Source organism: Ptychodera flava, chromosome 4 (assembly GCF_041260155.1).
Source record: "Ptychodera flava strain L36383 chromosome 4, AS_Pfla_20210202, whole genome shotgun sequence".
NCBI lineage: Eukaryota > Metazoa > Hemichordata > Enteropneusta > Ptychoderidae > Ptychodera > Ptychodera flava.
In genome coordinates, this window is record NC_091931.1 from 12063656 (window position 1) to 12135744 (window position 72089).

The window sequence follows — 72089 nt, forward strand, 5'->3', positions numbered from 1 at the left end:
TAGAGGAAATGATGTTTCATATTGATCTTTCCCCCTTGTACAAAGATACATATATCTAAACACCAGTACACACAATAGTTTTCACTCTTCCTTGCTTAAAATAAATCTCTGTATTTGACGGGTTACTTCTCCATATAAAAACGATTTCATTTGATCACAATTAGTACAGTGATATACGAGGGAGCTACATCACGATGCTACCAGCTAAGCTTACACTGAAGTGCACACATTGATGCGAGTCATCAATGTTCATGCATTGAAAGTAAGTTTCAAAATAAACATATCTGTCAATACTTGTTGTTAAAACAACTCATAGTAATCAACTTTTTATGGTCTGTCCTGGCAGTTTATGGGGTCAATGGTAAACCCGAAGAAGTGCATATCTCCCAAGGCATTGAGGCTACTACCCGTGGTGACTCTGGAAATTCTCGATCAGAACGGCAATTCGGCTAAGACTAGCGATACTTACATCGTGAATGTCACCAATATGAATCAGGATTATAATAACTCCATACTTCTACATGCAGCTATCGGGGACAGAGTCGAGTTTTCTGTCAATCAAACCATTCCCGCTCAAGAACTTAAGATTCATTTAGATTCCCGCGACAGTAATCTGTGGTACGAAGTCTACCAACGATCATCCTCGAAACCGAGCAGAACTACGTACGACAGCTTTTGGAATATTCCTACTGGTTCTGCGAAGACCATGAAATTAAACACAATATCTCACGTAGAATCTAACAATTTTATGATCGACATTGGTAATTTCTCTTTTTAGCATCGTTAATATCTTATGTTCAAGTTTAACTTCTTAAAGGTTGACTGGCATTATGCGCAAATTTTCGACATTGCTCAAATTTTTGCAGTACTTTTTGGGTTTGGAACTTTCAGATTCGCGGGAGAGGCGAACAGCCTTGATATGTGATCCATGTATTAAACCAACACTTTTTATTCTTAAAAAAACAGATCGGCTTTTTGTGTCTGCTATCGGGTCCACGATATTGTCATGATGGGACATCATTTGTACGGTGACATATTTTCAGAGGATCGTTCACTTCAGTTGTGTCTGCAACGACCAGTACATGTTAAAATATGATACCTTAGAGGTTAAAAATACTGTTATGACAAAATACGTTCTAAACCTAATGACGACAACCTTGATACGGATGATGTTCAAACATCAATGATTACACGTGTAATTCTTCTGTTGTTTATTGGATATTTTAAAGCTGGCAATGTCGACCACGGTACTTCCCACAACATAATGCTATCCATGTCGTATTTATCCTGCCTGTACTGGGACGAACACAACCAGAGATGGCGAACTGATGGATGCTGGGTAAGAATACGATACCGTCCTACAAATGAATGTTTTCTTTTTTTCCAATGACTATAAAAAATGCATACGTGTAGTCTTTGCTCTATTTTACCGTTATATGTAAATAATAACCTAAAATTAAATGTTGAGATATGTGTTCTATGAACAAAACAAATGTACTAATCGATGGATTCGCTTCTTTGCAAATATTTCGACCGAAAATTCAAAAACTATTCAATACAGCTACATGCTGGATAACTGACGGAGTGTATTACTTTGCAAAGTGATGTTATTGATAATGCTTCAATAATAATTCAATAATAATAATAATAATTAATATAAGTATTATATAGAAATAATAATGCGAATAATAATAGGTTCAATTTCCGTGAAAATTTCACCATAAGGGTATTTTGGGTCGAAAAGACCAAATATGATATCAATTTCACTGCCCCATGTTTCCATGGTAACCATTTTAGGGGTTGAAAATTTCAGTTTTGCTAATATCCCATGAAAAGTTACTTTGATTGATATGAAAATTACCTAGTGGGGGAGTTCGGGTCAGAGAACACAAAAACCAGACTTATCTTAATGTTTCGAGTTGCCATGGTAACTATTCTGGGATTGAAAATGTTACTCTTTCACTAATTCCTATTAAAGAACTATTGATTGATGTAAAAAAAATCATAATAAGGGTTTTTCTTGTTAGCACACCAAAACAATCACACTCATTTTAATGTGAGATGTTTCCATGGTAACCATTCAGGAATAAAAATTACCAGTTTTTCAAAGATTCCACCTAAAATCCAGTAACCGACAGAATATGTTATAGCAAAGGGATATTTTGGGTTAGAAAGACCAAATATCCAGTGTAAAAATCCAGTAATCAACAGAAATATTACATCAAAGGGTTATTTTGGGTTAGAAAGACAAAACATGGTATCAATTTTTACTGCCCTGTTTCCATAGTAACATATTTGCGTTTTAATATTTCAAAGTTTTCCAAATTCCATTAAAAGTAATCCCAGTTACTATGCAAATGCTCTCCTAAGTGTATTTATCACAGCATGAACTCCATCTTCATTTCTGTTTCATGTTGCCATGGTAACCATTTAGGTAACCACAGGTTTTTTTATTTAAAACCATGCATATTTTAGATCAGGGGTATCTTTTTTCGTTAACCAGACAAGAAAAGGCTATTTTACGAGATTCTGCCCATGAAGTGAATTTTTTAGTCTTTTGATGTGTATACTTGCACACCTTTAATACCCAAGGAAACAGGTATAATGGACGACAGTGGGACTCAAAAGTTTTGTGACCTATTAACAACCCGTTTCACTCTCAGAGTTGTATGCAAATTTTAAAAGTCGCCATGACAACCTGGCAACAACATGGCCTTTTCAGCACTGAGACATACTGTAGCAGGGCTAAAAATTGGCCACGGCCCTTCTGCCGGAGGAGGCATAATTTCTGTGTCATTGTGATTGATACATTATTATCAAAATGCAACGAGAATGCGTTTTATTGGCCGTCGTCTTCGTAATTTCCAGAACAAAGTCACATTATGTGCCCAGCTGGGTTTGACTGCATTTATCTACCTCGTCCCAAAGTGACGGACGCATCTTTCAACCTTTCAGCTTGGTGAAAAACGCATTTATTGATTCGCCAAAGGCCTGTGGATTCGGTTATTTTTGCACAAGTGCTACATGGACATAGGAAAAAGTTCGACTCACCTAACCCTCTCGATTGTTGAATACAACCACGGTCCATGATGAGAGTTTTCGAATCAAAAACTGTAGCCGTGCTCGAATACAAATGTCTTCTCATTAAATTACGTCATTCTTGATATACAAGAGTTAGCATTCCAAACCTGTCACCTTTTTTTCCCCAAAGTTTTGAGAAGGGCGGTATTTCCATCTGAATGATTGAACGACGTGAAACGCAAAATTCCATCGCATATCCGGCAATATGTGCACTGTACAGTAGAGTGCAGGTACGTATTTTACAGTATAAGCCTATACTCCACAAAATGGCCACAGACGGCGTGAACTTTCTGAAAGGATTTCCTAAACGTCCTCCTTGGTACCTTAGAGACTTACATGTGATGTCCTGGAAAGTATTCTCTGCAGTTATTCCAGTTTCTGTTAACATGCACACATTTTATAGCTCAACGACATGATAGCGCGAGACAGTTCTACGGCACTATACACATTCTCGCGCTCCCAGGCTCAATTGCGCATGCTCATACTTGCAGACAACGTCACCTGTGTTTTGCTTCCGGCGCGGCCGACTTGGCAACTTAGGTTGAGCAAACAAATAACGAACAGCCGAACGCACTCTCAATAATGGCGGCCATCGTATTGTGTGCATACCGAGACGATCGCTCGCCGTGCGCGTGTTGTTCCTCGAATTCTGACCCATAAACATTTAAAAAATGCATTCAAATGTGATAGTGAAAGCTGTTCTCAATTAATAAGGTGGCATACTCAGCATAGCTGGATGTTTATCGCTAGTTTACCTTTGACCTCGCGACATTTGCAGGAGAAGTTTCTTTGCACGGACAACTTGATAACATAAAGCATGGATGTTTTTTACATCCATGCATAAAGCATGGCGGTCTGTAAGTATTTTCATTAATGTGTTGTGTAATTTACGAGGTTCAGATTTTTAAGTAAATCAATTCTAACAAGATTGAAACCGATTTAACCGTGTCCGCAGTGATTTAATCTGTACATTTCATGGCGTGATTTGTCATGGGTTATTTTTTATGCGTGTGGGTTTTTTTATTTCCGTCCATATGTACGTTGCAGTTGAGCCATGGATGTACATCCATGGTTGAGCATAGTTTTTCGGACCATCACGCATGTCTCCCTGGTAACGGGTTTGTTTACACACTGGCATATTTTCTTGCGCCTTTTTCAATCGTCTGTTGGCCTAGACTGTGAAAATGTCATTCGAATTTCATGCTCGTGTGCTAAAAAACCGGTGTCGTATTTGTTCACCGAAAATAAATGGCACAAGTTATCCATGCTCCAATTTTATCGTGGAGTTAAAGAATTGTTTCAGAGTACAGTTTTAGTGAAGACATTCTGATGTTCACCCGTCCAATTTTTGATGTCTCTGTAAGAGAGTCATTGCTTCATGGCAGCAGGCAGAAAGCAATAACAAAACCTATCGGCCAGGGACACACGTAGTTAAATGGTCCAGACACTGTAGAGTACGGAGATGTGCGGTGTGTGATGCATTGTGTAAGGCAGGAAAGAAAAAGAAACAGTAAAAACAGGGGCAGACCAAGTCAATACCAAGGCAGTGACATTTCTGGTATCACTGGCAAGGAGACAGGAAAGACGGAGAAACTACAGAGTGAAACTCATGGCAGTACAAATCTAACAGCAGCTGTAAAACAGAGGGCAGGAAAAAAGATGAGAAGATTCAGTCCCTTGCAGAGACAGAGGTTCAATGATCTCATTGAAGAAATGGAGTGTCCCATTGCAAAGACATAATAGATGGACCAATACAACTTTTGCGTGATGGACCACATGTTTTTTGTGCTGAATGTTTGTGTCAGTATTTGCAAGTTTCTTCATCCTGTCCTATGTGCCGTCTCTCTATTATGTGTGAATCTATTGTAAGTCCCCCCATTGCCTTTGCAAACATGCTATCAAATGCCACAGTCACATGTGATTATGGGAATGTCGGTTGTAAATCAGTTGTGCCACTGCAAGATCTGCAATACAACACGGAACGGTGTGTTTACCAGTCCATTGCTGGAGACCACTGCTTCTCGTCAGTGAGCACATTTCCCTTCAGAAGCCACCCTACTCCAGTCCCCATTCCTGACACAATCAATACCGAGACATCAAATGATGAAACATCAAGGGATAGGCAGAACAATATATGTGCAGTGAAGGCCGCAGAAATTGTATTGCAGAATGTATCAGCGGTGCATATGCTGCTACAGTATGAAGAAATGGAAACAACACTTGTCAAGAAAAAAATAGAAGCAAACAGAAGTGATGATAGTTCGATAAAGGTTAAAACCAAGGGCCAGGTGAGTTTTTTACCAGCATTACTCTTGCTGATCTATACCCACATATCAATATACAGTTAGATTTTGGAGTAAATTCTTCTGATAAAGCTATCATGGAATATGATAATTTGTAAATTTTTTTTGTAATGACATTTATTTGGTTTTGTAGTACATGTGTGACCTGGTAGTGGTTCAACAAATTAATTTCATCAAGTAATGAGCTAGTCCAATTTCATGAATTTATCACCCACATATACTTTTGAAAGATAAATTTGGTTTTTTAATTTTTGGTGTGATTTTTTTCAGCCATTGTGTTTAACATATACACCAAAGCCACGAAAAACAACCTCAGAAGCTAGCACTAGGACAAGACGTCAGAGGGTGTTGCAGTTAAGTCAGAGGAGAGACATTGTCAGTGGTGGTGATGCGATGCTGCAGCTGAGTGAGAGGAGGTGTGACACCAACAAAAGGACAAGAAGGAAAATCCTCCAGATCTTGGGACTCACTCCTGACATACCTCCAGGTGCTGGCCTTCATTTGGAAGTTGCTATGGGAACAACATGGGCTGCCATGAGGAAATTACGGCGTTACTTCAAGGCATGGCATGTGAATATTGGAAGTGAGGTATGTTATGCAGGTCATTTTCCCCCACACTCATCAAGGTCACTGTCCTTCTTGACCTCACAACCATGAATTTAATAAGTTATGTTTGGAATTTTCTGTAAATTTAATTAGTTGTGTAACAGAGAGAATTTTAGAACAGTAATTAGCATGTCAATAAAAGTTCTAGATTATTCTTATATGCTCTTATATGAGCACATGAGTATTAATATTGGGACAGCAGGCTTGCAGTCAGACTTTTGGGATTTTGTGCAAACTCTATTATGATCATGTAGAGAAAGACTGGATAAGTAATCTTGTTATCACATATTACTGAATATATGTGTTACTGTTGTTTTTGCATCTTGTTCATATTTGTCTTCAGGTCTAGCAAACTCACCTGGCATGGTACAATACCTACCAGTGAAATTTGGATAAAGTTAGGTGGGGACAAGGGTCAGGGAACCATGAGAATGGTTTACCAAGTTGCTAACATCAGTAATCCAAATGTAGCAGATAATACAGTGATTTGGAGTACATTTGCAGCACCTGATTCCTATTACAATTTAGAAATAGCTTTAGCTGTTAACAGAGGTCAGGTAGACAAACTGGATGGCACAAAGTGGAAGTAAGTCTAAACATGCATACTGTGTTTTACTAAACAATGAACAGATTGTACCATATATCTATTTTGGTACAATATTTGGAACTTAAGATACATACATATTGGTTATCCAAGTTTAATACATGCATTATACTGCTGATCCAAAAATCTGAAAAACAATGTGCAAATCTGACCAAACTTATGCAGCATAAATATGATACCTGCATTAAATAGTACAAAAGGCAAAGTTGTTTTCTTGCATGTACAAAATGCATTGATGTGTAGAAACATGGGCATTAATTTAGAATGGTGTGGACAATTGTCTTACATTCCACTTTGATTTATTTCAGGACAAGACACTATTAGCACGGATGATGAGAGATTATGAGTATCTGGCCAAGAGTTATGGATTGTCTGGACCAAATGGTATGAAATGTATACTTGCATGCTATGATTTATACATAGAAAAGTTGAGGCACTGACAGGACAGACAGTTTATTGTGTACACTTCAGTTTTACCTATGATTTACATGTGCACGTCCTTGACCTGTCAGTTTGCAATATGTGCGACTGTTAATAATCAGCATGCATTGTGTATGATATGCTGTAGAACACAATTGTGATAATTTGTTGTAGTTTTTCGTTGACTTAAGACATTCACAGCTAACATTGATTAGTCAGATAAATTTAAAGGAAGGGGTACACAGTGGGTCAGATCTTGATAAATATTTGCAAGCTATTGACAAATGATTGTTTTCCTCTGTAGAAATTCTTGTGTTTATTTCTCAATTTAATTCTTACACATTGTATTAATATGCATACTGGCAATGCAAAATGTAGTAACCATGAATTTCTTTGAAATAAATATTTAAATTGATAAGTTTGCATATTACAGGTACATCCTCTCCAAGAGTTCACACATGCACATCAAATTGACTTCATGAACACCAGTCATGTCTATACCTACGAAGGTTTTTAAGTAATTATGTCAGTTTTTGTTCCTTGTCTTCCTCACATTGAAATATTTTAGGGACATATTTTTTGCGTATGCTGTGTGATCAGCAAGGAACAAGCACAGTTGCCGAAGGAGGAACACCCATTGTCATCAATGAAGAAGAGAACCCTTGATGATATCAGAAAGTGTCACAGTGAATTTCTTTCAACTGGTGGAATCCTAAGGCATGCCATGCAGCACTACAATAGTGTCAGAAAGCCACTTTTCAATGTACCACTGCACAGAGTATGTACTAATCAATTCAATCCACTATGTTGTTTGCTTCCATTGACCAACTAAACATATAGCTCTGTTCTGTTTCAATCAGTTCACTTTACCTTTCTCTGAACAGTTCAACAGACCACACTGTGACCTATCTACATGTATGCATGCCACTATGTCCATAACGGTGTGCATAAATATAATTTTATTAGTGAAGCTATATGCGAAAATAAGTTGACAATGAAGGCAGCACATATGTCAGCATTTGTGATCAATCTAGTTGTTGTATATTTGTATGTAGTGTTTTCTTCATAAATAGGTAGGTATGAACGTTACAAGATATTGTCATACATTAAAAGTAAAAGATACATGTGCTAACCCTTATATTTTATCACAGGTTGCAGTCCAGGGTTGCACATCAGTCCTGGCTTGTTTTAAAAGTTTTTCACCCTGATGGAAGCTAGCTGTGCAGTACTGGATATCAAGATCATCACGACTCTGTAGAGAGATGATGACATTGATGAACCCGTGCTGAAGCCTGCTGGATTTGACACATATGTAGCCATGTTGAAACAAGTTGAGACATTACAGTGTGAAGCGAAAGAACTCCAAGAAGAAGCTAAGACCTTGGCTGATAGTGTTGAAAAGGCTCTCCTTGCTGATGATGACTGTGACAATGATGATGATGATGATGATGACAACAGTGAAGATGATGACAGACCGCCACTAATGACCTTGGGCAAAGTTAAAAAAGCCCAGGAGAAAGTGCAGGAACTCAGTGAAGAAGCTGACAGGTTAGTATTTATGAATAGAAGACCATACTACATTAACAAAATAAAAATACATGATTTTGTGATAATTTTGAAATCTTGTGAGACACAATTAATTTCAGTGGCAGTGAGTTGGTAGCCAAGTCAACTTTTTATCAAACTGGAATAGTTGCCATGTTAAATAAACATGTAATGTTTGTTTAGCATGGTGTTAAATTTCCTGTATCATGTGAGAACACCCACAGATAACCTGTCTAGCAACCTGAGATCTCAGAGGGTCTCCTTCATCTTTGAAAATGGCATATTGATACCAGAAGTAAGATCATTTTTGTGATGATAAGCAATAACATTGTCAATCTCAAGTGCACAGTCATGTCTATGCTGCATTTTCAGAATTTTGGCTTGTGCACATTTGTAGTGCAGTCATTTCCAGACAACACAGTGTTTATCTTTGTTTTCTTAGATATCCGAAGCTACAGACGTAAAAGCGAAACTGCCAAAACAATGTGGTTTTGTAGTCTGCGGTATTGACCAAGCTCTGCAGTCATTTGGTGTTGGACGTCATTCTTACCATGGGCAGGCATTCATCGGAAATCATGTGAACGAGTGCTGTAAAGTATGTGTTTTACAACTGTACACTGTTTTGTTGCTAAAGTCATTAAAAGGTTCAGTATTCTGCTTGTCATGATTTTCAAGCTTTCAGTGTCAGATTTATTGTGTGTTATATATATACTACAGAAGATGTATTTCGTCTACATTATTTTGACCTACTTTCAGTGAAACAACTCTGTTTGCTTCTTTGAAAGAAAGTTATCATATCCTTTTTTTATTTTTTGTGTTTCAGGAAGAAACATTCAAACATTGTGCAAGAGCGTCATCAGGACCACAGCAAGAATATGCCCATAGCTGAATGAACAGGCTGCACACATTTGTGGTCTGTATAAGCCAATATTTTCAAAATTTGCAGCCTGCCATAATCTTTAGAGTACAAGCAATAGAATGTCAGATGAATATATTAGCATTCTCAGTTCAAACATATCACATTTAATGGCATATTACAGAGAACACTTTCCTTATGAAAGTGTACCCCCAAATGCATATGTTAGAAGATCATGTCTTCCCTCAGATTGAAAACACAGGGTTTGGCTTTGGTTTCCTCACAGAACGGTGTAGAGAGTATCCATCATGAGATTAGGAAAGGAAACATATCACATTTAATGGCATATTACAGAGAACACTTTCCTAATGAAAGTGTACCCCCCAAAATGCATATGTTAGAAGATCATGTCATCCCTCAGATTGAAAACACAGGGTTTGGCTTTGGTTTCCTCACAGAACGGTGTAGAGAGTATCCATCATGAGATTAGGAAGGGAATGGACCGGTATAGTAAAGTACCTGGCCATAATGGTTTAAAGAAATTAGAACTTATGGTAAAAGAGCATAATGTGATGACCAATCCCAGTCATGTGAAAGTGCCAAAAACACAAAGGGGTTCATACAGAACCAAATAAGCAACGTGAAATAATGATGGCCATAGTGATAAAAGTAAAGATAAATCATGATAAAATAAACATGTAAAGAACAAATTAATTAATTCAATAACAAACCAATATGTAAATAAAAACATTGAAATCTGGTTCTTTCTATGAATCATATTTTTACTAAATTGATGCTTGTATTTTTAGTCCCCAAGATACCGTCCGGGGGGACTTATAGGTTTGGTCATGTCCGAGCGTGTGTCAGTGTGTGCGTTTGTCTGTCCATGCATCAGACATATCTCAACCGATTTTATTCAAAGTTGGTACAAGGACATTGACCTATGTCATACATATGCATGTCAATTTGTTTCATGATATGATCCAATATGGCCGCATGGCAGCCATTTTGTTACAATTTTTTCATGTCCTTAGCCATAACTCAGGCCCGTCTAAATGGATTTTATTCAAACTTTGTACAAGGACTTGACCTATGTCATACATATGAACACGATATGGCTACCATGCCACCATTTTGTTACAATTTTTTCATGTACGGAGCAATTACTCAATCATATCTCACCGATTTTATTCAAAGTTGTTACAAGGACATTGACTCGTGTTATACATATGTATGTCGATTTGTTTCACGATATGATCCAATATGACCACATGGCGGCCATTTTGTTATGTTTTTTTTTCATGTCGAAAGCCATAACTCTGGCAAGTCTCAACCGATTTTATTCAAAGTTGGTACATGGACATTGACTTATGTCATACATATGCATATAGATTTTTTAGACAGTAAGATTAAATATGGCTGCATGGCGGCCATTTTGTTACGATCTTTTCATGTACAGAGCCATAACTCAGACATCTTTCCACAAGTATCATTCAAAGTTGGTATAAGGACATTGACCTATGTCATACATATGCACATCGATTTGTTGAACGGCATGTAGCAGTATCATGTCAATTACCTAAGTTTCATAATTATACTGATATGTCAAGAAATACTGCATCAGATTTCATGAAACTTGGTACAGATGTTAAGCTTACATTGCTTTAACAATGAAAAAGGCATTTATCAGTGTCATTTTAATTAATTTGTAATTGCTTATTTAATGAACTTTCCTAATTAGAGTTATATATCCACAAATACTGCGTCAAAATTTGATGAAACTTGGTACAGATGTTGATCTCATAGTTAGTAAATACTGCATCAAACTTTATGAAATATGGTACCGGTGATAATCTATTAGTGTTAGGATAGTATGCAAAAATGTTCGGCAACATCCTGTTGATTCATTACTAATTGACTCATTTAATGACCTTTTGTAATTAGGATGGCGGCCTACATTGGTTTTATGTTTTCACCACCGTGGAACTCATTCTTGGCCATTTAGCGCCATCTGTATCACAGTATTTTTATCATAGACCTTATTAATGAAGAGGACTCTATCCTCTCTGAGGACTTGTAATTAAAGTACCAATGAACAAGTGGGGACTGTGCCATCAACGACTTGTTCAATTTAAAATTGATGCTTGAAAAGTAATCTTTATGGTGAGTCCAGTATATGTAATGATGAATTAAATGTAAACTTACCATTTAGGATGTTTTCACATGTTCAAATGAAACTTCCTTCAGTTTTATCTTACATGAAATATCATTGGAAAAGTTAAATTTTTAGCATGAAAATAAGAATGAAATACTTCTAAATGCTTTCATTATGATTTAGTATATATACTAACAAGTACAGATGTAAATAACCTTGTTTTGCTTATCTATTTACAGAATACAACGACCCTGGAAGTTGCAAGGTGTCCATTTGATTTCAAGTATTTCTCATTTTTTAATTTTGTTTGTATTTTTCAGATTGTATTTAAAATAAAGGTATTTGATCATTTCAATTTGTAGTTTTTTTTTGCTTCTGTGTACCTTTCCTTTTCGTTTCCTATATTTTTTGTTTAGCTCTTTATTTGTAAATTTTTTAAAATGCAACTTTGTGGGATAAGTTACTTTTGATATTCAGAGAGTTTGTAAAAGATGTTTGCCCGAAACTTTGTTACCGGTACATGTAATTTATTTGAGTCTTGTCACTTCAAGAAATAAAAAAAAATGTTTTATTCTATATGCACGTGCCTGTTTTGATCATTTATGTTATGGTTTGAAGTAATTTTTAATAACATTACAGTTAATTTGCCATTGTGCTGTTAAAACAATCACCGTACAATACAAATAAGGCAATAATACATTGATTTCTGCCTATATGATGAAAAAGGTGCCTCTCTAATTTTTGCCGTTTGTGGCGCTGTTCTGTGGCTTCTGATTGAATGTGTATCCATAAAGTTCGCACACAAGTTAAAAGTCTGGGCCTGCTGGGTATCGCTTTAAACTGCTTAGTGTCACTTTTCCGACTAGCATTTAATTACTCCTTGGCCTGATGATGTCCCTCTCTCCGTACAGTATTATGTATAATTCTGCGCTGCACGTACAACAATTAGAAGTCACCCCTTTTGACAAAATTAAAATAAACAACACCTCTTTTTCAGAATTCCCAGAGCTTCAATGAACTAGTGTTATTACATTTCTATATAATACTTATAGCCCCTAAACTTGTAATAATAATAATAATAATAATAATAATAATAATAATAATAATAATAACAATAATAATAATAATAATATAGTATGCTTGTGAAGTGCATCATAAATAGAAATGGCGACCTGAAGCTTGAATTGTCTATACACATCAAGAATTTTAAGTTTCTTTAACAAATGTACTATATGCTATAATACGAATGATTCTTTTTGAATAACAAAATGCACAACGAAACGGTTTCGGAACCATAAATCTCAATTTATAAAATATACCAGTTAATCTACTCATCTTTTTCATATCAAAGACGTGTTTCCCATGCAATAGGTTGTCCATTGTGAATTAAACAAAAGAAGTACAGCCGACTGCATTTAAGGCAATATCCTGTAAATAAAGCGAACCTTCGATTTTTCTCAGAACTTTCTTGCCTACAATGACCATATAAACTGTCCTATCAGCATTTACAGTTAATTTGTTACAGTCCCACTAATTTATATACTACGAAATTTAAAGTAGAAAGAGGAAGTTGTGGAATTGTTGTGGATAGAAGGAACAGCTTAGAATCGTCGACATAAAGCCTTAAATTTTAAAAGGCAGGAGATTTTGGTATGTCAGGGATAAAAATAAAAAAATTTAGGGCCAAGTATTGAGGCTTTATTTGATTTCTCGAAATAGAGATTTGAATGACCCGCTAACGCAAATTATATTTCTGCTTTAGCCCGATACGAATGCATCAAACGACGACTTCACCATTTGTGTCTGCAATCACCTTACATCATTCACCGCGGCTCACTTTGTAGTTCCAGTCAATGACATCAATTTTGGTAGCGTCTTTAGGAAGGACATCACTCACAGCCCAGTGGTTCTTGCAACAGTGATAACTTGTTTTGTTCTATACATCGGGCTGGCAATCATCATGAGAAGGAAGGACAAAGAAGATTTACGGAACGTAAGTGTTGTGTGGTACAGGTACTGTCAGAAGAAATACAAACCTTACCAACAGGTACTGTTTGTTCAGTGTCATGATATTTACCCTGTTGGCGTCTAACATAAACCGCTTGGGATGGTGTTTATATAGTTTTTCGATGAGCAAATGCATCTGGTAAAATGTCCCCTAACAGTTGGTTCGACTACTGCAAAGATTTTTCTCGTCATTGGAATATTTGTATGAATAGTAGTTTTTAGACGAATTTGTACTTTTAATTTACATTCACAGCATGACTGAGGTAAGGGACGCTAGTATCGGGATCGATTTAGTGCTAGTGTGCGGTCGAAGTACATTATCGTCGGGCAAAATACTACTATTATTCACCACATGTTTTGCTGGTCGACAAATGAGAGATCGTATAAACCACGACAAACATTAAAGTAAGGGCTGTACAGAACGGCACTGAAACTTTAGCGGCTTACGCGGATTAATCACTGATAGTAGTCGATGATTAAAACGTGTTGTTATTTTCAATCGTCGATGTTAATTCGGGTCATGATAATTGTAACTTTGCGAAATGTCAGAAAAGGGCAGTACAATATCTCAGCATAAATATTTCCACACTTTTCAAAGCGCGAGTAAAACTAAAGGTTAATTTTGATAAAATACGATTAATACATTTTCTAATTCGTTTTAAAGGGCCCGGTGGGGTATGAAAAGGGTCAACATTGCAGCGACGTTCTGTCATGTATGCAAAATGCCTTCGACCAAGTAATAAAGGAAGGAAACTAGAAAATCTAGCTAGTCCATACGATAACCAAACGATGCAGTGTCATAACAATACTTGTATAAAAATAATATTTAGTAGTTATGCTGAGTATAATTGATATGTTCTTTCACGTCGATCCAGTTCCATGATCACTTTCGTGCAAATTAATGGAAATGATAACCTTAGAGTGGAGCAAGTCAAAATTTTAGGACAGTTAGAGTATGACAGATTATCGGAAAGGCACAGTCATTTTGCTTTTTCGTGTTTCGCTACTTTTAGGTAAAGTGATGCAGATTTTCGGTCTGAAGAACTACGTTTAGTGCAACTTCGGTCACATAAAATCCGCTTTCTCGAGATTTCTAGGACGCCGTCGATTCTCGGTAGTCAATACCGAACGTCTGGTATGCAGTATGTGGTTTCTTTCGCGTACACCAAAGGTGCTAAACGGCTGGACTAAATTTGTGTAGGTATAGCGATAAGGCAAATCAACACTAAAACTGACCAGTCTTTGATTAAGTGGAGTAGATACTAATCCGAAAATCTGTGATTCTTGACTACAGGAAAGTAATTCCACTCTCATATGGAACAGGAATGTCTTACATATATTCGAAATTTTATTTGTCATGAGACAGAAATAACCCATACAGTTTTAGTAATTGTATTTCAGCCAAACAGTGTGTTGAATCAAATTAGTCTTGGAAATGCTAACAGCGAGACTAGGTGCTGATTGTGCACATGCAAGGGCTTCTCTGACATAGCTGTATTTCTCACTTCCATTTACTCCACTATCAACACATTAAAAGAGAGAAATTTGTTATGCAACTAAATTTATCATGGTAATGCCAGACTCTTTCTTTCCGCAGTGGCGATCAGCTCCTCAGATTCATAACACATCTGATGAACGGTACTTTTATCGCATAACAGTCTTCACTGGACTTAGACCCGGTTCTGGTACAACGAGCACGGTGGATATTCAACTGTTTAGTGATTCTAGACATAGTAGAATTTTTCATCTCATGGACAAGAAGCACCGTTTAGTAAGTTTGTGAATGGATTCAGTATTCTGACCAATTATCTTCATCAACATCTTCCCCTCGATTATTGATTTTCGAATGTACACTTCAAGGATACGCATACTGTGTAAGTTGTGACGCAGATGTCGCAAAAAGAAATTCATCTTTATCATTTGTGTGCATATACAAAGCTTGCAATTCAAACCAAAGCATTTAAAAAACAATCACACTGTAAAGGTTGGTTAGGCATGTCATAAAATAGGTAAACTGTTGCCTTCCTATGCTCTAGCAAGTTATCGCATGCCTGCGGCAAAATTACTAGATTCTCACCATTTCAAAGAGGCAGAATACGACAAAGATTCCCAGTCAATAGAGGCTTTCACAATACTATATCCTTATCTGCAATATTCACAGCAAATTTAATCAACCTTAGTCAAGTCTATCCAGATACATATCCCTTATTAGGAAAGTTGGTGAAATAGGCAAAATAGTCAAAACCTGATGTAAAAAATTGAAAATGATATCATTATTGCTAAACCAAACTATCTTCAATGTGCGCTGCAATTTTTGTTATCATTGGCCTGTCTATCCAATATATCTAAAATTAGGAACGTTCATTCATGTAAATGAGCTCTGTAATTGCTATTAAACTGCTATCAGATGATTAAATCTGTCTTATGGTTCATTGATTAATATCTGTACGAAGATTCTTTAGATGTGATACTGACATTCTGAAGATATCTGATTTCTGATTAAATATAGTTTTGCAATGTTTTTAACATTTAGCGAAGCCAAATCATCCAAGAACTAATCAAATCATGATATTATTAGACTGTATGTTTGAACATTAGGAAAAGAATAAGGATTTTCTTCGTTTGTTAGTATTATAAAAGAAATAAAGGGCCATATTATAATGTTTATTTTTGGCCTGGGCGACAAGAAAACCATATTAGCGTATCTTGCTAGGCCTTACCCATTAAACGTAAATAAACATAAATAAACATGCGAAAAATAAAATGAGTGTGTGCGTAGTCCAATATTCTATAATATGTAGAGTTACCTGTTGATATACATCACCAAAACCAATGATTGGCTTTTTTATAGTGAAAATTACTTCAATACTTGAGAAGCTTTCTTCAATCATTCATAACCTGTCACGTTATTTATATTTCAGAACTTAAAAACGGGCAGTATTTGTAGCTTCCTAGTGTCAGAAAGATACCATCTAGGACAAATTCGCCACATGGACATAGAGCTCCGATTGTCTAACACCAACATCTATGATAAGTGGTATTTAGAGAGAATAGAGATTGTTGATGTGCAGACAAAGGAAAGGTGAGTCAAACGCATTCCTTGAGGTCAACCAAAAATGTAATTAATATCTGAAGGTTCTACTGCTTCTATTTTCAATAGTTCAGTGTGTGCAGAACTTCATCATTTCAAGTTTTCTGTGAAAAGTACAACAATATATAGTAGCACAGAATATTGATGCTCACACTTGATCTACTTTGATAACGAACTTTTGTATTCACATAAGAAAGTGCAGGAATGTATTAATTTTACAAACACACAGTCACGTGCACATACATTTGCATTTTATATTTCTTTATCAAATTGCATTATTTCTATAGATTCAATTTCGTGTGCTACGACTGGATTGTTCGGGTTGACGATCAAGGACCGGAGAAAGTTAAGCTTATGGTTTCTGAAGAAGGCCAATTCGTGAGATTTGTACATCTCTTGTCGAGTCACATACGCATTCAAGTTTACGATGAGTACATTTGGGGATCGCTCATGACCAGACAAATGCCAAGTAACTTCACCCGAGTTCAACGTCTGTCGTGCTGCGCTGCAATGTTATGTCTCGCTATGATCGTCAACGCGATGTTTTACGAAACAGAAGACAGAGTGCAGTCGACGAAAATATTGAACATTGCATCAGAAAGTTTGTCACTCGGCACAGTCTACATTGCCCTGATCAGCAGTCTAGTAACTCTACCCGTCTCCATCACCATGGTAACGCTTTTCAAGAAATCAAGACGCAGCATTAAAATTATCCCCACAACCATCAATCAATTTAGTGGTCGAGAAATCAAGGACTGTGTCGATGTCCGTCAGAGTGTGACATGTCAATGCTATAGAATTATCGCATGGATTCTGGTGTTCACCTCGTCCTTTGCTTCAACCTTCTTCGTAATTCTGTACAGTCTTGAATGGGGTCCGGAGAAATCCAAGCGGTGGTTGATTGCGGAGTTAACATCGTTGATCTCATCGGCGGCCCTTGTTGAACCACTCAAGGTAAATATTCTATATGCTCTGAAAGTGTGAAAGTGTATCTGTCTGCCTCTCTGTCTGTCTGTCTGTCTGTCTGTCTGTCTGTCTGTCTGTCTGTCTGTCTGTATGTATGTATGTATGTATGTATGTATGTATGTATGTATGTATGTATGTATGTATGTATGTATGTATGTATGTATGTATGTATGTATGTATGTATGTATGTATGTATGTATGTATGTATGTATGTATGTATGTATGCATGCATGCATGCATGCATGCACGCATGCATGTATGGATGGATGGATGGATGGATGGATGGATGAATGGATGGTTGGATGCATGCATGCATGCATGCATGCATATATATTCTTGTGTCTGCGTGTATATGGGTGCGTGCGTGCATGCATGCATGTATGTATGTATGTATGTATGTATGTATGTCTGTCTGTATGTATGTATGTATGTATGTATGTATGTATGTATGTATGTATGTATGTATGTATGTATGCATGCATGCATGCATGCATGCACGCATGCATGTATGGATGGATGGATGGATGGATGGATGGATGGATGGATGGATGAATGGATGGTTGGATGCATGCATGCATGCATGCATGCATATATATTCTTGTGTCTGCGTGTATATGGGTGCGTGCGTGCATGCATGCATGCATGCATGCATGCATGCATGCATGTATGTATGTATGTATGTATGTATGTATGTATGTATGTATGTATGTATGTATGTATGTATGTATGTATGTATATGTGTATGTAAATAATTGTCACCTTAAGCCATCCCCATTTTTTCACCCAGGCGATAACGTTTGCCGTTTTATTTGCTGCACTACTGAAGTTGCGAAAGAAACCCTTTGTGCTTGAAGCAGATGACATGTACAGACATGGGACTGTTACAGTGATGACCAACGGCAGCGAAGACCAAAAATGATATCTAAAGGACGGAATTTGGAATTTACCATACTTAAAGGAACCATCATGGCTAGAAGCTGTCAGGGTCGTTAGGTGTTAAATTGAGTCAGATGTATTATCGCATTTTCTTTCGACAGGTAGACCCACAAAGACGAGCATATGTTTTACTGGGATGTTCAGATACCTTATACAAATTCAAGCAAAACGTATACGCCCGTATTCGATCTTAAATAATTTCTTTTTTTAAACTTGTTCATCGCAATGCACTTGTTTTACTGGAAAGTGATAAAATGATAGGTACCAGGAAGAGACCTGAGATCACTGGAGAACTTATGTGGTAAGCACAATCCCGGGATATTTTCTGTATGAAGAGAATTTTTATTTTATTTCGTCTGGAATCTTGAATGATATCAAGGCTGGTATTAATGCTGCTAAAGCTGTTAACTGTTTCAAATATATATAATCTTGTCTTGTTTGTTCAGTTTTACGGATCAGTATTATAGTCTTTACCTTATCAGCACTGGAGTTATTGGCAGCACGCCCATCACTGATGTTTACCAACCTGCTCCGGCGAGAGGAAAGCAGATGTAACAAGCTAAGCGACGCTCGGCCGCTTTGCTTTCCTTCCTACCATGTGCCCATAGTAAACATAGCAAACATGTACATTCAAATGTACTCTTCTCATATTGATGAATTTCTGGGTGGATTTTGTGAAAACAATGCCATTATCAGTCCCGTTAAAACATATATAAATGATGTGAATAGAAGTGAAAATACAGTATACTCGAAATTCTGTTATCCAATGTTTGATGGAAATGCCAACTATACGCACTACTTTTAAATACAGCCATTCATCTTCATAGCATTCAGGGGTATGCAACTTGTAGCGACAAGTTTTTCAACAGTTTGATAATGTGCATTCTTTTCTTTTTTTACTTATTCGAACATAGTGGCTGATGAATAGTGATGACATTGACCGTCTGTCTTGCAGGTTATGTAGGCCATTAAAGTGGCCGTATTTCATTCATTACACAATCAAGTCCTATACGAACGTTCGAAGGTAGAGTTCAGGTCTTTCACTAACATTAGACAGAATGTTCGGTATGTTTTTGATTACATGTTATTGATTTGATTGACGTTTATAGACGCCAAGGAGCTAGTCTAAGATTAAACTGAATTTTGAGTTTATTGCTCAATATTATCTTGTCTGTCAATAATAGGCGGTATAGTATCACATTCAATACATTCAATAGCGTTATATATTTAATAAAAAACTATCAATTTTATCATAATTTCGTTTTCTTTTGTTGCGATATTAATATTTAATCTTGTATAATAAGGTAATTAATGTTGAAATTATAGAGCTGGAAGTAAGGTGTAAACATTTCATTTAATGTATAGAACCTTGTCAATATAATACATATATGACGGCTGTAATATACACAATTATTCAATATCGAAAAAGTAGATTTAGCCTCGTAAAAATATTCCTAATCTTGTAAATTAACTCAAACTGTGACATTCTCAAATTGTTTTCACTTTTGCAGATATCAGCAATTTGTGTTGTATGTGTAGCTAAACGTATACGATATGTCGATAATGTTTTGTCGTCTTTTTTTCGGGGGGGGGGGTCACCGCGCTCGTTACCACGAAAACGGACGTTAAAGTTGCGTCCTTAGAAAGAAATGAAAATGGATAATTCATTTTAACAAAATAAATCAATTATAAAACGCTCAGCAAATTAGATGATTTTAATAAATACCAAGACTTGAGATACATATTAATGGAAAGTATATAATAGTGTTTATGATTTTTACAAGGAAACTATAACATTACTATCGACCATAAAATGACGATAATATAATTTTGACCAAACTTCGCCGATCAAATCTTAACATCATACTGATCAGTTTTCACTACTTATAAGTAGTGTCACCTCACTACTTTTTGAAATATCTCCAGGTGAATATGTTACCTGCGCCATGTGAAAGGAAGAGGAATATTAATTTTTCGCTCATATTTAACAAAAATCAGCTTCCTAGGGGTCAAAATATTACAAGGTTGTAATTCAAATTTATTTCTAAGAGAATAGGTCAAAAAATTTGATAAAAACCCATTACAACAATGACTCTTGATCATGTAAAATATGTGCGCTACAACGTGACCCAATTACTGCAAGCCGGAGTATAAATCTGTGCAGAAACGTGCTAAAACGTGCGCGCGTCCGAATTTGTCGTACCTAACCTTTGTGGATGGCACGACTGTATCATTATGGATGCTTTTTGCTCACAATTCATTTCGTTTTCAAACGATTGGTTTACGCAATATGCAATTATCCAAATTATACAAAGCTTAGTATCGTTTCCATCAATGTTTCTGCACGATTTTTATTTACGTAATCGCATGAAAAACTGTTCTTGTTCCCCATCTTTTTAAAGAAGCAGGCGTCATGAAATTAGTTATCTTTCCCGGTTTATCTTTAGTGTCAATGTATAATTTTCTGTCATAATAAATATTTTCATTGCTATTGTGTTTCAAATGTGTCCGTAAAATCTCTGAAGCTAATAGGACAACATTCAATATGATTTCACAAATTATCTCTTTCAGAGAAAAAATACATATGTCCTATGTGTAGTCATTTTCCACAGTTTCTTTCATAGAAAATGGTATAATATTAAGAACTGCAGGCTTACAGTAGTTATGGATAAAGGATGTTCATTATTATCATTAAATGTGATGAAGTTTTCATAAATCACGCTCTTACACACCATACAAATGTTGCATATGGTAAGTCCGAACATTAAGCAATTGCAGGCAGTGCGTTCAAGTGAATGTTACAGATCTAATACTTTTTCATCGAGAGGAAACTATGACATTACCCGGTTAACCACAGTAGCGTCCATTCAGCTTAAAGATAGTTGTAGCGGATTTTGGTTACATCATACATCTCGTAACAAATGTAAAGGTCAACCACTTCCATAAGGTTCATCTTACAACCTGTTGTTGGGTAGACTTTGTGGACAAAATAAACGTAATGTCAAATACAGCAGTGCCATTGTTTAGAAATCGGTGCCTTAAGGTGAAGTGCTTGTCAACCGCCTTTGTCGAGCCCAGTGCATGCGGACGGCACGGAAATACGGACGGACATTGTACGAACATATTTACAGCAGAATCCAAATCAAATTGACAAATACCCGAACTTGCCATATATTACAATGTAGCAAAACTCATATCGAAGTGACGACACTTATGATGTTTTAAAACCGAACTTTGCGATATTTCAATTTCCCAGAAGAAAAAAATAAAATTAAGTCATTGTCGCTGACAAATTTCCAGCGGCTGTGTGACGGCACAATAAAGAAGTTAAGTTGTCCGATTTTAGTGAAGTAACTGCAAAGGAGGCAACGTGCTCTTTTAATAGGCTGGAGATAAAGATACAGAATCCTAGCCCCATTCCAACTTTTAATCAACGTTCTCTCCGATAAAATGTAAATCTTTTACCCTTGTTACTTAGTGAATGTCTAATGAACTAACATTAGCATTTTAGTACAGCAGTTTCCCCCATTATGGAATGTACTCATTGCTTCGATAAAGCTTTGTGTGAGTGTGATAGTGAGTGTACGAGCGTGAGTGCGAACTTTACAATGTGCAGAGAGATAGCAGTTAGAAAATTGTAACAACTTAGATCGGTTATTGAACCACTCTTTTTGAGAGTGGGGATTTGGCCCAGTGGTTCTGTCTGTGGCTTCTCCGTTAGAGGACTGGCTGCCGTATGTTGTGAGTTCAACCCCCCGTTGAAAACTTACCGTTTTTTCAAGACAATTAAAGTGACTTTAGTAGGCCCTATATGGCCGAAGTGAGCTTGATTTTTTATCCCCTTTGAAAGGAAAAACTGGAAAGCTCTTGTTTTGTCGTTTGAACTGCCTTGTACACTACAACGTATGTTAAAAGCAAATAATCCGTGACAAATTACGTCCACTCCTTCTGATGTCGTGATTCTTGATATATCATATTCTAAAACACTTGTTTTGACATTTTCGATTTGAAATTTCGATAATCTAAGTCGTGACAGTGCCCCAGTCCTCAAACGTTCATAGTGGATAAAACAGAAGGCAGATGCACGACATCCTTCTATTTATATATATAAATACAACGGCACCAGACTTTAAATCAAATAAGTCAAAACGTCTTTTTAGCGTGACCAATCACGTCCAGGTGATGTGTCATCTTTCAGCTGTTCTGGGCTATCATCGTGCCAACTATATCATTGGGCACATTGCTTTTATTCCTTCTGGCCTATACAAATTTAATATTCGATAAGGTACACTTCTTGCATGTGAGTTTGACCCAGAGTTTGACCCACAGCGCCCTCTATCGTTAGTTTGATGGAAACGGGGCAGAATATACAGGGCAATCATCATTGCTAAAAAGGTTTTGCTAGAGAGTGAGATTGTTTAATGTTTCTTGTACCGTGGACGAAAACGACAATTCTCCGCGCTGTGTCAATATCTTCGCGCTGTGTAAAAATCTCCGCGCTGTGGGAAATTTATCTCCGTGCTGTGTAATCTCCCCGATGGAGGGAAAACCGATAAAGGGAAACCTAAGTCTAGGGAGTGTCACCATTTATCCCTTCTAAAATCCACCTTGAATAAAATGCAGCTCAAATTTGCCACATGTTTGCATCCGCCAGCGACTGCGGCGCGACGAAGGAGACGTTGAAGTAGACGACATTTCCGAAAATAAACTCGAAATCCCATGGGCGCGAAAGGGCTCATGGGAGGAGCGTGCGTGATGTCATCGGCGATACATGAGCGTGTGTGACAGTAAAAAAACAGAATAAAAACTGCAACAACTTAAAACAAATACAGTAAAATACTGACCGACCAGCGGGAAATAAAACACTTGCAAAGCACAGAGAATAAAAACGCAGACGTTTCGAGTGCGACACTGACCAAGGGTCGCACCCGGAACGTCTGCGTTTTTATTCTCTGTGCTTTGCAAGTGTTTTATTTCCCGCTGGTCGGTCAGTATTTTACTGTATTTGTTTTAACTTGTTGCAGTTTTTATCCTCTGCGTTTTAGCAAGTATTATCTCTCGCTGGTCGACCTAATTTTTTACTGTATTATTTTTCACTTGCTGCAGTTTTAGCCCTCTTTTGAGGTCGTTTGTAATTTTTATCGTGTGTGACAGCTTACCGTAGCATTGGAGTCTATGACTGTCTAGTATAGTTCTGCATGTTACAACTTTTTAATGCTCAGTAGAATGAAGAATGAATTAAGTGCAGTTGGGTGCTAAAACAACTAAAGGAAGAACAAAAACGGTGTTAGTTTTTACCGTTTTCCCACAGAGCAGCTCCTTCGAAGACAGTGGCTAAAGAAAGTCCGGCGAGTCGGAGGTAATAGGGCCTAAAATGTTAAAAACTGTCAAGATACTAAGTTATGTTCTGCACCTTTCAAAGGTCTGCGAAATTTCCGATATAAACCGATAAATATGGGCAATTTCGGGACTACACCTCAGCCTAGAACGACCTCTTGCCTATCGTTTCTTGGCACGCTGAGAAATAGCTGATATTTACCCTATAAATATTGGCAATTCCGAGACTCTAATATCGATACCAAACGATCATACTAGATTTCCTTGCGCTGTGTCTCGACACGCCGAGTCTTCAAAATCATATAGGCGATTTCGGACTTTAACTCTGATACTAGACGATACTTTGTCAAATCATGGGTAAATATCCAATGTATATCGGAGATTTAACCACCTAAGGGAGCATTCGTTTTTACGGGGAGGGGGTCGGTGGAATTTGAGGGACAAATGAAAATTTAAGCTACCCCCCTCCAAATCAAATTTCCAAAATTTAACCCCCCCCCCTAAATTCATCAATTGTAAAATGTGACCCCTCAAAAAATCATCAGATTTGATTCATTACACCCTATGGCCCTGGGCTGAAAAATTAGGCCCTTCAAAAGTGTTTGCAAGAAAAAAAGCTACCCACCCCTTGAATTTTCATGCACAAAAAACAGCGACCATCCACCGGATGTCAAAGTCCGTATCAATAATAACTCAATTGAATTATAATTTCCCATTTGACCTTTGACCTTTCAAAGAATCCTTTTTGAACTTTACAAATAATCACTGGGTTAAATTGTCATATTGGTTTTTCAGATCTGCTCTTTTAAATATAATATTCTTGTCACGTACATTTATATCAATTGTCAAACTTTTTTAAAACACTGATTTTAATAGCTAGTTTTGTATTGTAAAAAATATATTCAAAGTTTCCTCACATACCACAATTTAAAGAGAATCAATATTTTTGGTGACGTTCCAAAATCAAATTTCTTGCACACACATGAACTTGTAATCGCCCTAGTCTAATCAAGAACGTTAATGTCAATAATCAAGAGTCTATAAAAAACACAGATTTAGCTAGTTTTGTATTTAAAGGAAATTATTCATAGCTTCTCATAGACTACTCATAGATTTTGTATGAAGGACCAAGTAACATTTCTGTGAAATTCAAAAGTCAAATTTTTTCCATAACTCCATACAAACCTTTGTAAAATTTGACCCCCTTCCAATCATTGATTGCAAAATTTGACCCCCCCCCTTAAAAACGGTTTCGTAAAAGTCAACCCCCCCGATTTCCACCGACCCCCCCCCTGTAAAAAACGAATGCTCCCTAACAGATCTGACCACCCGACTACCTCTGTCCGACTCTTAGTTCAAAAATAGCATCCATGGCCGGTAGTCAAGAATCCTGCATGTTTTACATTATTAAATTTATTCATGCAAGAAATACATTTTTACATTTAAAGCATTTTTCATTAAATGTCAGCACGAAATAAACTTAATTATCGGGACTTCGTCGAAAGGACCGATCGGATATCATCGGGAGTTTCCGGGAGGGCCTTGCACGAAATACATTCTTTACATGCAGGCTTTAAAAGATTTACTTGACGATCGGGACTTGGACAGAGGACCGATCGGTCATCATCGGGAGTTTTGGCTGGTCTTCCACGAATACATTATTTACAGCGATAGACGATACTCATAACTGGATTGTCCATATCGCGGGTAAATATCCAAAATAAGCTTATATCGAAGATTTCATCACTTTACAGATCTGAGCAAGCACGACTTCCTCAGTTCGACCCAAACTTCGAAAAACGGACGTTACTACAGATTTTTCAAATCGCGGTAAATACTTTCCGATATATATCGGAGATTTCGCAACCTTAAAGATCTGGCCAAGCTCGCGCGAAAACCAGCCTTGCAAACAAATGAACATCGCGATGTAACAGTCTGTAATTAACATTATTTCTAACAACCACTCGGCTATTTACTATCGACGATGAACATTTTCTATCCTGTAAATATTTTTCTTTTTTCTCATCAGATTTGTTACATATTGCATAATTTTCTCTGGTTGCACTCCTCGATGAACGTCTACTTTAGAAGTTCGATATCGCGATGCTCTTTTGTTCATGTTGTTTGCAGGGCTGGTTTTCGCCCGAGTGCTCATGGGTTGAATCAGATTACAACCATTTTCAGTAATAGATATCGAAACCACTGCAGTGAACTGCAATAAAACTGCTCACACTAATTACGAACGCTTCCCCCGCATATAGGCCTAGAGAGAAAATTGGGCTCTGCGTAAATTTACAAGCGCAGCTAAGCACAGTCATCATGTACCTAAGCGAGGTGGGTGTGCTCGGAAAAGTAGATCAATGCAAGTTTTGGATATTAAAATCGGCTGTTTCGGCGGAGAAACTGCGGGCGGTATTTCCGAGGTGCTACCAGCGATTTTGTCTATGGCAGTCAGCCGGGCTGTGGTGGGAGGCCGTATAACTCCGTAACACACAGCCATGCAGAGCTACGTTAAATGCGGCCGTACCCTTCTTTATAGTAGACACCCGTCGTACTGACATTTGTTTAGCAGTGCTGTTTCGTTTATGAGTGTTTTCTTTCGCTGTTTTCGCATTCTGGTAGCTAGCAAGCATATAAAAACTGGAAACTAACACCGACCGCACAACAACTCCGTGGATACGTACAGCTACCCTGTATCCCGCACACGAGTACGCGGGTGCTGCCAATGAAAGCCGGTCAACAGCTGCGACCGGCCGCCCGTGCTGGGTGATCTCATTACCGTGCTCGAGCTTGACTGGTACATTTTATAACTAGCGAAATTTTAGTTTTTCTTAAATCTTGATGGTCGTAATGTGACGTTCATAAAATAATTTATATATGACATCTTTAACAATTTGAAAAAATGAAAGATTAAAGTTGGTGCTGTAGCAAAGCCTTTTTAGCAACATGATTGCCATGTATTCTGCCCCGTTTCCATCAAATTAACGATAGAGGGCGCTTTGGGTCAAACTCTTGGTCAAACCAGGGTCAAACTCACATGCAAGAAGTGTACCTTATCGAATATTAAATTTGTATAGGCCAGAAGGAATAAAAGCAATGTGCCCAATGATATAGTTGGCACGATGATAGCCCAGAACAGCTGAAAGATGACACATCACCTGGACGTGATTGGTCACGCTAAAACGACGTTTTGACTTATTTGATTTAAAGTCTGGTGCCGTTGTATTTATATATATATATATAAAAAGAAGGATGTCTTGCATCTTCCTTCTGTTTTATTCACTGTGAACGTTTGAGGACTGGGGCATTGTCACGACTCAGATCATCAAAATTTCAAATCGAAAATGTCAAAACAAATGTTTTAGAATATGATATATCGAGAATCACGACATCAGAAGGAGTGGACGTAATTTGTCACGGATTCAAATATATGATACAAACGGATGTGCATTTCTATAAATTCGATAATCAAAAATTAATTGTAGTTTATTACACATTTACACTTTTTTTATCGTGATCAACTGCCTAATGAGCCGGAAAACGTGAATTTGCGATCAAAAGAGAGTGTTGTAGAAAGCGAAAATGCCTCAAGAGACAGTTGTTTGCGTTTCCGATATCCAGCAAATTGTCTATACATTATTCATTTGTTAAAGGGTATGCCTATATTGCACTCATTTGTCACTTTTCTTACGCAAGGAAGTATGCACCTCGAAAGTAAAACACTTAAACGTTTGCTCTAACCCTCCTGAATGGAAATTTCAACCATTCTCTCACCAAATCAACAGTAAAATCAGGGGTCACCATGCAAAGTTTGTGACATGCGAACAAAGTTACCCAACATTTTGCTATATTTGAAATTCAAAATGCCCGTCACCCCTTTGCTAACTGTAGGGAGAAAAATGAAATTTTCAATTTTCGAATAACTAAGACGGTGAATTTTTTTTTTCACCGAGAACTTTAGAATGAGCCCCCACAAGTGGTAGAAATTTTTTTTTAAAAATTTGAGAGTTCGAATATCTGTCCCCGAGGCACATTCTACATTCTACAGTCTGTCAGTCTTTTTATTTTAATAGGAGGTGATTATCGCAGTTAATGTCGATGTTATGAAAGATGAATGGAGACAAGCAGTGGACTGAAACACAATAAACAGAAGTTTTATATAATTTTGAGCTTTAATTTATGTGTGCTGTAATTGCAAAACCAAAAGTGCGTACAAAATAAGAAAATGCTCCATACACATATTATCAATTTTGCAAATAGATGAGATAATTTGCCTCATTGCGTTTTATTGTGGTTTTGGTATAAGGCTTAGGTACAACCTACTTTGTGTACCTTTTTGCTGGTATTTGTTATGTCGTTGAATATCCACTGTAATTGGAACTGAAAATAAGTTTTAAGGTAGTATGCACCTCGAAAGTGAAAGACTTAAACTTTTGCTCAAACTTTCCTCAATGAATCTTTCCAAATCAAGACTAAAAATCGGGGGTCACCGTTAAAATTTTGGTACAAGAGAAACAAATGACCCAAGATATACCGATATTTAAAATTCAAAATGGCCGCCATCCCTGTGTTAACTCCATGGAGAAAAATAAAATTTTCGAATTTCGAAAATCTAAGCCGGTGAAAAGTTTTCTTACACCCAGAGCTTTAAAATGAACCGCAATAAGTGGTAGATCAGAAAAGAATTGTAAAAGTTTGAGAGTCCGATTATATATCCCCGAGGTGCGTTGTACCTTAAGTATGACCATAGCAAGTAACTGTAGTTGACATAAAAACATACTACAGTGAAACAATCATCAAAAAGTACATCTGCTTGCCCTTTGATCTGGTATTTTTTCAGGATTGTTATGGATCATATTTACACATGTTTGTAACTGATTTGTTTCTTGACCATTTTTTTTATATTTAGCTTGCAGTTCAATAAGGAATATCGCTCGAAATTTGAAATATGAATGCACTTCTTGAAAAAGAGAACAGATGCGCATAATTTATCAACCAGATACAGCCACAATATTTTCAGATGTTTTAGCATTTTATGCTTAACTTATTTTCAGTTCAAATTAATTATATATCTGTTATTTTAAATACATTTATTAATGCATCTGTGTATATTTTAGCATTGTCGTAAACATGTCCAGACCACTGCTGCTTGAAATAGTATGCCAAAAACTAGGCGAATAAAAATCAACCAGCTTGGTCATACGAGATCTTGACTTTAAATCGACTTCTAGAAGTGACAAGCGGAAGTAAGCAACGGAGGGTAGATATAGATATAGATATTTGTGTTTACAAAACCGATGACAAAATTAAAAACATATATGCACGAATCTATAAAGGTTTGAAAAAAATAGTGCAGTAAAAATAATCATCAAAACTAAGACGGTCACGTGTCACTGTACTATTTTGATTTTTTTCAGTGTTCGACATTTAGTATCTTGAATGTGTTTTTTTGTCGATTGAAAATATCAAATTTGTTATACACTGGTTCAAATTAAATGTAACACATTGCTTTGATCATATGGAAATTTGTCAAAAAAGTTCAATATTTTTGGTATTAACGGTAGCCGTGTTTTAGTTTCAGTATATGTTACGGAATAAATGTCTCCTCTCTATAACAAGTTAATGAGATGTGTAATTGCATTTGTCATGTACAAGATAAAGGTTTGGTACTTGTATTAATGTTTTTATACAAGAAGATAATTATTCACGTATTTATTAAACTTTGGGGCAATGGAGGAAAATGACTCCCGTTGAACATAATTTAATCCCCACCTTGATAGTATATATCATATTACAGCATTTTTTTAAAATTCCATAAATCAGAACTGAGGTGCATATATGTTTCTAACATAATGACTCCCGTTGAACTAATAAAATTTAATCTTCCCCACTTTGTATATCAGACGTCGAATCGGAAGGTGTCCGATGTTTCTATTTAGAATCACTCTTCTTTCTGATCTACTTGGGAAACCTAACATGATTTCCTTGTATGTCCTCATTTTACACTTTGTATCACGTAACGATACAACTAATACGGTATTTGATAAAAAGACATGGCTCTGTATACGTCATTGATTGAAAAGTCCACTACCTCACCTTGCCGAGGGATTTTCAAATAAGAATGATTACATATAACATAATGAGTGTTGTCATAAGTATTGACATTCCTCCTGTCCAAGCTTCTGTTCACTTGACAGTTACTTTTTAAAAGTAAGCCGTGAAATTAAAGAGGCACTCCCACTTGGTAACATTTTTAAAACACATTTTTTTAATGCCAACTGCCGATATTTGCTTCGGCGACAGCGCGCGGATCGCGAGATATCGATAAAAATATGTCATTTTCCGAGCGTATTTTTCACATCCCGAAGTTTTACGATCGTTTCTGATTTTGACCCGAAATCCCCCGAAGGTTTGTTGTTGTGCTGATTGACGGTATTCTAGGGAGTCTACAATAAGTTCGAACGACGCAATTAATTTACTTCCCACTGCAAAGACTTTATATACAGCATTATGCCATTACCTCAGGTAAGTTTTGTAAAACTTCTCCTTAGTTTTTGTCGTTTTCATTATTCTAAATCAGTTGTACTATATTTTTAACCGATACCACATAACCATCAGTTTTTACGTGTCAAATATTAGCCGCCTCCGATGACTACATTTTGTCGTCTGCCACACAGTACGCCGCGCGCGTGGTATGCGTCTATGCATACCACTCGGCGGCGGCTATATATCAACCGCACGTAACTGTGCTAGTCACCTATGCGAATTCTGGTGGAATCAAACTTTGTTTCCGTTTTTTCTCAGAGTCAGTAAGACTAAGCTTTCCCCCAGGGGGCATGACCGATCACCGACGCGAGTGGTACTGTGGCATACAGCAGCGTAAGCGTAGACTCGTACTCCATAGCTTAGTTGACAATGGCCCCAGTGCCGAACGTTCGATGTTCGGAAGCTGAATTTAGGTGGGCCACCGTAATTCAATTTAAACTCTTACTTTTTTGAGGACATGTTTTTATCGATATCTCGTGATCCGCGCGCAGTCGCCACGTCAAATATCGACCGTTGGCATTAAAAAAATGTGCTTTAAAAATGTTACCGAGTGGGAGTGCCACTTTAAGTTATAGCTTTAACATTAAACAGTATTCTCGTTATTGTGCATATGCGTTACACCACCTGCAACGATTCGCGGTTACTCTGCCTACCTTCATATCAAATTCATAATATATCATTCTAGCGATCTAAATACAAAGTGTACAATCACCCCACCACAGAAGAAAGATCAGAGCGTCGCAAGTGTACGTGGATTAAAACATGCGCACGGTAAACGCAGCTATTTGCGTTTTGCCTCGCCCCGCCACTCCCCTTAAACGAAAGTTCGGAAGTGTGAATATCCAACTTAAACAAGAGTCATTATGTATCAACATTAATACAATTGGTAATTAGGTCGCTATGATATTGTAACAGATTGTAATATAATTATGCCGTCACACAACGAATCTTTGCGATCTAACAAATACCAACTAAATCGTATACAAAACCACTAGAATGCTAGTATAGCGCCGGTGCCGCACTGGCCTTTTACATGCCAAACAATATACCGCGATATTTTGTGATACACAAAAATGTGTAGTGAGACGTTGTAATATTAAACATTTGCTGTCACTTTGGCAGACAGTAATCAAAATACAGTCAAACCACCTTCGCCTAAACACATAAAATGTGCTTGCAGTGCGCGTATTTGAATTATCCACGACCCCTTAGGGTTTATTAGTGAAACAGAGCTGACCACGGGCACTCTGTTGTTCGTAAATCATAGCGAAGGTGAGTGTTATAAAGACACAGGTAAACATGGCCAGCGGTGCTTCTCGTGTTTCTTTCGTTTACCCGATATTCGTACATTTGGGTTGCTGCCAATGAACTTATAATTACGATTTCAAAATGATAAATACCTCACCATATAAATAAGATAAATTTAATGTAGCACCGAAGGGACTTAATACTGTTGTTTTAATTGTCAACAATTATTTCCCTAAGACGTACACAACACAATATACTCATGTACGGCGCCGGCGCGGTGCCATGACTTCCACTTGTGACTGTCGCCATGGAGCTATGCTGTCGCGTAGATGAGCGCGCTGCTGATGCACGAGATGAACTTCGCCGTGTCGTCTGCTGTCCCGGCTGGCTTCAGAAACAAAGTACATAGAAGGGTGTGCTCATATGAACTTGGAACCTGACGATGTGCGTTACAAAAAAGGGGGACATAGGTGACAGATACTATTACCCTCTAAAACGTCCGCAAAAGGTAAACTATTTTTTTTTATTTTTGCAAAGTAACTCATTGGCGATAGAACGTAAAATATAGAATGGAAAAAGAGAAAAAATGTGAAAACGTAACCCTTGACCTGCCAGGTTTGTTCACGTTCAGCGCAATCTGTAACGCACATAGTCAGGATTAGCGACAGCTTTTTATCAGTGATATAGCCCGTATCCTGTACATTTCTGTCATTTTCATAACTTGATGTTTGCCACTATGCCGTTTCAAAGTCCATGCGTCGTTTTCGTGACGGAATTCGACTCATATCATCGGCAAATACACATCGTCCAGAAATGATTTGCATATCCTTGTGTGTATATGTCATTACGTGAGACGATCCAGCCCGGGAGACGGCAAAGGTTACGCGAGCGCACGCGCATACGTACGTATGTGTAGGCTTCTCCGCGTTTGTAAAAGAATTCGGCCGATGTAGCCACTGGTGGCGCTCAAGCAACTTATTCAGAATACGTTTTGTAAGAGACGGCAGACACAGCAGAGAGGTTTTGTCGCCATCTCGTTTTGGTATATCAGCCTGTACGGTGTATAGTTATCAGTATTCTTACACAGTTATCTGTCAGCATCATTGAGTGCGAATTATTATATAGTTTAATTTTAAGTTTATGTTAATTTCAATTTATATTCAACTTTACATATAGGCCAATGTATATCATATTTAAATATATATATATTTTCTATACTTTTTTATGGTTTTCTTTTTTTTACGTATTTCTACTTACTCGTAATGTATCTATTTAGTTATATATTTATATATGTAGGTGTTCTTTTATTCACTTAGTTACTTTGTTACTATTGGGTTACTTTGCAGTCCAGCTACTTTCACGTACACTACCCTCGATATACTTCAGTTTTCTTCTTCTTTTTCTTGCTTTAACATCAAATGGCTGTGGGAACGGACTAGACTAGCATTTGCTATTTTCCGTTTCCGTTTACCCTTTATCACAGCACAACTCAGATGTACATTCATTACTGAATTGTAATATTAATATGATTAAGGGTAATAAAGATTATTATTATAACCCCTCTTAGATAGAATCATCAATATATACTCGATACGGACTATCAATTGAGATAAACAGAGTGCCCGTGAGCTGATTTGAAGAGAAGTGATAACCATTAATTTTGTTTTATATGCACTGCACCTCCAAGCGGTATTCAAGACATTAAAGATGTATAGAACTAATGATAACTTTTGCGGTGCGCTTTGACGGTGTTCTACATTGTCTAGCTGATGATACTACTACCCACCATTAACATTACGTTATTGTGAAAATACATACAGGATATATAATAGATCCCCTTCTATATAAAACAAAATGATATTCAACAGTGAAAGTGAACAATGTCGTAGTATCTATTTACACACAGCATTGGCAAAATTAGCTAAATTCATTTTGTTGGTGTCCTGAAGATAGCTGAAATCTCTTAAAGCAAATCAAAAATATCACAATCTCGTTCTGCGCATTTTCTCTAATTTCTTATCAGGTTTCAAATAGGTCCAAAGCAATCGACGACATAGTATCTCTTGCAAGACTTCGGAACCAGCGTCTGTGCTTGGCGCATGAATTCGAAGTGCGCCATGAGCGGTGAAGCTGCTATACACTGAGATTGTGAAGTCTGGCAGAAACCAACATGTCAGAAATACTAAATGCAATGCTTAACTTTACAGCCAGATCAAAAGGGACAGCATTAACTATTCAGGTACATAGGCGGAGCTCGAGTAAAACACTGGATTCCACTGAATGAGTCGCTCAAATAGGAAATGACGAGAAGAAAACAGTCCCATGCATGACATAGCTTTTTTGCTTAAACTTCCCTCCGCATTGATCTTTTTAAGATGAAGATGTCTAACGTGCACAGCAAAGTATCAGTGTTCCAAAGTACACGTATTAACACTGGACACGGTTGCTGCTAATTTGGGAGAATTGGATTTTTGAATCGTTCAAATTTATCAATTTGAAACTTGTGAGGTGTCCTATTGCTGAAAGTTGCAATATTACAAATTATGCATCAAACAAGTGTATTGCAAATAGAACAGCGGATGAGCCTAAATTTCCTGACTAAACAAACGTTACCACTCTTTTCAATTATCCCAAATTAGTTCCAATCGTTTTACAGGAAAGAAAGTCCGCTCTGACGTCATCACATTCCTTAGCCACACCCCGTACATTAATAACCTTTGGTGACTAAACAACCTTTTGTTCCATGGTCGTCTCGGTAGACTATTGGCTTTTCATATTAAAATGAGCTTCAAAGGTGCTAAACATTTTGGAGGCTTTGTTTTTTGTTGATAATTGCACGAGATTATGCGAAAAATACGACGAGATGACATCGTACTGCCAGTCGCGTAGCAACCATAGTTACTTTGTGAACTCTCAGGCCAGAAACACTGCTTCACGCCAATCAAAACATAACACGCCAGCAGTTTCATAAACATGTCCTTCCTTGACGCACGTGTAAAAGACGGTATGACTGATCGTAAACCACTGAGGAAAACCAGACAGTATCGATAAAAGACTTTCAAATTTGGTTCAAACACACTCATTATATATTCATATAAATATGAGAGGAATTTTTAAAACTGTAAAACTCACTTTCCTGAAGCTCAAAACACTGCCGTCTTTGCCAGCACGTCAATTCCGCTCAGCACCACACGACAAGAACAACACAAACTTTGCCGAACATACTTTCGCTTAGCAATTGGCGAAAATCCGAAAATTATCGAAGGATGCATGGTCGGCACTCTTCGGAAAAGAGAGGCGAGAGCAACCTGAGGCGAGGCGAACATGGATGGGTTACGTAACCGCTTCACGCCTTAAAGCCGGAGCCTCCCTTTAAAAGGACGCCAAGGTATGGCGGCGTTCATTGTGTAAGTGGACACCAAACTGGCAACACGCGGGCACACGCTCTAGAAAAAGCCACTTTTTAGTTTTCCCCGGCCGCAAAAACACAGACAGACTGCCAAGCGTTCAGCGTAAAGTTGCTGCCGATCGAACGCTGTGGTTATATTCAAAGTTTAACGCGACTGGAAGGCAATTTTTTAGGGAATTCGAGCGTTTGTTGTGGGGAATCAATGACCGTTGGCGATTTGAACCGACCGTCAATCAAAAGCTTGCATAAAATATGTTTGCAGGATTAGCAAAATGGGACAAAAGGTTGAGATCAGTTTGTGTAATTAATGTTATAGAAATCAAACATCATTCTGGCCATGTGTTTGACTGGGAGGAGAACTCAACTAATGCGAGAACCTGGGATTGAAAAGTGCGGCTTTAAACAATACCCGTTGCGAGTCTGGCTATGTTTGTCTGTGGTGACTAGTAGTGAGACTGTCCTTACCGCTTCGTACGCCACCAATCTTGATCATCCTTCCTTTGTCAAACTTCATTCCGTTTTGGTTATCTTTCTAGGCATGTCCAAGTCTTGTGTGTCGCGTAAATTTTCTAACACACTACATGTAATGAATAGTGCCATATTCTCGTGTGCTTCATTTTACGTCCAAATGAAATGCTACAGAGGTCATAACTTTGACGTCAACTGTATGAACCCAGTAACAGTAATGTAAAAGTACTTGTCAATGCGCCCCTCGCTCCGGTGTATTTTCCGCCTTATGCCCAACTCGGTTGCGCATATTTAGAATAGTAAAGAACGCCATTCATATTTTTGTGTCTTCGTTTAAAAACGTTACTTGGCATTTGTAAGAATAATATCTTAAGCAATTTTTACCAATTTGATTAGTTAGAATGCAGTAAATGTCGGACATGTCTGTTTTTTTTTTTTCGTTCAAAAATCAATTCGCCGCCCGTGCTTGTGGACGCCTTCTTTGACATTTCTGTTGATATCGGTTTTCTATCAAGAGGGCCCTTATTGTATCTTAAAACTGTTTGGCATTGATGCGTTGTGTATTTTTAAGTATGTATGTGCATGTGTAAGTTATTTGCAACTTCCGCAGCCAATGCTTCTTGAAGTCAACATGAAGTTTTAAATAAAAAGGTAAAACAGACCTACATAGAGGCAATATAATGTCAAAGGACAGTTTCTTTATGTTACTTTGTATATCATATTCAGCGCCACGAAGGAATAATAAATGCAAGTATCTGGGGCAATGCTGTAGCCAATCTACTTGATATTGGTTTAAGATGACATCAATCTATCTTGTCCTATCGCTCACTGTTTCACAGCTCAAGGTACAGCACCAGCTTTCACTACAAGGGACGATTGCATTCACTCAGAAGATAAGAAGTAAATCACATAAGGATGAACTTTTGGCGTAAGTCAGCTAAATCGCATGCTTTTACAGTGTTGAACAAAATGACACTATCATGAACACCGAGTGGGTAATATTGTGGTTTTCATTAAAGGCCAGGGACTTGATACCCGGGATCAAGTTAACCCGTTCACCTTCGAAACTCACGAGTCGGATTGAATGTTTATGTCTGTGTAAATTACAGTCACGATTAGTGTGCACAGGAGGTTGTAAAAAGGCCAATGTGTTGACATGCAAACAACAGATTATACGTAACTGAATATAACGGCGACACCAGTACACTAAGAAACATTACGTTTTATGAAGCCTGCGATGCTTGTAGCAATAACACGTGTACTTCAACAGTAATGACAAAGGTACAGTCAATCCACGACGCCCGCTGCAACTGACGTTATTACGTTCTGAATTAGGCTTACACCTCGGGGCCTGAGCGCGGGCTGCAACTGTACAATTATTTCAGCTAAACGATAGCGTAGACGTCGTGCCATTGCCAAGATACCCTGCTATTTTCGATCGTTTCGTCTACAGAACTACTCTCAAAACCTTCTCAATTCGACAAGAAAAAATAATTACGGTTTGAAATCGTTAAATAAATCGGAAATTAACACCCTGGTGCATTAATCTATATTTATAAAAATAATAAAATATGACATCACCGATCATGAGAAATGTGGTGTTGAAGAACATATTTTTTTTGAACAGAACACTACGGCGACCATTTTCTGCAAGTATTATCTAACTTTAGTAAACTTGCGAATCAAACATCTGAAGAGTAACTTGAACACTTTTGTTTTGTTCTACTCTTATTATAAAATAAGTCAGATTTCGGAAAAGTATCCGTACATTTTCGATATCTGTGCAGCGCAAATGTGTAAACCGACACTGCATCCATCCATCCTAAAGACCATGATCAGTTCGCGACTGCATAAACCACCTCAGTCTCTGTCTGTCTGTCTGTCTGTCTATCTGTCTCTCTCTCTCTCTCTCTCTCTCTCTCTCTCTCTCTCTCTCTCTCTCTCTCTCTCTCTCAAGTCTAGCCATTTGATGGTTTATTTTGCCTGCTTTTAATTAACGCTTCACGATCACCGCTCAATGTTGATGTCGATGTCGATTTTCGAAGTTTACCGGGTAAACTTCGTAACTGGAGACATGTCATGGCCTGGAGCTAGTTATCACCGTCGAAAGTCTGTAAACTTTTTCGCTTCCGAATGGACGTATTTAAACGCACAGGTGACTTCATGCGTAAGATATTGAATATCAATATGAATTTCACAGTTAAGAAAGTCTATGACTTTCGAACTAGTCATACAACAACAATGAACATGGCGGAGCAATGATACTGACGCATTTTTTTCCCTGGCGACCGCTGGTGAGAGCGACTCGTAGAAATTTTCCGGCCTGGTAAGTAGTTGGCTTTGCCCCGTGTGCTGGGTTATGTACGTGTAAACTAATAACAAAAGTTTAGTATTCTCTATAAATCGATATAAAGCCTTTCGAACACGAAAGATTCGGATAGCTAAACCTCAAAAGTGGCTACGCAGCTCGAAGGTTATCCTCCGAAACAGGACAGGAACCTTGGCCAAAGCCAGATTTCGCATGGTAGCTATTGAAACACATGGTTCATTCTCAGTACTGCTCAGTGATGTTCCCTTGGTCCTTGGACTGTTGCCATCTGTCTCGTCCCTACATACCGTCACCAATGCCTAACAATCACAGGATTCAGTCACGTGTGTCTTAAAGTGTTGATACATTAATTCTACCAATCATCAACCACGGAGCAAATCAAATAACAATGGTCACAGGACGTTCACAAGGAGAAACCATCATTGTCACAGAATTGTTTTGACTAGTTTTAAAATCAAGGAGAATATGGGAGATCTGCATACGATCGCACATCGAACCGACAAGTGTACGCTTATATAAAAATATAATGTCCGGAAAGTTTTGTTTTATTCAACTAACTGAGTCATCGCCTTTGTTATCGCCGAAACATCCCCGGTTTTTTTTTTTTCGGGGAGACTGCAACAGGGATATCCTCTAATGCATAGAGTACGGCTGTTCATCCAATATATTTATTCACCGTTTCGCAAAACTTCTTTGGCGAACGGGCCAAGTTTTTGTACGCTGGTGAGAAACTAATGACAATGTAGGTAAGAATATTACTTCTGTCAAATTAGGACAGAGTATTGAAGATGAAAATAACAATACTTTTCACGACAACAAGCAACGACAGTTTTGTTGAAGAATCGATTGGAAATAGCGGCGTGTCTTGGTACGACGTCTACGCGAGAACGAACTATGGTTCGAGTGACATACAACCGGCGGCCACAGGCGCTCAAGCTGGGTGGTTTACTAAATAGATCGCTTTTCGGCTCGATCTGTCGATCTCGTTTTCGATATGCCCGCGACTGCAACCTCAATGGGTGTTTAGGTTGCAGTGGCGCGCATATCGAATACGGGATCGATAGAGCGAGCCGAAAATTGATCTATTCAGCCACAGTCCTCTATGGACTGTGATTCAGCATGCTACCCAGCTGAAAAGCGCCTGTTATTGCGAATCTGCCCTTCAAACAGCACTGCGGTCGCCCTATATAATTACAATGCTGTGCCGTATCTAACATGTTGACATCGCAAACATTTACCGATTCACACCCATAGCACGCCCTCTTTTGATTGACAGCTTGCAAACCTTTGTTATGGCCGCTTGCACACTAGTTAAAGATGAGAAATACCTTCATCGATCAAAATCAACTTTATTTATGCTGAAATCATAAAATTTTATCGATACATTCAATCACTAGACAGTCATAGTCAGGTATATGTGCATGGGCGCCTAAGTTTCTTCGCCTGTAACCATTTTGGCATGGTTTTTACGGAGCGATCCAGCTTGACGCTACTCAAGCCACGCTTTGCATGAACTAACGCCAACATATCAGGGGCAGCGAGCTATTTATTTCTCGCCCTGGCTTTTAAGCAGTGTAAAACATACCACACTTCAGTTGTTTTATGCTAATGAACAACTGATATATCGCCGAATTAATGTGTGTATAAAGAGAACACACCACTTATGTGTTGGCGATTGATCGAGCTAGAAGTATCCTTACGATGGGTTGTTCAACAATCATCATGAGAGGCTTTCTGGCAGATATTCTAATTGTAACCTTGTTGATACTAGTTTATCAGACAGAAGGTATGTGGTCTGTTTAAATCAGTTGGCAAAATTTACAAAGACTAGCAACAATAATTACATGTATGGTCATTTTAACGTCTTTAGCCTAAGCGGGTTCGCTTGGCGGAAACAGTATATAACGACCTGAGTTCCCATTTTTACCCTACAGTGTGATTGTAGTATTCGAACAACTCAGATCATAATCTTATGCTGTTCCGAGTGCCCTGGGCATTTTTTGTAATACACAATAAATTAGACCCTATCAAAATTACTCTTTTTCACATTGCTTAAATATCGATATTTTTCTATGCTTTTTGACTTTTGATTTGAAGTCTTTTGATTCTCCATTGGCGGTAGCCCATGTACGGTTACAACCGTCATGTGATGAACGGAATGTGATTGTAAAGTTATCGGGAAGTTGTTCAGAAGAAAAAGCATTTTGTATTTAGAAACTGCAGCTCGGCATTTTCAAGATAAACGACCCATTTCCTACATCTTTGAAACGGGGATTACGGTAATCTTTCCTGTGATGAAAATTTTGTGAAAATCTTTGCAATGTGTTCCCACGATGAGCGTGAACTGATTCTTTGTCAGTAAAAATCGTCAGAAATGGTCCAGTGACCGTGATAAAATAGACACAGATGTAAAATCATTGCGAGGAAGATAGTAAGAAATTCACATTGCGATATTTGCTGTCGTATTTCTAAGCAGGCACAACCCATTTTTACGTGTTGTGTATATAAGAGCAAGGTGTTCAGCTCTTATAATCTCGCAAAATTATTGATATTATGTCTTTGTCACCAGTGTTGAAAATTTTCAATAGAAGGCAGCAGCTCAAATCAACAGCCGTGGTATATTGGGAATCGTGTTTATCACTGGACGCAGAACTACCTTGCTATCAACAAAATTTACGTTATGTACCAATGTACGCCCCTGAAAGTTCTAGAGTCAGCTGTGGCGTCGGCAGTAACAAATTGGTCGTTATCTTTTCTTATTCTGCCCGTCTTTTGAACTGTCTAGAAATTTAAAAGCGAGCAATTTGTACCCTAACATATAATACAGTCACCTTGTACAGTAATGATCATTCCATTGTTTCTGTTGGGGTTTGTCGGTTTTTTTATTTGTCCCGCGGCCCCAGTGAAATCTTTTCCATACGATACACAGTTGAATTTTTTCAAGGTAAATTTAGTATATTCCCAGTTTTGGGAGTAAAGTCGTCTAGAGTGAAAGGTTGAGTTGACGTTGATAGAGTAGATGTCGGGCCCGGCATAGTTGACTGAGATCCGGTCGGTTTGGGGTCGTTTAGTCCAGAAACCTTCAAAGTTAATGTATCATCATCGTTCGGCATTCGGGTGTTTTTACTCAAATATTTTTGGACAAAGTAATTCAGTAATAATATACGTCAGATTCCTTGTGTTGATTTTGTCACCGTCATACGCGTATACGGACGGTTTTAGATTAAAAACGGTAAAAATATTCAGTGCTCGTAAATGAGTGCAATGTTTATTATTGACTGTTTACGCAGTATAGTCATAAATGCGACTAGGATTTTCCACCACGTAACGAATGTGATCTCGCATCAATAATCCATACGAAAATTTTGTGCTGAATCAAAAGAGGTAAAAATTACGGTAGGAAAGGTCGGTCCATTTTCCGTCAAAGTTGTTGATCTGCAAAATCTTCACTGTGCGCAAATTACATTAGGGGCTGTTATGGGTCTACACGTCCCATGTGCTTTCCACCGTTCCTTGTTACGAGCTATGTTCAAAGTGCGGAGTTGCAGACATTGATGAAGTACCGGGTACATTGATTGTGTTCAAAACCACTACCTGTTTGCTCCTCGTATTTTTGTGTCCCAAACGTCGACTGACTCTATGTGCGTACACACATAGCTGTCAGGATTAAGATTTCCTGGATAAATAGATTCACTCATAGTTTATTTCGCCTCTGACGCAAAGATACATACTGTTTTACATGTGCCACTCCTAAGCCCTGGGATTATATTGCCATACCTTTAAGTTTTGGCAAATTTTGCTTCAATTGCTAAAATGAGCTGCCACCTGTAATATACAAGTCATTGTTATGAATTATTTTGCAAAAACATTTTCACCCATGTCAAGTGTTGCCGCCAGAACGCGCCCTTGCGACAATGTCCCCAAAACCGAACCCGTTTTCCCGCACTCTTGCGTACTGCGGGTCACCTCGGGCGCACTCGTGAGTCGACTGTGATGGGTTTAGTATACAATTAATATCTGTTACTGACGATGATCTTTGTTTTGCATAATTATTTTGAGGCTTACACTTAAATACTTTCGGAGCTAGCTATATGATTAAAATTAATTAAAACGCTGCACTTGATATCATAATTTGCTTGACTGTAGTCCGTCTGAGCTCTGATTTGCGACAGATATGGTATACTGCTTCAATTGCCTGAAATTCAAACATAGCGACGCAGTCCCGGTAGCTTGAATTTTGTTCAGTGAAACTAATGTGTTACGAAATACTGCAAAATTCGATTGACTACTCCTTGATGTCCCCAAAATTTACAAAATGTCCCCAAAAATAAATGGTAGTGGGACACAGCTGCAGTGTCCCCTGATCTAAAATTCCTGGCCGCAACACTGCATGTCGCGTATGGTTTTGGCAGCACGGTCGAGTTCGTCATTTTAGCCTATATTTTTAAGTCGATTTAGACTACAAGACAAGCTCGCTGAAAGACGACTGGTAGTCACATCGCCCTATAAGCACAGTGCCACCCAAACTAGTGGTGCTAAGCGTTAATTCACAATTGCAATGTCGTAAATGGATTGTTTTCTGATGTTAGTGATATATTATGTGTATAAAATACAAAATGCAATACATAGCTATACTGGTAATTCATCCTTCCTTATTCTATGAAATATCAAAACAGCAGACGTCAAAACTACACGAAAGTCAGAGAATTCAAAGTACTGGGCAAAGTTAGCTTGGGGAAATGCATAATTTCAACGAAAATATACATTTACTTCATACTCTGTTCACTTTGTTAGTGGATACAAAATGATGACATTTAACGAAACGTAATGACGCACTGGGTAAGGACAGATACAGTGTTACAAAAATGGACATTGGTTTACCAAGATTTCAGAAAGCTTCATTGACTTCAAACGTTACATTAACATCTGAAACGTTTCGACTTTGTACACGAGTAACCCAAAACCGCCGCTTTTTGCACGAGTCACCTGATAGTTGTCCCAAGCTGTGGACGGTTATATCAGAAAACGCCTTTTTGGAATTAGCAATTATCCCCTGTGGTAAAACCTACGCTTACCATATATCTAAGGTTGTGTTTACAATGAATTTAAACTTTACGCCAATCGAATCAAATTAAAGTTACCGCCGTTGATCATAAGATCTACGGAGACAATTTTGAACCCAAAAGTTACTTTGTCTGTACAAATTTACAAATGAAAGAGTAAGCCAGTAGGACCAATCCAAAGCACATAACACCACGCCATTTCCTCGGTTACAAGATTATACGTTTTCATAGCTAGACTGATTAAGTCCTTGCCCACGACGACTAACTCTGCAAATAATCAACATAATTGTGCATTATCCAGTTAGTCAGGTGGCTTAACAAAAATATCGTTACACGGATGACAAAAGTGCCAAATTTGGTACAGAGGTTCGCATATATGCGTAGATCAAAATTAGCTATTGCTCCAAAAATTTGGGCCAGCGGAAAGGCTCGATGACGTCATAAATTCAAAATGGCCGCCCTTTTATTGCTTAAAAATGATAAAATACGGTTAATTCAGGCAGTTTTCAATATTTTTTTGAATTAACTGACAGAAACATCCCAAATTACAAATACAACATAACATTGATGCAAATCAATTATTGTGATGACGTCATAAAGCCAAAATGGCAGACCAAATTCAAAATATCCCCCATAATATCGTGTGATAATGTTCAAATACTCTTAATTAAGTCTGTGTCCAGCATTTTAGTGCCTGAGCTGAAATTAACACCTCAAATTACGGACAACACCTATAATTGATGAAAATTAATTATTGTGATGACGTCATAAAACCAAAATGGCAACTGAAAATTACAAAATGGCCTATTATGACGTTCACTATGCTTAGTACAATGACCCATTTATGTGACAAAATGATAGTTCAAAGGTAATGTACAATTTGTCTTGATGATCCATGAACTCAAAATAAATGATAAACGTAAATACCAAAATTCAGCCAATAACCTCAACACAAGTTACAAAACTGTTATGGAATTATTGATTATTTAACAATGGCCTCTGTCTGAAAAACTGAATCAATGTAAAGGAAATGAGGGCAACTTTACGCATCGGTTCTACCTTTGAAAGTGTTACGATATAGTGAGTAGATCAATTATAGTAGTGTGATTTCATGATAACAAAAAATATGGCGAGAAACCGGTGAATAAATAATGCCTTGACCCTGGTCATTTGACCTTGGTCCCCGAAAAAGTTTTATGTTTGTGATTTGGGTCTTTTCCTTCCTTTGTTTGAGAAGCCTTTTTCCTTTGTTGAATTTTCTGTTATTTATATCTCGATGTGTGGTGACAGATACATAATTTTGTACTACACTATTTCTCTTTTCGAAGGATGTGCTTGCCTAAAAAGACCATTTCGTCAGAGATATATGAACGAAGAGAATACTTTTTTGGCTTTTGAAGGTATCTTACCTTGCTTTTTGTGCAGCTTTCGTGAATTTTATGAAAAGCGTCTTTGCCTCTCGTGTTTGGCATCGTTTTGCTGTTTGGAAACGAAAAACATAAAAAAAAAACGCCAGGAAGCGAATAACATAAACAGAAATTCGAAGATTAAACAAAAACAAGAACTCAGAAAGATTCACAGATTCATCAAAAATCTTGCAAATCAAATTTTACCAAATGTTGTAATCAAAGCATTAAGCAAAGGCTTTACATTTTTTTCCATTCCAAAGTGCCTATACAGAAAAATTGTCCAATCAGATATCAACAAATTTATTCGCATCGTAAGATTGTGCAATATCATGAGAAACAAACGATCAATCAATCAATCAGACATCTGTTCTAAGATAAGTCCAATGTCGACACTTCTAACAGCGGAAAACCCAAAATTGTAAAACCGTCTCGAAGCAACTTAGATCGATAGAGGAAATTCTATTCGCAACCCACATAAGAAAGAATATAACTCTAATAGAAAAAAACTGCTGGACAATCTGACTGAAAACAAACAAATCGCAATAAAAACCTTCAATAAAGGAAGAGGCATATCAATTTTGAATGCGACAAATGACATTAAAGAAAGTTAGGCAACACTTGGCGACATTATACGTTGGATATTGTATATGAAATAATTTATCTGCGACACGAAGATCCTTGACGAGGTGATTTACAGTTTCCTCATTCCCATAAGTAAAATAATTTGTACATCACGATGGTATCTCCTGCCAAACATACACAGAACCCAAGCAGAGAGAACAAGCATCATCCAAAGTCTCAATAGAAATGGCTGCTCGAGCCCAATAAACCAAATCTCGGAATTTCTCGACTTTATCATAAAACCAATCACGCAAAGACGATTTACATATGTCAGGGACACAAAAACTTCATTAACTAGTTAGAATTAATAAAATACAAGCAAACTCTATTCTGGTAACATTAGACGTTGTATGGTAGAAAAACATGCCAAAAATGAAACTATAAAGGCAGCGATCATAGCGTTGGACTCTGAAATAGTACCAGCCAACTGATACGATACAAAAAACAACTCAACGTACATGAAAGGCTTACTGCCGATTATTCTGAAACGCAACATATTTTAATTCAACTGAGAAAATTACAAACATATCTATGGATGCAGCATGGGCTTACCAGAAACAGCTGATATCACATACCATGAAACGGAGAAAGTTATATTTAATCCCAATCCGGTCAAATAATCGTATGGAAACGTTTAACGATTTACTCAGGAACAGAGCATAGACCTATAACATTCAGAACATTTGTCGAGGAATGCAACACCATGTACCCTACGTTCAACTTGGGAAATCATAATTGAACATTCTATCGACATAATCTCATACCCTGACCTTGTGGTCTTCAAATGCCAGAGACGCAATTGAGAGAGATTGCTCGACTGCAAAACCCACACCAAACCATCTGACGATATTATCTGCCACCAATCTTCAAATGATTCATTAAAGAAAGGTGAATTACTCAGATATGTTCGCACATGCAACAACAATATGGACTTCATAAAAAAGGTCAATTTCTCAACGCAAAAACTTCAACAACGAGATTAGAAAAAACAAAACATAGCTTGTATCGAAAAGAAGTTAATGTAACAAAATGCCAGCCATCCTTCATCAACAAAAATAAGAGTAATAAAAAAAAACTTGTCAGCACAACCTCATCAAAACCAGCCTAATCAAACAATGTGATAAGAAACTGGAAAATAATGAAGGGCGATTAAACGCTGGCCATGGTTTTCCAGAAAACCTTTAATAACGTATAAAAGGAAGAAAAACATACATGATATCCTCCTTTAAGCAAAATTCAAACACAAGGAGAGTACAAATGAACGGTCTGAGCAACAATTCACGCAATTCACGCACAATCAGACCACAACATAATGATCTTAGCAACTCTACTTGATGGCTACCATCAAAGTAAGCATGTTGGAATACAAGACCATTCAAGTGACTGAAGAAGGGATCCCTCTTTGTCCCGAAACGCCGCTAGGAGGAATTACCAACATAAAACCTTTTCTCTGGGACTAAGGTCACATTACCAGGTTCAAAGCACTATCGATTCACTGGGTTCTCACCATGTTTCCTTATCACGAAACCACATTGATTTACTCACTATATCGTATCATAAACAAGGTTGAACCAGTGTGTGAAGTTGCCTTCATTTCCTTTTATATCGATTCGATTTTGCAAACACAGATCATTGTTTAATAATAAATAATCTCATAAGAGTTTGTTACATGCGTTGAACTTATCGGCTAAGTTTTAGTACATTTATCTTTTATTTTAAGTTTATAGAATATTAATACAAATTGTTCATTACCTTGACACTATCATTTTGTCACGTACATGGGCTATTGTACCAAGCATAGTTAACTTAATAATCGGCCATTTTAAAACTTTCGATTGCCATTTTGGTTTTATGACGTCATCACAATAATTAATTTGCATAAATTATATGTTTTGTCTGTAATTTTGGGTGTTAATTTCAGTTCAGGCGATAAAATGCTGAAACAGGCTTAATTAACAGTGCTTTAACATTTTAGACAATGTTACGGCGGACATTTTGCATTTGGTCGGCCATTTTGGATTATGACGTCATCATAATAATTGACTTGCGTCAATTTAATGTTTTATAATTTAGAATGTTTGTGCCAGTTTATTCAAAAATATATTGAAAATTGGCCGAATAAACCGTAATTTACCATTTTTAAGCAGTATAATAGCGACCATTTTCAATTTATGACGTCATCAAGCCTTTCCGGTGGCCCGAATTTTCGGAGCAATAGCTGATTTTGATCTACACATATATGGGAACCTCTGTACCAAATTTGGCACTTTTGTTATCCGTGTAACGATCTTGCTGTTTTTTGTTGCTAAGCCACCTGACTAAGTTGTTTTAAACGCGCTAGGGCAGGAGTAGTACTCCTGATGTTTTCATGAATCAAGATTCGTCATAGTGTTCTGGTTTTGAACCAGATACTAGTGCAAATCAAGTATGTGTGTAATGCAACGTTCATATGCCAAATTTACATTTACAGATATTGCTTTGCACTGACCACAAGACGCACTCTGTTAAATTGCAACTTATATATATATTTGCAATAAAACAGAGTCAACTTAATCAATGCTTAGTATGCATGAAATCAAAAGTAAGCGAGAAAGACTCACAAAAGATGTCTGATCGATGTTACATAATTTACAGGTCTGGTTGGAGAGAATCTTACCGGTAAGGTTATAACATTCCCAACGCTCGCTGTCAACTTCGACCTACGTAAAGTTTAATGGTACAGTTCCGAATATGACCGAAATATCGATATGTCTGTGGGTCAGAATACCGGAACCTATAGACGGACACAGCTACACATTTGTGTCATATGCAATCCCTGATGATGACAACGAAATGTATTTCGAGAACGTCTGCAAGACACCCGGGACATTGGGGTGCAGATTACTCGCTACTATAACTAAACGAAAGTTCTGGTTCACAGAAGACCCTGGCTTCAAAGAGTGGACATTTTGGTGTTTTACCTGGAGCATGAATCCAGAGAGTTGGCTGTTGTATCTCGATGGAAGTCAGATTATAAGCGATGAAGAGCATAGCAGCAGCGATCCTTATCCCAAAGTTATTCAAGGAGGTGGTCTGTTAATACTTGGACAAGACCAGGACGAAGTTGGAGGCAGCTTCGAATTGGGCCAGGCCTTTGAAGGAAGTTTAACGGAATTGAATCTATGGAATAGGTTCATTACAGAGCAAGAAATAGGAAAACTGATGCGAAGCACGTGTGCTATGGAATATGAAAATTCGATTATATCCTGGAAATATTCAGCTTTTGAATTGTTTAATGTCACAGAGTCTGACCAAGACACATGGAACATTCAAAGTGAGTATCTGTACTTACTTACATTTGAATAAAATTTTAGCTAGAGTTCGAACAAAACAGAATAATAAGAATAAATAAGATTTTGTACATTATGATTGAAATTATGAAAAACATTCCCTGATGATGTTTACTTAAGCTGTACTTTTTATGATACGTGAGAGTACCTAGTAAATACTTTCAAAACAAAGAATGGAAATCGGGGTAACCGTGCCAATTTTGGTAATAGAGAAACAAATTACCGAAGATTTGCCGATATTTGAAATTCTAAATGGCCGCCATCCCTGTGTTAACTCTATGGAGGAAAATAGAATTTTCATTCTTCGAAAACCTAAGACGGTGAAAGTTTTTCTTTCTACAAGGACTTAAAAAATGAACCCCCCAGAAGTGGTAGACCAGTAAAGAATTGAAAAAGTTTGAGAGTTGAATTAACTATCCCGAGGCGCGTTCTACATTAAATTATGCTTTTACTTAGCCATTAACGTATTTACATACACATACATGTACATATAATAGACAGGGCAAAACAAATTCCATCAGAAAAGTTTAATATGTCTATGCTACAAAATCAAAAAAAGATCAGAGTGTGTTCCGTAAATATCCAAGGAAAGTAAGGTTACGAATATTGCTGTGAAAAATAAAATGTGGGACTGCAATAGTGAACAAGGTTGACGGATAGGTCTGAGGATTCCGTGTTAACACTACCAAATGTTTCAAGGTAACATCCGCTCCCATTCAAAGTACAATCTAAAAGTATCCCCTTACACAAGATATGGTACTAATTACAAGTCACCAACACTCCAATCGACACCAGGTATTATATATATACATTACCACAAGAAAGCTTAAAGTTTAAGCACTTTGATTTACAATTGTTACTCTATTTAGGTCGATGCATCGGCCTGACATCCTCAAATGACTGAAATGACGTCCTCATCAAATACTATACTGCACCATCAATATCTTCACGCAGAGTTCCATCGAACCCGTATTCTTACACTAGTTACATGGTCTTTTATGATATAACAAGTATAGACATAATGATTACAACGCCTCGAAGCAAATTTAATATTTAATATTTGAGTTGGACTTTATTGCGTGACGTGTATATTGCATACGTTCAATCGGACCTTGTACATGATGACCATATCCGTGTAGCTTTCCTTATTGATGTTGAAAAAATGTTGACGTCAGGTAGAAAACGACATTAGAGTATTGTAAACTAATAACTATGGATATTTAGACTAAACTTATTACTAACATGTATATGTTTTTTTAAAGAGATGAATTGTTTTAGCGTATTCACTTTGCCAGTTCTCTTTATCTCCTTGACTACTAATTGTAATTGCCAGACTAATGTTGACACTGTATATAATGTAAATAATACGGAAATATTATCTTTACCCGGTACAAATGTTAAATAATCAATGCGTTTGTATATATTGCTTGCAAAACTAACTTCGTAAAGTCTGCAAAGCTAAATATGAAAGTTAGACGTACGATGGTACGTACGATGGCGTCGCAATTAAAATTTGTAAAAAAAATTGGTAAAGAAGCAAAGCATCTCTGACATTGACGTGCTGTCTGAGATTGCAAAAGGAAGAACATGCATGGGGTGATGGGGAGAATGATTCTGGATGCATCATTGATGAACGATAACAAGGTCACTTTGCTTACATCGTGAGGCAGGTTCATGTTGATACAAAACATGACATTTAACATGATTGTTTTGCATGTTTGGAAATAGCAGACTATTAAGTCTAGTGAACGCCAGGCAGCCTCAACAATAGGCAAATATTTTGAGAGTTAATCATGTTTGGACTGGGATTACAGTGGCAAAAAGGCTATTCAATTTTTAAAGAATAAACCGCGTATTTGACAAACGTTTGTCACATGTAATTAAATTGTTAATATCAATCATCTAAGCTTGCGATTTGAAACAGAAAAAGTATGGTTTCTTTATCAGCCTCGTGTTGTTTTCCGGTTGTCACATGATTATGTTCCTCATAATTCTGGAAGCTAGCATTGTGATGTTGTGGCACGCTTATTGTGTTTTTATTGTTCAAGGCTATTCTGAAGTGTTCTATATAGTTTGAGAATTGGAGACTTTTCTTGCACTTATAAAGGATGGCAAATAATTAATTAACATTGCCACTAACATATACTGAATTATGTATCCTTACCCTTTAAAAGATGCTAAATGTTATAATTAGTCCAACAATAATCATGTTTCTCTATATAAAATCACAGATAAAGCGAATAATAGATTAAAAACGTCTATTGTTAAATGTGTCAAGCGGTTGCGTAATCTCCTCCATGTACTCCTCGCCTAATGTAGCTCTCGACTCTGTTTTCCGAAGAGTGCTGAATATGCACCCTTCGGTTGTTTCCAGATTTTTGCAAATTACTATGTATTAGTATGTTCGGCAAAGTTCGTGTAGTTGTTGTCGTGTAGCGCTGAGCGGAATTGGCGTGCTGGCGAAAACACGAAAAGGTTTGAGCTTCGGGGATATACGTTTTACCGTTTTAATAATTCCTCGCACATTTTTTCTGAATATATTATTGGTGTGTTTGATCCAAATTTGAAAGTCTTTTATAGAAACTGTCAGATTTTACTCAATGGTTAACGATCAGTCATATCGTCTTCTACTAGTTCGTCATGGGAAAAAGTGTTTATGAAATTGCTGGCGTGTTATATTTTGATTGGCGTGAAGCAGTGTTTACGTCTTGAGAGCACACAAATTAAACATGAATGCTACGGGAGAGACAGCACGATGCCATCTCGTCCTACTTTTCGCATAATCTCGTGCAATTATCAACCACGCACGAAGTCTCCCAAAAGCCTAACACCTGTGAAGCTCATTTTAACATGATATGAAAAGGCCATAGTGTATCATGACGACCTTGATATCAAATGGCGTGCCGCGTTTCTAGTCTGTTTTTCCGTTTGTCGGTGATAAAATCTCACTTTTCATCCGCCAACGTTCAACTGAACGTACAGATAACGTTTTCTCGATGAACATGTCGATATTCATGTAGAGTGGTCAATGCGGACATTTCAACCTCTGTTTTATGCAAAGCAGCCGTTCATTTTACTGTAACAAATCACAAGCGTGTAAGTTTCAACAGGAGTCTCACACTTTTTATATTGAATATTCATTTGTCTTAGCTCTTGCCATGTTTGTGTAATCTTGATCGATGAATGTTAAGTGGACCCCCTTCTCAGGAATGTCCTGCCACATGTTAATGAAAAAATGTTCATGACATGTTTCTATATCCGGCATGAGTGTGAATCTTAATCTCTGTTTGACCATGATGCAGAAATTGGGACTCGTGCATACTGAATTAGATCAATTTCGCTAATCTATAAAAATGGTAAAATATAATTTGCTATTGAGAAAATCGAAGGTAAGTTCAAGATCTATTGGATTATATAAAACAACTTAGAATTTAAATTTTGGCAACTGTATATAACCGCTGTCAACCCTCTAAAGTGTTTGTTGTGCTTTACGAAACTATTCTAAACTAAAAGTGTTATGTTAGCTAATCGTTTCCTTATTTTTTAGATTGGCGGAATCAAGCTCCGTACGGTGGTTACTGTCAAGTCAGCGGACAAAGGGAAGGTGAGTAGGAGAGGAATGCTTATATTGAATACGTTTGTTTTACTATGGTAAACTAGTATTTTCTTGCCATTGGCACAGGTACTTAACATTTATTTCAATATATAGAGGGACTGTGGTCTGACCGAAAAATTGAGAACTTCCCTCCATTCGTCTCGGTCGCAAACGACGTCATATTCTGCGTGGTTTAGAATGTGCGCATGCGCTAAGGCGCTTTCAAGCTTAGTAAGTAAACTGTTGCCAGAACTGTTAATCAGGGGCTATTGAGTTTTGGTACCTGTTAACCGGTTACCGACTCTCTGCAATTATCAGTGCTAAATGACGCTTACTACGTTAGAGTAACTGTATATTAACAAATCACGACTTTAGGATAAGGTGTGCTACCTCATAAACTCGTTGGAACAGTGTATCACTCATCAACCTTTATTGTATTTTCCAGGAACAGTCGTTCCTGAATCATTGAGGTAGCACACCTTATCCTAAAGTCGTGATTTGTTAATATACAGTTACTCTAACGTAGTAAGCGTCATTTAGCACTGATAGCAATCATTTGTGCGACACTGCTCATAACTGATTGTAGTAGGCGTTGAATTAAAGCTTTCACCATTAAAATTTACTGTACCATTAAATTGACAATGTTTTGAACATCCTTTAAACGTCTTTTTTACAGTACCAAATATTTATGCTTGACTGTACTTTTTGGCAGATTTCGCAAAATTAATGAAAAAACAATGACGTTTTCAGAGCATTTTCCGTTTCGATGGTTTACAAATTCTAGATTGTACGATATTTGTACTCTTATAAGCTGACCTAAAGAGAACGGACGCTTTTCAAACGAAGAGAACATACGGAGTTGGCACAATGCTTTCATAATGTAGACTCCGTAGACTCAGTGATGAGTAAGAAAATATACCCTTACTTCTCGTCTTCCCGACAAATTGGAAACGGTTCTTAAATGTTCAGTTCTGCAGACCAAGAACTTCAATTTCTTTTCGAAATTTAGCACGATCCGATCATAACTTTAAGGCCAATATTCATGTTTGGCATCAAAACAAACATGTATAAGATTATAATAAGATATAGAAAATAATGTTACAAAAATTCCGCTAAATGATAACGCTTACTTTCCACTCTTTGATGACAACGCACCCAAGATACGAAAATGTATAAGTCAGCATCTTTGTGCCAACACTAATTGACAATTGATTGGACATTGTTTTTCTGTTTGTGTCCACGAAAAATCATATACGCCATCAGTACTATAAACTACTACATTCAAGGCCTGTTGGCTCTACGTCACTTTAAGATTTACGTAGACGTGTATCTACGTCTTGGTACGGTTACAAACTTACAAACAAAGCAGTCCTTACATTCAATGTGATAGGTCTACTAAAATCTTAGAGTGACGTAGAGCCCGCTTTCGTGACCAGAAGAATTAAATTGGAGATTAAAAATGGGATTTAATATATCGTTGTGTGTCTTGAAAATAACTGTTTTGCCACTCATTTGCGTTAGGGTAGATAAAATGAAGCCCAGATTTGATCTGTTACGCTCTTGTTAGGTGCAGTCATGTTATTTCTAAAATCTATCGCTTACAAATGAGTTTTTAAACGCTTTGAAAATTTAATACGCGGGCACTATCGAGAGGATGCCTCATCCCTTGTACGTATGTCGAAAGAATATACACTAGCGCTAGGTGTGTATGAAGGAAAGCATGGACCCCAACACTGTACTGTATTTTCTTTGTACCTCAAAGCCGTGGAAGTTCTATAATTATTATGCATTTATAGATGTTTGATTGTATAAATGGAACAACAAAAAGAAAATACTATATGTTCTTCAACTTTATTACCAAAGAACAGCATAAAAAAGCAATGGCATTAACAACTGTTTTCTTTTTCTCATGGTAAAGTGATAATCTACCACAAATCTCGATATGAAAGAGCTCAAGAGAAATGCTTATGCAAGCTAGGTTTTGCTGATGTGCGTACACAGCAAGTACTTGTAATTATAATTATAAATGTCAATGTATACTCTGTCTTCGAACAAAGATGTTGTGATTTTATCAACATATATGCATACGATGCTAACTCACATGAACATATGTGCAATTAGCATTAAAGGCACATCTTTAAATTAATATTGATTTTGAAGAATGTACATGATAAATAGAAAAATCTTTAGAGCTGCAAAGTGCTGTTTCAATCATTTAGCCGCTCTCATCTCATTGGAAAAAAGTTGATGGGGAAGCAGCAAAACTACTCACGTGTGAAACAATTTGCTGTTAACATGAACGAATGGAGGATGACTTAGTGCATCTTGTGTACTCAGAGTTACGGAAATATTTATTCCGTTGAAATTTCATGATTCTCCAGTACGTTACAAGTTCTATTTACTTATAGGATTAATGTTTCAAGACAAGAAATTGATCTTTTAAAGCTAACAATTCTCAAGTGGTTAATAAACTCAGAACCCCCGTAAATTGTATCATTTCTCAAATCCTAGATATAGGGAAACATTTTTGTAACCACTGTGTCATCATTGTTTACATAATTATCACGTGACAGTTAAGTTGCATAACCCTTCAAAAATATGTTTTCACTATGTTTTGTCTCAATACTTGAAAATATCAGCTGTCACAACACTCTTCCAAAGTGTGTCTCATATTTTTTTCGACCTTTTTTACTTTTTGGGAGCTCAATTTTAAAGAAATGAGCTAGTGTTAAATTCACTGCTCTTGACTTTTCACTGGCATAAAAATTGTTTAAGAAAGTTTAAATAAATTTTGGGGGAAATTTTGAAAGATCATTAGAACAGCTTGCTCTGACACAAATTTCAGCCGTATATCTTAAAGCATTGAGACAAAACATCGGGAAATCCAATTTATGAAAGATTATGCAAATTACCTGTCACGTGATAGTTATGTAAACAATGGTGACACCATGGTAACAAAAATGTTCCCCTACATCTAGGCTTTCCGAAAATATATAATTTCAGGGGATTCTGAGCTTATTAACACTAGAGACTTGTTAGCGTAAAGAAGTCAATTTCTTGTCTTGGAACCTTAAAGAATGATCGTTCAGTAAATCAACTATGTCGATTTTTGTATTTACAGTTTCGAAAACGAGAAAAGGTCTTCTAAATCTTAAATTTATACCTAAATCAAGATGGTGCATAGCACCTTTACAAACATGCTGCATTTCACGACCAAAGGCCATATACACAGATTGTATAAATCAAATCAGATCATTAAAGCCAAAGTCCTGCTGTGGATATTTATTTTCAATTGGTTTTAATCAGTATAGTGATTGAGTGTTAACAGGTGCAATGTAGCTCAATGTTTGATGGAAAATTACATGGAATTAGGAAATTTGTCGCGAAACGTTATCGCCGATTTCAGTCTCAATCAATCGTCGTACTGGGAAGCAGCCATTTTGTTAGTTCACACAGCGCGCGATTTCTGTCACGCCACCTGTTCTGATATTGACCGTGCCGAACGTGATGAATGGTAGAATGTTTGCTAGTGCTTCTTTGAAAATAACAAGAACTTTTAAATGCATAACCACAGGATAGCATTAAAGGATTCAACTTATCATTCTCGTATTTAGCTATCCCAAACATCTTAGTTCCTCAAAGCTCTTCAAATTCTTATATCACCGGAATCGCATCTTGGGCGGAGGCCATTTTCTTTGTTTGCTTTGTTTACGTTTAAGTCGCGCATGTACTTCTGGAACACTCCAAAACTGAAGACGGTTATCTTGCATATGCCATATCTCGACGTTTATCTTAAAATATCAGGGCTGATATTTTATGGTAAATATCACCAGGGTGAAGAGATATAGGCCCGGGTACATAATCAGATAACATGCACCATGGATACGGAGAAAGAGTAGTAAGCCTTTTTTAATTTACAGAGCCTTATTTACGCCTGATCATTTTATAATGCAGAGATAAAGCAGACGACATCTAAGTCATTCTTCACGAAAAAAATGGGCAAAGATATGTATTATGATGGAATCTAATCCTGAATTAAGTGCCGGGGTTTCGTACCAGTGCATGGTGAATGGTTATTTTCAGCTGAAGTTTGCACGTTCTCTTCACAGGCTCAATTTACTCAAGAGAGGTTCACATAGCGTGTTATCATTGGAAAGATGAAGGTAACTTAGAAACGTGTCCAGAAACGAGACAAGACACCAACAACAATACATTTGGACTAACGTATGAGTTCAGGATACGTGACAAGTTATCTCAAGACACCGGGCAGCTTGTTCACAGTGCCTCAAGCTCGTCTTTACCAATTTTGCGACTACCAAGTGGAAGAAGAGAGAGTAATTTCACCTTGGAATTACTTTTTAAAATAATAGACATGTATGGTAAATACGCAGAATACATCACGTCTGTTCAGGTAAGACAGCATTTTGTGCAGTGTTAACTTTCACCTTCATATACTGTAGATATACTATTTAATGTTTGACGCATGTTATTTGAGTCAATATCAAACCCTATTAAAGGTCAAAGCCATCTATTTTATTTCTTGTCATTTACTTTTTATTCAATTTCTTACTCGTATATTTTGTTACCCTGTGTCAATTTGCTTTAAGGATGACAATATTTTGGACGTCACTGTGAGATCACAAATGGCATGTTTTGTCACGGAAGCATTTTCTACATCTGTTGTGTGCTCCGTCCAGCACAATTCCCGCTCAAAAACAATCAGTTTTCAGTGTCAAGTCGTTCAGGTCAATAATTTGGCGCCAGTTATTTGCACAACAGACTTTCCACTTTATCCGGACATTAATTCCTATTCGTTTTGATATTTACATTATCTTCGTCTTCGTCGTTCAAATTTCGTAATCTCATTTACCTCAGAATTTATCCTCCGAAGGGCGCAATCTTTATTTCGAAAACGATGCCGGGAAGAAGAATGATTTCAAAAATTTTTACACTACATGATTTGCCAAATGTATTTTGAACATGAACTATACACCTGCCGGATCATCTTCTCGGACAGTTTACAGATTAAGACTTCAATTTCTCGTACTGTGTGATTGTCCTCGGGCGGAAACGGTAGAAAGTCTGAGTTTTATCCTACGATATGATTGGTTAGAAAGAAATCGCTTTTAATGCTTTCGCTACAATTCTCTATCATTTAGGTTTATAATTTGTCATCATTGAGTGAAGTTGAAGTGAAAGACATTATTCACAATTTAGAAGAAAGGATAATAGCTTTTGAATCTAATAATACTGCTGACGCCGTTGTTGTCCTGAACAAGATTCACAGCGTTGCCGAAATCATCAACGGACTGACACAGGTTAGTTTACATTTGATTGATTGTTGAAGTCTGTTGACTCATCACTGTTGCACCTGGTCATACCATGGTCCAGCACAGATGATAAAGAATACTGCAATTAAACCTAGTTTTGTGTACGAGCCTGATTTCCTTGTTCTCGTCTCTCGCCGCATGTTTCGTCGCTCTGTACATGACGGGTCAGTATTATTGGTGACCATTTGTTGACACGCCACAGTCCCTCCATCCACACGCTATACAATACCCTGTAAGACTAAATCACACCGTCGGTCCCTACGATGTGTACCCTCAGCTTGCCTAGGCACTTAAGACGCATCGTCAATATATATGGGCACATTCTTGCATAAGTAAGCGTCTTTGTCACTAGGGGTAACCATAGTTTCTCTACTGCCTATGGATTAACTAACTGATCGATTGTAATAATGGGCAAGCAGCTCGACTTATCGTTCGTATCTTCGGTGTTTGCGCTTTGTGAATGATAGATAGTAAATGTATGTTATTGTTTGGCTGTTCTATGTAAAGAGTTGATTAGCCACGGCGGATCACATCCGTAATCAATATGTCTTGTACCACGGAGCTCTTTTTTCGCCCGATGCTTGCACAGACTCCACTCCGGACACTGTCATCCCTTGACGCTACCTTTTAAAAACACAGTTTTCTTCACCAGTCGCTTAAATTTATATTAGGTTGATGAATCGTATGGAATCTTCGATTAATTAATTGTATGTGCAAACATGTTGTTCCGCATTTTTTCCCGCAGTGACTGAAGTTTTTTCTTGAAACATTAAGCTAGTTTGTCTACTTTTGGTTTGATCACTGAGGTGTAAAATAAGATTTGTGTTTGTGTATGCTCATGCGATTTGGAGTTTGAGCTATTATTGCATTTGTAAAGTTTGGCATTCATAAATGTGTTGCTTATATTTCTGTGCCTTCTATTGGTTGCATTTGGAAGAGACTTTTATTGTTTCGTCCATTTTCAAGATAATTCCAATCATCTTGTAGTTAGACTCTTAGTTTCGATGTTACTTGGACCGGATGTTATAAAAACTAGAGTATTGTCCATGGTATTGGTTTGTTTATCTTTTTCAAGATGCCTCCCTCTTGTTTATGTGCTGTTTCTCGGATGATGTATTCTATTTTACTCTTTTTGTATCGTAAATTTTTCAAATTTCACTGCATTGTGTGACTTCCTGTGCAAAAGCGGCCTTTTTTAGCTCAATGGTTGTTGTATGTTCTTATGTATCATAATGTTTCGCCTTTAACGACTCGAAGGGCCTTGAATATCGCCGTAGGGTGGCATGAGTTTATGTGTGAGAACTGGAATATGTTGTTTTTTTGTGCATCCCGATGTCTATAATGTTCTCCTTGTATTATCGATGACCTTTATAGATATATATATAAAATTTCTTGAGAAAAGCTTTAAAATGTCATTTTGAAAGTACGTTGCATTTTGTTGATCTTTTATATGAATTAATTGAGCTCATGTTGAGTTTCAATGAAAATCAGAAACACATCATCTCTGAATTTCTGAAAGAACGATATTTTCTTTACCATCGTAGAGAACTCTACAAGATCACACAAAAATACACTATAGACAAGCTGTCACCAATTTCATCCCTAATTCAACACATACGGCATTAAAGTTCTCGCCTTTGACTCAAGTAAAATATATTTGGCGTGTTTTTGACCCAAACTATCATCAATAAATTTAGGATATACTATTTATGAAGATCAAAGAAATGACTATAGACAACATTGTCTCTGCATTGTCTATGCTTATCACAGAACAGGTCACTGGTCGCTCAGTTTACAATTGTACAAAGAAAAAAAATAACCGTGCCGGACACATAGGCCAACTATATCAATCTCACGGACGTCTTTGTACATTCTGATCTCAAATAAAATGAAATTGTTGACACGAAACACTAAACCTGGAATAATTATAAGAAAATTAATCAAAGGGACATGAGTTCGTCCATCTCTTCCTACCTCAATGATTCGTCATAAGACTGATTACCTTGACATTTGTGGGCTTACTTCAGCGTTGTGTTCACATAGGAATGCTTCCTGTTTATTCCTAAGCCTAGGCACACCATTTTGGTCTTCTAATATGTAGTAAGTCATCTGATTAATCTTATGTCAATTGCCAATTATACAGTATGATGAAGGTAAGTGCCTGGGCAGTCTGCGATACACATCGTACGGATGTTACGTTGATGTACGCAATCTTCTTCCAAAAAGTATAATTGATCATCGGTTATCTGAACTGCTGCGGTCACTGCATAGTGATATAAGCCAATGCGAACTACCTCTTGGATGATATCAGGGAATTTATTTTGTGAACAACGATTTCGCTACATCAACTCACGGGACGACTGGTCACACTTGCCTCCCTTGTTTAGTATGGCAACAGTCAGGGTGACGTCAACGCAGAAATCCTGTACGAAAACTTCACCAAGGGAGGACGCAAGATCATGTGACCAGACGAAATTTGAAGGGTCAGGTGCACTAGTACTCATATTACACTAGCCCCGCAAGTTTCTTAAGTGTACGTTGAACAGTTTTGCAGTTCTGGCTCGACTAGAAGGTATGGAAGAAGGAGAAGAAGAAGAAGAAGAAGAAGATTTTGTTGGTGTTTTTTCAAATTGAAGTAATTTGATATGCGTTTCTCTCTACTGGAGTTAGATTTAAAAAAAAATAGCAGAAGAATAAGAAAAATAAGAATACTGAACTCCTTTCGAAATAACAGGGGCCGAAATCAAGAGGGCTTGGGCCCCTGATTAAAATATTTTTGATTTCTTATGAACGGCGCATATGCTTAAAAAAGCTAATATGCAAGTGTGTCAAGTTCACGCGGGTGGAGAGCGTTTTCATTTGCTTCACCGGTGAAGCATGTTCTCTTTAAGCACCGTAAAAATAAATTCTTTGTTTGCCGTCTGCGTGTTGGTAGGAGTTTTAAGCGAAATCTGCAAAACAAACACAAATCGTCTGCTCATAGATAAGACGCATTGTTCCCTTCCTTTGTCCGCAATGACACACTCAGAGTGCCATCACGCAGCAGTTTACTTAAACGTCGCAAAAACGCAGATGTCGTACTATCATTTCAACACAATCAGACTACCTATCGTAAAAGGGTACATCAGCCGCTGTATGTAAAGTGTACATTTGCACCTCCTGTTGCAGCTGACTAATGTACCGTACTATCGATCGAGGGTTTCAAAAGTTGATTTCTCCCTTAAAGTTTCCTTCTCGGCGGAAGGGCGTGAAATTGTTTTGGTCTCCATAAAAGACGGATCGAAAACAATTCTTGACTTTTTGGCTTCAAATAAGGAATGGAACTGAATTTTCATCAGCTTTTCCGCGATCCGCGATTGATCACTTAAAGTCCGGATTGAAATTTAGTTTTTAAAAATAGCAATGTCCGTTCGGCAGTGGCTGTCTTGACAAGCTGAATATTTGACATTTTAGTATGCAATAGCGCTGATCACTGAACGTCATTTTTCTTTTATAAATATTCAAAAATAAATATTTGTCCGCATTTTCCGCGAGAACGATGAAATTAAAACCTACTAATGTTACAATGGCTACTAAAAATCTCACTAATGCATATGAATTTATGGCTCAGATTTCAAGCTGCAACAACAACAGAGCAGGCAACAACAAATTTTGTCCGAATTTCAGGCAGCGGTGTCCGATGTCGCGTGCGTGCAGCTTTAGTTACTAATTTCGTAACAAATCTGGCATCGCGATCAGCGCTATTGGATGTAGGCTAATTCAGAATAAATAGCCAAAATTTACAGCTAATAGAGTATTAAACTCAACAGGAACTGTGCCCGTGATTGGTATTATTGGACACTTGGGATACTTCAAAAGGGGGAATTACACTCAAGACTGTATGATTTGTTCAGCTACCCACTCTTCTATGAAAGTATGAAAGAGATAGTAGTTTGAACTTTTACCAAGATGTTTGGCATTTGTTTTCTGAGTGACAACTACATACTTTGTTATACTCAGTAACTTTTGCAGTTTTAATATTTGAAAATTTTCAGGTTTTGAAAGAACACTTTTTGTTCTACTCCGACTTTTTTTTTGAAATTCATAGTGTACAGGTTGTCAAAACAACCATTACTATTCCTTTTTCCAGAGTTGTTTATGTGGTGATATCGTCTTGGCCTGCTTTTACTCATGGGTTCGTCTTTGCCTTGCTGAGAGGTACCGGGAATCTTCAAATGATTACACCAGATGTTCAGAGTTCGTTGATACTACATACAGTTTATTTCTCGGTAGACAATATTGACAGGTGCCATCGCCAAAGATACGCTTCTCTGTCAAAATGCGTTGGACTTCTCGTTGATCGTTCTGCCTCCTGCCTCGTCTCTTGTATCTCTATCTCTTTTCCTTTTTATTTCCTTTCTCGTAGTATTTTAGGGATGTGGTATTTTAAACGTTTAAGGGATGTGGTATTTTAAACGTTTAAGGCATGGAGTTGATCATACGTAAGATACAAATTTAAGATAGTTATACGTACAATCGTAAATATCAACACAAGTCTTGATCTTAAATTTATATGTCACAATTAAAGGGACATTATTTGTATCTTTTGACCTTATATTGTTGCAAACGAGCAGTTGACAATGTTGCTCGACATATTGAAAGATGTCTAAAGAACGGTCGACCATACCAACGGTCGACAACTTCTATCCCGTTTGCGTACACTGTATAGAAAAACCTCGGGTCATAGGTTAATGGTGGGCTACCGTTGACCTGCGATCAGACCACACTGCTAACTGCTATCTAGGCCGCTGTAAATCCGCGTGTAAAAAAATAAACCATACGAAGTGAAAGTCGAGAGCGCAGTGTAGTAGTTTCTGGATTCCTATTACCGATGCCGTTTGCTCAGTTACATTTTGACGGTCAGTTTTTCATGGAGATCTTGACGGCCTATCATGCTCTTAGATACAACATTCTTTCCTGCTACAGAGCACATTTTTATAATGGGCATTTCAAATGCCTTCAAGCTGCAAGAAGCCGACGACTCGGACAAGGCCTTTAATTGCGGATTTTTTCGTCTCGTTTGTACCTCCATATGTAGACTTGCCCAAAGCCTGGTGCATAGAAATGTCAAAACAGAGTACAATGAAGGGATAAACTTCAGTAGACAGTCACTTATTGTCGAGGTGATTGCGAAATTGAAGCATATACAACAGAGGGGCCTCTACTGTCTATGATTGAAGCTGCTTTGGCGACTGACACGTACATCATGTACATTGTTGGGTGAAAGCTAGCTCTGCGTGGCAGGGTTGTGCCAAATCGCCGGCAGCACCTCGGTTGCGGCGTGCAGTTTCTCCACCAAAACAACCCATTTTTTAATCCCAAACTCGCACTGAGTTTCGTTTTCGAGCACACCCGCCTCGCGTGGATACACGATTAGCCCTGCGTACAGGTCTTTGTGTTCCCGGCGTTATACGCAATCACCTCGACAATAAGTGACTGTCTACTAATGATAGTTATATGTCATATTTAGCGAAAATCAGAAACATTGTTACTGATGTAGAAACTTCTAATGTTGCTATTATTGGTGATTTCAATGCCAATTTGGGTACTTTATTTGGTAATGAGCTTGACATTTTTTGTCGTGAAAACAAATTGCATATATCTGATGTTGAGAAGCTAGATAATTCTGCTGATAATTTCACCTTTATAAGTGAAGCACATGGTACTACGTGTTGGTTAGATCATTTTGTGAGTACTCATGCAGTTCATAACTCTATCACTGATATTCGTATCCTTCATGATTTTGTGTCGTCTGATCATTTTCCTCTCTGTGTAAACATACATACTGGTAGATTAATTCGTTCTGATCCTTGCAAGCATGGTATGCGCAGTTATAATAGCAGTTTTAATTGGAGTAAAGCGACCCCTCAAAATTTATTCATTTATGGAAACGAAACTGGGTTTTTGCTTCGTAATCTTGAAGTGCCAAGTGAAGTTTTTGTGTGCCGTGACCCCAACTGTAAGAATGTTGATCACATACGTGGATTACAGTCATTTTACTCGAATGTTGTTTCATGTTTGAAATTAGCTGCCAATAGTTGTATTCCAACGTCATCATCCGACGAGTCTGGTTTTAATTCTGTCCCTGGATGGAATGAACATGTGCGTAATTTTCACAACTCTGCATGGGATGCGTTCAAAATTTGGGTGGTAAATGGTAAGCCAAAATCAGGCCCACTCTTTCATCTTATGAGTAAAACTCGTGCTAAATTTAAGTCTATCTTGCGATCTTGTAAAAGAAACGAAAACAAAGCTAGGGCGGAGTCCTTGGCCCATAATTTAACACGAGGGGGTACACGCAAGTTTTGGAATTCTGTTCATAATGCAAAGAGTGGCCATGCCGCTATTCCAACCAGTGTGAGCGGTTGTACTGGTCCGAGGACTCATGATAATATTGTTGATATGTGGAAAAAACATTATGAAAGTTTGCTTAATTCTGTCAAAACTATTCGTGATAAATCATCTGTTATGTCTTCGATAGACAGAATAGATTTTCATAATCAAATGGTGGTTACTGTCAGTCAGATTAAAGAATGTATAAACAAACTTGAAAAAGGTAAAGCCTGTGGTAACGATGGTATTGCTGCAGAGCATTTGATCTATGCTGATCAAGTCCTGTGTGTCATTTTGAGCCTTTGTTTTACTGGCTTTTTCGTCCATGGTTATTTACCAGATATGTTTATGCATGCAGTTATTTGTCCAATTGTTAAAGACAAATCTAAGGATCTTACTTCGGTCGATAATTATAGGCCTGTGGCTTTGGTTACAGCGATTTCTAAACTTTTTGAATTGTGTATCTTATCACGAATTGAAACTTTACTTGTTACTAGTGATCTCCAGTTTGGCTTTAAAAGAAGTCATTCCACAGATATGTGCATTTTCACACTTAAAGAAATTGTAGATTTTTATAAGAGACATAATACACCCATATTTCTGTGCTTCATGGATGCTACTAAGGCATTTGACAGGGTAAATCACTGGACTTTGTTTAGAAAATTGACAAATAGGCGTATACCATTGTTTATAGTCCGTATTTTACAGTATCGGTATTCAAATCAGTTATTTTTTGTACGATGGGCGTCTGCTTTGTCAAACGCATTCAGTGTTATTAATGGCGTACGGCAAGGCAGCATTCTCTCACCTATGCTCTTTGCTGTGTATGTAGACGATCTAAGTACAAAGCTACAATCAGCCTGTGTTGGATGCTGTTTGGTAAACACAGTTGTTAATCACCTATTTTATGCAGATGACTTAGTTTTGATTTGCCCCTCGGCAAAAGCATTACAAAAATTAATTTACATATGTGAACACTATGGGGACACTGAGCATGATATTGTTTTTCATCCCACTAAAACAGAATGTATGGCTATATTCCCGAGGTCTTGGAAACCTAACAGAATTCCTATTGTATTTTTATATGGAAAATCTCTTAACTTTGTTAACACTAAAAAATATCTTGGATATATTTTTTCTTCTTCGGGGGAAGACAACGCTGATATGCACAGGCAACTTCGATGTGTTTATGCTAGAGCTAATTGGATTGCGCGCAATTTTAGCTGCTGTTCACAGATTGTGAAATGTACCCTTTTTAAAAGCTTTTTATATAGTATGTATTGTCTTAATGTTTGGTGTAACTACAGTGCTAGACAGATGTCAACTCTAAAAGTGGCTTATAATGCATTGCGAATAATTTTTGATCTTAAACGAGATGCGAGTATCAGTCACAATTTTGTATCAAGAAATATTTTGAATTTTGCTTCATTGCAACGAAAGTTACTATTGAACTTTTGCAAAAGATTAACAGAAAGCAAGAATTCTGTAATATACAGTTGTGTTAATTCTGATTTTTACTTTCATTCAAATTTCTTGCAGCATTGTAGGAATGTATGATTGTATTAGTATTTTCAGTAGTTTTTTTATTCTTTTATAAAATTTATTTCTCGCTGTAATGCCTACATTTTTAATGTTATTCTTGGTATGGGCCGATGGCCTGAAATAAAGGTAATAATAATAATAATAATATAATAATAATAATAATACGGCGAGGAGGCCGTACATTCCGTATGACGCCGGGAACACACAGACCTGTATGCAGGGCTAGGCACACAATGTGCTCAGCTGCGCTTCTAAACTTACGCAAATCCCACTTCTGGGAGTGGGTCGGAGGCACAGAGGCCGTAAGCGACGTATAGGATCTAGGCAACCGTCATTGCGATGTACTCACTTTTGGTTCGAATGCGATGCAACTGATACTTAGAGGTTTAATATTTAAGCAATAATGCACCCCCTCCCGGCTCATAATGGACGAAAGCAAACTTTGCACGACATAATGTACGAGGCGAAGCCGAGTACATTATGGAGTGCAAAGTTTGCTTGAGTCCATTATGGGCCGGGAGGGGGTGCATTATTGCTATTATTTTATAGTTTTGGCAATGCCAGTGAATTTGTAGTTGTAGAAAACGAATAAAAAAGGAAATTTTAACTGAGTTTGAAGCCAGTGAGCGTCGTCCAGCATGATCGGCCCTGACTTTGTACATATACATGCACTCCACACTGCACAGTGCACTGCACTTAACACGCACGTTCAGCACAAAAAATGACCAGCACTTTCACGGTTCATTTCGAATTGAAAAACGATGTATTTTCGAAGGAAATGAAAAGTAACTGCATCCCTACCGTCTATATCAAACTTGAAACATCACCTTTAAATATCATGCCATTCAAAAAATCGACACGGTGAAATGCCAGAGATGAAGAAAACGGAATGTTCATGCATCGACATCAGTATGATCAGCGAGCTGCATGGTATCAGCTGATCAATACGATCATTATTATGTCGCTAGTAGTACAGCATTCATTGCAAACGATATCAACAGAGTTCAACATTGTTATTCAAATGTTTATATTTCAATAATAATTGTGTCTATAAATTTAATTTTCGATGGCTCCTTGAGAAGAGCTATTTTATTTCGGCGAACGACAGAACTTGACGTAAACGGGTGCTTGAAAGGTACAATTGACAAACATACTAGAGGGTTTCGGTACCGTCGCGATATCGAATCACAGACATGGAGAAAAAAAAAACGATGAATGAAAGTTGTCTCCGATTACAGTCAGTGCATCAGAATTAGGTGGCCGAGATGTTAGATCAACGGAGAGTCCACGGTCGTCATGATTGTTGGTAGCAGCTGACCTTGGACCGAGACTTTGAATGGCTCCGTAGTAATTTCCGTAGACACTTCCGGTCAAGGTTGATGACAGCAAGCTGCCGTTGTTGGCCCGTTTACGGCTGGTTCGAGTAGCCTTTCACGCTTGCATCGTTTACATGGCCACTGACATACATAATATGCCATGTGTCAAATCCAGTATCGTCTAGGAGTTTGCAAACGTACTGAGTTCTGTTTCACCTATACGGCAACGAAGCGAACCATGTTGTAAACAAACGTAGTAGTATAACCAGCGTATCGGCCGGGGACTGCATGCTGAGCGCCAGCCAGACAGACGGCAAGTGCGTGCGTGAGGACTCAAAAAGTGTAATAAATCGTACAGTAAGACATTAGGCCCTATTATCAATATTGTGAATAGTACCATTGTCAAGATTTATAGTTTTGTGTATTATATGGTTTATCCGATATTTCCCCTCCTTTTAAATGCGCAGTCCTTTTTTTCGTTTAAAAAAAAAATACTTGCTCGCTGTGGGGGCCGCAATGCTGAATAATGGAATACATTATCAGTAATAATGTATGGATATGACGTCACAAAATTCACTGGTATTGACAAAGCTATAATATAATACCCAGTATTGCCTGTTCCTGTGTCGTATCAGCATGAGTGTCATTTGTGCTGCGTCAGACACTCGACTTCGTCTCGTGTCTGACGCATCACAAATGACACGAATGCTGATACCACACAAGGAACAGGCGATATTTATATATAATCCCCCCGTATTCCGAACGAGTGTGGCTGCGTCGCGGACGAGTGATTCCCCGTGTAGCGGCCGTATCCCTCCGAGCCGTAGGCGAGGGGGGATACGGCCGCTACACGGGGAATCACGAGTCCGCGACGCAGACACACGAGTGAGGAATACGGGGGGATTATATATTTATCACATGCATAGACCCAGTTTTCCGTGAATAAACCTTTCAGGAATGATAATTACTGCGAAATAAGGAGAGGGAGTATTTTACAAGAATTCATACGCTTGTGTTATGCGGTCGTCGCTGGGTCACAGCTGACTTGACTGCGCTCAGCTGTACATGTCGAGGTTAACTTCGAGCACGCCGAAGCTGCTCCTATGGATAATTAGCATCTCTAGTAGGGCTTTTTCTGTGCGAATCAAGCGGAAATAGGAAAGACTATGGATTTTTCATACAAGGTATTTATTTGGTAATTACTATAACGTCAATTTGAATGAAAATTCATTCACCAAATTATTGGACGTGCAAGCGCTAGGTGCGGGACGTCGCGACTCTCAGCCGCGGTATACGGCTACCGGGAACGGGTTATTTTTGTCAATATTCGAACATCAGTCAAAGAATTATACTTTGCAAAGTTTGTATGTAATTTTTAAAATTACCAATTATTATGTGTTACGAAATTATCAATTGTATGTTCAATATTTTACGAATAAAATGAGCTTGTTTAATATAATGAAGAGCAGTGTTCGGCACTGACTCAATCGGTAAGACTACGAGCAACGAGTCTTTCTGAGCTCAGACGCGAGACGACGGAAGTTAAACAACACGGTACAATACAACGGGGTGCACAACATGCATAGACAAAGCAATAGCTTGCACCTTTAAGTGCACTGTTAACCTCGTGAACTCGTCGCTCTTGAAAAGTAAAATAGCGTTTCTTCTGATGAGTCCGGAGTATCGTCATTGCTGTCAGAAATGATGAACGACCTCCGCTTCCTCGGCTCGACCCGGGGGGCTCAATTCGTTGACTACCACGGCAGCATTGATCGTGATGTTGAACTTGAAACCCGTCAATGTTGCTTCAGTAAACATTCTTACTGCTGCAGGGGTGATTGGTACGTGTCTTGGGTTATCGGCTATGCTAATCATGTTGTTTGATGGACATCGACAGGGGCTCTTTTGACGAGGTAGACAACACAAAATGCCCGTAACATAGCGTATTAAATGTCAGTGGTGTAGAAATCAAACGTTTCAATCGCAAATCAACGACGAAGAAACACAAATTCATAAACATTCTAGTATCGACGGTATTTTGTATTCTACACATATATTTTAATACTCTATATTTCCTTGTGCTTCATTACCCTCCCACTTTTGCATTTCAGGAATTTGAAAATAATTTCTGAACAGCTGATTTTTTATTTACGTTTTAAAAGTAGTCCGGGTCCCATATCCACCACATGTGGAATATGGATTCATCGTAGTCATATACCTATAGTGTGACGTCATACTATAGGGATAACTGGGTCTATGTATGTGATAATGGGTAATAACCGATTTATCATATACCCATGCCCATAATTTTAGGGAATTTTTACTAATAGAACGAAAAACCTTAAATTTTGAGGCTTTACTTTATTACGCCTTGCGCATAAATATCAGAATGTTTATGTGAACAGGCTTCATTCATAAAGTATACGACGAAGATGTCAACATCACGCGCGACATCGCTGCAAGTCGTCCATATCTCAATGAAACCAAAGAAGAAAGACACCGGGATACAAAAATCGTCATACAGAAGGAACATTTTAAGGTGCAATGTGCTACTACAACTGTAACCGATCAAAAACTGCTCAGTTTTAAATCTATCCTGATTTCGATCGTTGTACGGCACGGAGCTCGCGCGGAGAGGGGACGCCATTTTGTTAGTTTACCTTTAGAGTTGCCATGCCAACAGTCGTCGCGCGCGCGACAGCGCTGTCACGCCACGCGCTCACTACCTGTTCGGTGTAGACCGTGCACAGTGCCGGCGCCGTGCGAATAGGAAAACATTTCAAGACTCAACGTGATATTTCCGTATTTTGCAACCAGAAATACCCGTGTTCCTCGAAGCCCTTCAAGTTTTTACGTCGGCGACATCGCTTCGATAGGCGGGGAGCGGCAGCCATTTTGTTGTTTACGTTGTTTACCAACAAACTGCTAATATAGTTCGGGAAAAGTCTAAAACTGATGACGTTCATCGTGCATATCTCGACGTTTATCGTGAAATCATGGCTGATATTTTACGTTGAACGTCACTAGGATGTAGCAATATGGGCATGGGTATATGATACAAATAATTACACGATGCATAGAGAATAACAACATTCGAACAGATATTGTGTATCGAGAGGTGACTCCAATCGCGAGCAGTATCAATCGACAGTACAGTACCCGCTTGGCGCGGTGTCACGATGTCACAGATGCTACACCGTGCACAGTTCAGTCCGAGTGCGATGTTTCCAAGTTCAACAAGTGATCATGTCGTGTTTGTAAAAAGAACCAACTTTACGTTATGGCAAGAAAATTCCCTAAAATCTTAAAAGTTGACGAAGATTTGCTAACGATCAAATGCGCAGAAAATGCACTACTCTGTACCTGTTTCACTATCACCGCAGCAATCTGACATCGTTTTAGTTTTACCATTGACCCAATTGCGTTTATGGTTTTATTTGTTTCACAGTCCGTGTTATCGATACTAAAATCAAACTTACAATAAAATGCCCTGTCTATTTCACTATTTGACAGTAGTTTGAGACGTGCATTTGTTTATGCACCGTGAGCTCATCGATATGCATTGTGCTGAAGTTAGTGTGTAGGTGATGGCCGCTCAGCGTTCTAGCTGTACTTTGATAGTTGACGTATGCGTAGTAATATTGGTCATGTGCTGGGGTTCAATCATGGGGGTTGGTTCAAATCGCGTGGACGCCCTTAACAACATTGAACCTTGCCGTAAAGAGCAAGAAGGTACTTTTACATATCCTTGAAGCCGTCCATAGTCACAATTTAGGTATCCTATTGATATTACCGGGGATTTCAGTCATCGAAAAAATGAAAAGATACAAATAATGTCCCTTTGATATTCAAATGTCACTGTGACACATTGAAAACCCATCATGGAAAATTCTCATGTTCCTTTATTAAGTATGGACTACCGTCATCAGTCTAAATATAATTCGAATATATTTAAATATATTCCAAACGTCGTAAACATTCTAATAATCCGTAATTACATCTTTTTTGCTTTAGTCCCCACGGACACCGTCCGGGGGGACTTATAGGTTTGGTCATGTCCGTGCGTGCGTCCGTCCGTGCGTGCGTCCGTCCGTCCGTCCGTTCACGCAGATATCTCAGAGATGCCTGGAGCGATTTCATTCAAACTTGGTACAAGGATTACTTCATATGTCATACAGATGCACGTCGATTTGTTTTGTAATGCGATCCAATATGGCTGCCAGGCGGCCATTTTATTACGATTTTTTCATGTACAGAGCCATAACTCAGGCATGTTTCAACTGATTTTATTCAAAGTTGGTACAAGGACATTGACCAATGTCATAGATATGCACGTCAATTTTTTTGTGATACGATCCAATATGGCCGCCGTGCAGCCATTTTGTTACGATTTTTTATGTACAGAGCCATTACTCAGGCATGTTTCAACAGATTTTATTCAAAGTTGGTACAAGGACATTGACCAATGTCATAGCTATACACATCAATTTGTTTTGTGATACAATCCAATATGGCCGCTCTGCGGCCATTTTGTTACGATTTTTTCATGTACAGAGCCATAACTCAGGCATAACTCAACCGATTTTATTCAAACTTGGTACAAGGGTATTGACCTATGTCATGCACATGCACATTGATTTTTTTGTGATACGATCCAATATGGCCGCCGTGTGGCCATTTTATTACATTTTTTCATGTCCAGAACCATAACTCAGACATGTATCAAGTGAATTTATTCAAAGTTGGTACAAGGAGATTGACCAATGTCATACATATGCACATTAATTTGTTTTGTGATACGATCCAATATGGCTGCTGTGCGGCCATTTTGTTATGATTTTTTCATGTACAAGCCGTAACTCAGGCATATCTCAACCAATTTTAATCAAATTTGCTACAAGGACATTGACCTATGTCATACATATGCACATTTATTTGTTTTGTGATACGATCCAATATGGCCACCGTGTGGCCATTTTATTACGATTTTTCCATGTCCTGAACTACAACTCACACATGTATCAAGCGAATTTATTCAAAAGTATTTTTATCACAGACCTAATGAAGAGGACTCTATCCTCTCTGAGGACCTGTAATCAAAGTACCCATTAACAAGTGGGGACTGTGTCATCAACGATGACTTTTTGCTTTTGTCGCAAATACGCTTTGTTTTCATAATTGAGATCTTGTTATTTTAATTATTAATTTTGCTGGTGCTTATAACCACCTAGTGCATTTAATAATTTTGCCGGGGCTTATAACCACCTAGTGCATAAACCTAAGTCACAGACAAACTATCTTCGTTACACAACCAGTTAATTACTATCATACTGTGTTGTGTTTACTACCATTGTTATTGACTTTTTGTTTGGACTCACAGTCACCTAACTGTAAATATGCTTGTTGTTTTGTGTTTTCAAGAATTGCTTTCAACGTGCTTATTGTAGAGCACAAGAAACACTGTATTGTAAATATAATAGTTGATTTGTTATACTTTTGACCAATGGAAAGTCAAAGTTAATACGATGGATCTATGTTGTGTTTTTTTCTGTGTTTGATATTTTTTCCTGGCTGACATGTAGGTTTTTTCTAAAACTCCAATTAG

The 72089-nt window shown here is 37.7% G+C and overlaps 2 protein-coding genes across 5 annotated transcripts; both read left to right on the plus strand.

Annotated features, from left to right (window-relative positions):
* Positions 1–4872: 4872 nt before the first annotated feature.
* LOC139130902 (uncharacterized) lies at positions 4873–7936 on the plus strand. Its single transcript, XM_070696708.1, has 4 exons — positions 4873–5369; positions 5655–5972; positions 6334–6978; positions 7583–7936. Exons 1-3 carry the CDS (start codon positions 4914–4916, stop codon positions 6337–6339), a joined length of 780 nt encoding a protein of 259 aa, XP_070552809.1. The 5' UTR covers positions 4873–4913; the 3' UTR covers positions 6340–6978; positions 7583–7936.
* A 242-nt stretch (positions 7937–8178) lies between these two features.
* On the plus strand, positions 8179–12319 carry LOC139130903 (uncharacterized). Of its 4 annotated transcripts, none has more exons than XR_011552014.1 (4): positions 8179–8562; positions 9002–9154; positions 9383–9472; positions 11810–12319. XR_011552014.1 is itself a non-coding variant. In XM_070696709.1 (2 exons), the coding sequence occupies exons 1-2, from the start codon at positions 8333–8335 to the stop codon at positions 9021–9023; spliced, it is 252 nt and encodes an 83-aa protein (XP_070552810.1). In that variant the 5' UTR covers positions 8179–8332; the 3' UTR covers positions 9024–9353. The 4 variants fall into 4 exon arrangements, 1 of the variants encoding a protein (XP_070552810.1); XR_011552015.1 differs by lacking the exon at positions 11810–12319 and adding an exon at positions 9874–9969; XR_011552013.1 differs by lacking the exon at positions 11810–12319 and having other exon boundaries at positions 9383–9616.
* The last annotated feature ends 59770 nt before the right edge of the window (positions 12320–72089 follow it).

Bases quoted from the DNA above. Each gene is read 5' to 3' on its own strand.
- LOC139130902 (XM_070696708.1), top strand. From the start codon at position 4,914: ATGTGCCGTCTCTCTATTATGTGTGAATCTATTGTAAGTCCCCCCATT. The intron at 5,370-5,654 runs GTGAGTTTTTTA...GATTTTTTTCAG, and splicing joins AGGTTAAAACCAAGGGCCAG to CCATTGTGTTTAACATATAC.
- LOC139130903 (XM_070696709.1), top strand. From the start codon at position 8,333: ATGTTGAAACAAGTTGAGACATTACAGTGTGAAGCGAAAGAACTCCAA. The intron at 8,563-9,001 runs GTTAGTATTTAT...TTGTTTTCTTAG, and splicing joins CTCAGTGAAGAAGCTGACAG to ATATCCGAAGCTACAGACGT.